Below are 72,089 nucleotides of genomic sequence, written 5' to 3'. Positions count from 1 at the left end.
TCATCACTGGCCATCAGACAAATGCAAATCAAAACCACAATGAGATACCATCCCACACCAGTTAGAATGGCAATCATTAAAAAGTCAGGAAACAACAGGTGCTGGAGAGGATGTGGAGAAAGAGGAACACTTTTACACTGTTGGTGGGACTGTAAACTAGTTCAACCATTGTGGAAGTCAGTCTGGCGATCCCTCAGGGATCCAGAACTAGAAATACCATTTGACCCAGCCATCCCATTACTGGGTATATACCCAAAGGATTATAAATCATGCTGCTATAAAGACACATGCACACGTATGTTTATGGCGGCACTATTCACAATAGCAAAGACTTGGAACCAACCCAAATGTCCAACAACGATAGACTGGATTAAGAAAATGTGGCACATATACACCATGGAATACTATGCAGCCATAAAAAATGATAAGTTCATGTCCTTTGTAGGGACATGGATGAAGCTGGAAACCATCATTCTCAGCAAACTATCGCAGAGACAAAAAACCAAACACCGCATGTTCTCACTCATAGGTGGGAATTGAACAATGAGAACACATGGACACAGGAAGGGGAACATCACACACTGGGGCCTGTGGTGGGGTATGGGGCGGCGGGACAAGAAGCATTAGGAGATATACCTATCGTTAAATGATGAGTTAAAGGGTGCAGCACACCAACATGGCACATGTGTACATATGTAACAAACCTGCACGTTGTGCACACGTACCCTAAAACTTAAAGTATAATAAAAAAAGGAAAAGAAAAAGAAAAATGTATAATGTCTTAAAATTCCACATTTCAGCGTTTTGCCACAAGATAACCATCAAACTTCTATATCTCATTAAAAATAATCAAACCTCTATATCCTCAATATAAAATACTGTAAGGATTCTACTATATATTAAAGATCTTATTTTGATAATATAATCTCATCAATAACATCCTGCATTATTTTGTACACTTCTGGCCTCAATTTCTTTGCTTCAACAGTTAGTTTTTTGATGAATTTTACATTTGGAGTACTCTCGATAACTTTAATCCAGACTACTTCGTGTATCTCAGTTAAGCACCCACTCTCTCAGTGGCTATATTTATATTGTTTTTCATTTAAAAAAACTGTTTTCATTAAGTAAGTCATTGGTTATTAAAACTGTATCTTCTACAGTACGTCTCATAAAAAAGTAATTCTTTGTGTATTTCATTATTGAAACCCAAATCCAGTGCATACCATAAGCTGAGACATGCTAGAAATATCTGTGCCTTCATTTGATTGTAGAGCAGATCTCCTACACTGCATAATTTGTTCTAGTACTTGTTTCTTCACATGTTTAGCAGTACTCACTTTGCATCTTCCAATACATTTGCTGACAAGGGAATGCATTTTAATTTGTCCATGGATTGTGTTCTGTGGATTATTTCATTCATTTTTTTCTGAGGCAGGAAGAACAAGCATGTTGTTGATGATATGTGGCTTTTTATCTTTCACTGTTTAAAAAAAATCTCAAAAGAGGCATCTAAACATTTGCCACAAAGTATCAGAACTTATGTAAAGAACCAGCGGGAGCCATCACATAACCTTAGATATCATCGGAAAACAATATTAGGGGTTTGTCTTTGTGTTCTGGATGCTTCATTTTAAAGGATATTATTATATTAGTTAGGAGGGACTCGGTTTTGCTATGATAACAAATATTCCCACTAACCGTGGCTTAAAACAGTAGAAGCTTGTTGCATGCTACGTGCATAAGTCAGCTGTGGCACATCCTCACTCTGGGACCCAGACTAACTGAGCTTCTTTCCAGAACATTTGCCAGTCCTTGTGGCAAAGGGAAAAGAGAAGACGATAAATAGCACATTGGCTGTTAATGCTTCTGCCTGGAAGTGACACCCGTCACTCCTTCTCATATTTCAAAGACCAACACAAGTCACATGGCCACACTTAACTCCAAACTCCAAGCAGGCCAGGAAGTCAATCAATCAAAAAGAATCAGAGAAAATGTGGTATATATATTCCCTGGAGATATATATATATATTCCATGATATAGATATATATATCATGGAATACTACTCAGCCATAAAAAGGAAGGAAATAATGACATTCATAGCATACAAACTGGATGGAGTTTGAGACCATTATTCTTTTTTTTTTTTTTTTGAGATGGAGTCTCACTCTATCACCCAGGCTGGAGCGCACTGGCTCAATCTTGGCTCACTGCAACCTCCGCCTCCCTGGTTCAAGCAATTCTCCTGCCTCAGCCTCCCAAGTAGCTGGGACTAGAGGTGCCTGCCACCACGCTCAGCTAATTTTTTGTATTTTTAGAAGAGATGGGGTTTCACCATGTTAGCCAGGATGTCGAGACCATTATTCTAAGCGAAGTAACCCAGGAATGGAAAACCAAACATCGTATGTTCTCACTTATTATACACGGGACCTAAGCTATGAGGATGCAAAGGCATAAGAATTATACAATGGACTTTGGGGACTTGGGGGAAAAGTGGAAGGAGGGTAAGAGATAAAAGACTACACATTGGATACAGTGTACACTGCTCAGGTGATGGGTACACCAAAATCTCAGAAATCACCACTAAAGAACTTATTCATGTAACCAAACACCACCTGTTCTCCAAAAACCTATTGAAATTTTTAAAAAATGAAACATCTTTAAAAAAAAATCAGAAATATCTGGTGCATGGAGCCAATGACATCCACATGTGCTAATTGCAGACACTTCACATTCTCATTAGCTAATTTCTCAAGGTTTATCAAGAATGGTCACATGTACATAGCAAAGTCTTCTTAAATTTTTCCTCCTTTTTTTGTTAATTTCTTGTTGGGTATGATTAAATAATCATCATTGGTCCAAAACTTTCTATTTGGAGTAGAAATACCATCCTTTCCATTTTCTAGCAGTTTGATGGGCTTGCATTTATTAGTAATATCTTCAACTCATGATATCTTTGCAGGAAGTTTTTAAGCCATCTGCCCATTTTGTGAGGATTATTTTAGTTAAAATTAAATTGTCTCCCAGAAGGACATGCATAAAAATGTTCTTAGTGGCACTATTTATAATATCCAGGAGCTGATGCACCAAAAGTGCATGGTATTTAATGAGGACCTCTAGTATTGCATTATTGAAGCCCATGTTCCCCATATACTTAAAATGATCGGAGTATCTGTTCACAGGTTTCTGATGCTTGTTGGGTAGCATGGGACCCCTGTTACATGCCGATTGGGGAAGGGTCTACATTGCAGGAGAATGGATGTGTGCATGCAGTGCAATGTTGTGCAACAATGAGAATGAACAAACTACAAAACAATGTGATTGGATGAGCCTCACAAGTGTAATGTTGAATTTTAAAAGTCATTCAAACACATGATTTCATTTATCCAAAGTTCAAAAACATGTGAAACTCATAGGTGGTGCTAGAAATCAGGATAAGGGTTACCGAGGGGTAGGCAGTGATGGGAAGACGTCATAGAAGTGGCTTCAGGGGTGCTGGAAACTTTGTTTCTAATCTGGATTATATGTTTATAAGAGATGTGTTCACTTTGTGAAAATCTATTGACTTGTACCCTTAAAAGTTGTATACCTTTTTGTATATAAATTATCCTGCAATTAAAACTTTGCTTAAGGTCAAACTAAATTTCATAATCCATGAATCCCTCAATCAGCCCCATGTAAACTGAAATTCTATGGCCAGGAGTGGCATATGAAGGTAGATACCACCATTAATCTTATTGCTCTGTGAAATGCCACTCCTCCCTCAGCACACCTTGGCCCTTCCATGTACCATGGCTACCCAACATATAACAGGACACCAATATCAATCCACATATTAAATACTAGTAAAACTGAACTTGGATCTTTTTAAATAGATAAATCACCATTTTAATATTTTCTTTGCACTTCCAAAGGATCATCTTGAGAACCCCACATTGAAGAGAGCTGCTCCTATAGAGCATGAGTCCACATCAGGACCATGGACACAGCCTGCAGTCTCAGGTGAGGAGAAGCACGCAATGTAGACCCTTCCCCAACTGGCATATAACGGGGTCCCATGCTACCCAATAAGCATCAGAAACCTGTGAACAGATACTCTGGAATTTTAAGTATATGGGAAATATGAGCTTCAATAATGCAAAACTAGAGGTCCTCATTAAACACCATGCACTGGGAAACCTCTGGTATCTCAGCAGATCATGAAATATATGTTCTGGTGAAGCACATATTCTGCACACTATAATGTATATGCATGGATTATCTATTAGTTTTAAAGAGCAACATGAAATGCACTTTAATACCACACTAGTCCGGGAAAAAAATATGTTCTGGACGATGCAGAAGATACTTCAGAAACTTGCAGTGCTTTAAAAGACACAATTCATAAGAAATTGAGTTCGCATTTGAATCCATGTCTTTCTGGCTCCAAAGCTCATATTCTTTTCTATATTATGCTGTTTTTTTACATGAGTGTTAAAAATAGAAAATTCAGAGGACTCCAGAGAAAGAAGGAAAGGAAAATATGCCAATAAATCTAGGCTAATATAGTTCTTGTTTCAGTTCATATTTCCTCCAAAACAGATTCTGAAACAACACTTTGGGTACAAATAATTTATCAGAGGTGATCCCAAGGAGGGTGTGAGGAAGTAGAAACAGGAGGAGGGAAGAGAACCAATAAAGATATGTTCATGAGTGGGTTATGCTGTGAGCAACTGGGATTCAATCCTGCCGGGGATCCTCTGTGAGGCTGTAGAACATACCTCAGAATTGTCCCATAAATGGGACCGGGGAGCTGAGATATATATTGTGGCAGGCTGTATAATAGCCCCTCCCAATGGTGTCCACATCTTAAACCCCAGAACCTGTTACTAGGTTACCTTAGATGGCAAAAGGGACTTTGCAGATGGAATTAAGTTGATTTTATTTAGGAAGAATAATCTCGGAATATCTCAGTAGGTTCAATGTAATCATAACTGCTGTTATAAGAGGGAGGCAAGAGGATCAGAGTCAGATATAGAAAGAGATTGAGGGATACTATACTGTTGATTTTGAAGGTGTGAGAAGGAACCACGAGCCAAGGAAAGCAGGTAGCTTCTAGAAAAGGCAAGATAGCAGATTTTTCCCAAGGAGACTCCAGAAGGAATGCAGCTCTGCTAACCCCTTAATTTTAGCCCTTAAGATCAATTTTAGACTTCTGACCTCCAGAATTGTAAAATAATAAATGTGTGCTATTTTAAACCATTAAGTTTGTGGTCGTTCGTTGCAACAATGGTAGCATATATATATGAAATCAATATCGGCATGTTTGGGAACTGTCAGCAAGTGACTGAATGGTAAATTTCAGTGTCAGCTTCCCTGTAACCACGAAAAACAAAATAGAAAGGATTGAGTTTCAGAGGCCTCTCTCTCATAAAATGTTCTTCATAACTTTTACCTATCACTGAATTCTTAAAGAAATTTATCACATAGGATCTCATGTAGAGGACAATGTTTTCAACAAGAGTGTAAAAGAAAGTGTAGAAATTATTTTCAGGTGTCTGTTTCTCAACCAGCCCTACGTAAAAGTAAAAGGCAGAACATTTGCCCCTAGTTTAGGGGAAATCACCTTTGTGGTGGGTGAACTGTGTGGCTCTCTCTCTAAGGTGGAGCTTCAGGGACATTCAGCAATGAATGTCAATGACTTTCTTTGCAAATATCAAGTGTCTCTCTGATTTGGGGCAGAGGCTAGACATCGAAAGCTAATTATTTTGAGCCTGAGCTGTCAGCAAGACCCAAGAGAGAAAATGCTCTGGGATGTATGGGATGGACACCAACAAGCTGGGGTCCCCCATGGAAGCTTTGTCTGGCCTCCTCCCCTAAAGGGGATCCTTAATCAACAGTGCTCGGCTGCAAAGAATAGAACCCCCATCGGGTTTTCTCAAGCAAAAGCGAGGGGCATATTATAAGGAAACAGAGCTTTCACTGAATTCAAGGACAGAAAAGCCGAGATTGTGCCACTGCACTCCAGCCTGGGCGACAGAGCGAGACTCCGTCTCAAAAAAAAAAAAAAAAAAAGAAAAGAAAACAAAGTTTGGGCAAGTTTTCTGGAAACAGAAAAGCACCTGGGGCCAGTCCACTTCTCTCTTTGCCTCCTTTCTGTATTTACGTGGCCTCTCTCTTCCGTATTTCTCTGTGAGAGTCTTCTCTGCTCTCTCATCATGATCTCTCAGTTTCCACCCACCACTGACTCTTCCATCACCTCTGGGCCCAGATTTCAAATTCCCAGTAGAGAAATGTGGTGGCCCACCTCATTGTTTGGAGAAATCCTACAAGGCACAGATCACTAGAAGCCAGTGGATAAGCCCTTTTGGGTCAGACGTTCCAATCACCCAAGGGAAGGAGGGATTTATGAGGGTTTGAGACCAGAAAATGGGCCCCACTGCCCATGTGGAGCCAAGTCTCAGGTGTGCAGGGTCAGAAATCAGCCCAAGATTCAGCTGTGGCTCTGCTGAGGGATCCGAGGAGGGCTTGGCAGAGGCCCCAGCAACTCTCCCTGCAAAGCAGCTGTAGTTGTTCCCCAATCCTCCATTCTTCTCTGTACCAAAACCTTTGCAATTTGACTTTCCAGCTCCCTCCATCAGGAACTGGGGTCTGTTTCCTCACCCCTTGAGTCTCGGCTGACTTCGTAACTTGTTTTGATCAATAGAATGCGGCAGGAGTGACAGTGCCCCAGTTGAAGCTGTGGCCTCAACAGGCTTGCACACGCAGCTCCCTCCCTCCCTCTTTCTCTCTCTTTCTCTCAGAATCCTGATGCTGCCTTGTAAACAAGCCTGCTAGAGAGCTGTGAGAGATACATGGACAGAACACCTATTTGAGCCAGTTCTCCCAGCCAGGGTCATCCTAGACCAGCCAGCTGACTGTAGAGGTATGAGTATGTCCAGACAAAGCCAGCCAAGCCTATCCAAGATCGGAAGAACCATCCACTTGACCCATAAATTCATGGGCAATAATAAATGTGTATTTTTCAAGCTTTGGTATATTTTGTTACACAGCAATAGCTAACTGATATAGCAAGTCTGGGGAAATGTAACTATGAAGAAGGTGGTCTGTCAGTTTGACTTTAGTGAACACCAGCTGCCCCTAAATAATTACTCATCTTCCACTGCAGCCCCAAGCACCAGCCAGCTTGCAACTGCCACCAACATCTCCATACAAAAGGACTGACCAGCCTATGCAAGTTTGGAACTGAATTTTTTGGGCTTTGCAGGATATTGGTGAAAAAGGACTTTTGCTCAAAGATGATCTCCTCAGCAGAAGTCAGCTTAGCCAGCAGGAGCAGCTGGACCTCAAAACCATGATCAAAAAGAGATGCCCTGTTTGCTCCAACAGTACGGAAGACTGGGTCACCTAAAAAATCAAATCAAATCAAAGTCCAGTAAGCGGGAATAGACTATGCTTGGATGTGGACAGAAGTCTGACCTCTTAAGAGATTATTTCTCCTTGCTCTGATTCTCAAGTATTTGAATCTGGGGCATCTGAACACTAAATATCAGACCAGAGCTAGGGCTACACGGATACAGAATTTTGCCACTTATAAATGCATTTGGGAAGGTTTTTTTTTTTTTCTAAGAAGAGCGTCCATAGCTTTCATAAGATTCTCAGAAAAACTATAACCTGAAAAAAGTAAGAACTCCAACTGTAGAGAGAATGCTGGAAGCAACATTGCCTGCTCTTTATCAACGTTCCTACAGATCTGACTCTGTGCATTACTCTATCCACATGTTATTGGATGTACACATTATAATTTCTATAAGAAAATTTAACCATATTATAGGATCTATGTATTTCTATAGTTATCTATATCTTACAGGGAATGTCAGTCTACCTGTGACTTACCCTAACTATTTTTACTCTAAGTTGATGCATCTATATATTACTGTAACATATATATATATATTACTATAGTTGTGTGATACTGTATATTGATACTGTAGCTGTTACTTTGTTATTTATCATCCTTAGTATAGCTAAAAGTTATTATATTCATATGTAACTGTGGCTATACATTATTGCAATTACACTACTACATTTGTATGTTACTGTTTCCATGCAACGATTCTGTTATTGTGTGTAGGACTCTAATGGTATTACCATAAATCTGTGTTACCCTATTTATGTTATTGTATCAGGCGTTACAGCACTTATTACTGAAGTCATGCTTAACTGCAACTAAATGTTACTGTGAATATGCATTTACTCCAATAATAAAACTGCAACAGCTACCATTCCTTAAGCACATTCTAGGTGTTGGACCCTCTTCTGCTGCACAGTTTACATACAATTACCTTACTAATCATACAATATGACATTGTGCAGGTCTGTATTATTATACCCATTTTACAGGTGAGGAAACTCAGGTGCAAGTAGGCTAAGTTACTTGCCCAAGGTCATACCACCAGCATGCAGCAGTGGAGGGCAGGGGAAGAACTTTGAACCCAGGTCTGTCTGACTAGCTATTTGTGACAGCAGCTGTGTAACTCTATAGACTGTTCTGTGTTTGGAGGCCAAGTACAGAAAATGGCTCATTGTTAACGATAGGGAAGGTACTTGCTGGATGTAGAATAAGGTTTTTTAAACTATCAACTTCATCTTCTGACATTTTTGTTGAGTTAGGAGTAATACAGAAACAATTAAGTTGCTAAAAGAACCTTGATTGAGTTAGCAGACAATAAATTTAAAGAAGAATAAAATTCATTCTCCTAAATTTCAATGAATTGACAAAGAGAGAAATGGTTACATGAGCTTAATTGTTGATGAGCTCTGTGCTTATGAACTTTATCGATTCTAAAACTGCCTGCAGGCTGGGAAACCCTCAGGCCTATGAATGCCTTCCAACAAAACCACCACCACCAGGAATGGAGCCCCTTACTCACACCTGGCTACTCACCTCCTTCCAACCTTGAACAATATAAGGACTCAGGTTTCCAAGGAGACTCAGAAAATCGCCTTCCACTTTCGGAGCTTCCAGTGCTTCTGATTCCAGCCAATTCCTCTTGGCCTTTGCCTCCTGCCTGTTTTCTACGTCCAGTTCTACGTGAGTTCTGTTAGAAGTGAGGCCAGTATGGCCGGGGCCTTCAGCTGGAGTCTATAGGAAGTAGTAGTCCCTAGGGAAGAGGCTTCCTGTGTCCCAGCCCCAGCACTGATCCTACCCTGGGCAGAGCCTGCCCCAGGCACACTTGTAAGGTTGCCTCCCTTGGTCTCATCGACTACTCCCCCTCTGGCCTTAAAACTCACAGATGATCCACCCATGCCTGGCTGCTCCACAGCATCTCATGTTTGCCACCCTTACCACCTCCCTGGCTAGGCATCACCCCTCACATGCTTCCTGGTCCCCTTCTAGGTTCCACTCTCTAGAGCCAACATCTCTCACCCCTTCATGGTGACCACCAGCTACATTTACAGGTATTTGGGTCCGAGCTATAGAAGACCCCTCTCCTCCTCCTCAAACCCAGGTAACACTGACGCTCAATGAGCAGGGCTCCCTGGGACTAATGCCAAGATCATGTCTGGATTGTTAATGAGTCTCATTCTGAACATGCACAGCACTGAACAGCTTTAGATCAAGGTGGACCCCTTAAAAATCAAGCATCTAGCTTAGGGATGGCAAATACAAGAAACACTGCCCATCACTCCTCTATCCCATGTCTGTTGCAGATATCACTCATCAATCACAGACACTCTTTCCTACAGAGCCTTGGCACAGCTTCAGAATCCTTCTCCATCCACATCTCCAGCTACCACCAGTTGATCTGAAATGGCATATGAAATAAAATCCATCTCCTTTCTAGGCCAACTCCTTCATTGTGCAGATAGAGAAACTGAGGCCCAGAAGGAAAGCAAATTGCCCAGGTTCACACAAGTCAGATGCAAAAGCAGGATAAAAGCCCAGAGTTCCCAGCCTCTAATCATAGCCACTTACACAGGACATGCAGCTACACAGCAGGGCATGGCTGGGGATATTTGAGTCTCACTTCCTTTTTTTTTTTTTTTTTTTTTTTTTGGTGGAGTTTCGCTCTTGTCCCCCAGGCTGGAGTGCAGTGACATGATCTTGGCTCACTGCAACCTCCGCCTCTTGGGTTCAAGCGATTCTCCTGCCTCAGCCTCCCAGGTAGCTGGCACTACAGGCGCCTGCCACCACGCCCAGCTAAATTTTGTATTTTTAGTAGAGATGGGGTTTCACCATGTTGGCCAAGCTGGTCTTGAACTCCTTGAGTCTCACTTCTAAGGAGCCCCCAAACCACTGGTCAAAGAGCAGCCAATGAGAGCCTGCTCCTCTACCCCATGCTTTCCATAGCAAGCCTCTAGTCTCCTAGTTCAGGGTGAGGAGAGGGAATATAGCTTCTAAAGTGTTTCAGTTCAGATAGAGGACGACTGAAACCAAGCCTTTACATATATTAACATACCTGTCCCCATAATAACCCTGTGAGTAGATACTATCATTATCTCTACTTTACAAATGAGAAAACTGAGATATGGAGGAAACAAATGACTTGCCCAAGCCCACACAGCCGGCAAGTGCCAATGCTGGGATTTTAGCCCAGTCTGTCTCCAGAGTTGATGAACGTAACCACTCATACTACTAAATTGCGCACACGCACACACACACACACACACACACACACCAACTACCACATGAGAACTCCTTTCCCCTGCAGCACTGCTATGACCAAACCTTTTCCAGTTTTTGTCTATGTGGTAGGTGAGCAGAGGCCATCTGTGGAAGATTGGTCCTGGTCTCAGTGTACACTGAGGGCTCACCTGGGCAAAGAACCCCCACCAAGGGTACAATTCCCAAGGCTTAGTGGTTTATCTACACAAGAGAAGGGGACAGAATGTTAGTGGTTTATCTACACGACAGAAGGGGAAAGGGGGACAGAATGTTCCTGCCCAGTGGGGTGGGGGTGGGTTCTGCATCTGCAAAGAAAGGCCAGTTTTCCAGAGACCTGAGCTGGGAACAATAGATCATCTGCTCTCTGGGATTAATGAGGCTTCCCTATGTTTGTGAAGAGGTGATTAAGGAGCTTGTAGCTGCTTCGCCTCCTGTCAATAGAACAAAAGCCTCCATAGCTGCTGTCTTCAGAGGCTTTGCGGGGAGGGGAGCACAGGCAATAGGGTTCAGGGGTGCACTTTGGTTTACTTTGTGCTTTCCCACGTGGGCACCTAATGCCGGGACATTTGTCCCACCTCTTTCCAACCTAGAATTCCTCCCTACTGCTGCCTGGGCACTCCACAGTATTTGTTGAGTCCCTAACATATACCAGTCACCATGCCAGGTATAGGGACACAGAGATAACCAGGAGAGAGACAACCCCTGCCTTCACAGACCCCACAGTCTGGCAGGAAGATAGACATTAAATAAATACATATATGATGAGTTATTTAATTGCAAGTGTGATGAAGTGCTGCCCAGGAGAAGTATAGTGAACTGCAAATACTTAAGGGCCAAGGATCCCGCCTCTCTAGAGGTCAGAGAAGGTTCCTGGGAGATGTAGGAGAGAGAGGTGAGGTCTCAGCCAGGTATCTTAGGAAGGTAGACTTGACGGAACTCGACAACTGATGATATGTCTGAGGCGAAGATGAGATTTCTGACCCCAGAAATATGATGAACTATCCCACTAGCCTGCGCACAGAGCACAAATAGCAGAGCAGGTTAGGAGGAGGCAGGACGATGGGTCTGGGCACCCCACAAAGCACCCAGTGGAAAGTTGTCTAGATGGGCCTGGGGCACAGGACCTAGGTCTGGGCTGAAGACACAGATCTGGAAGGCAAGGTAGAGGTCACACAGGAGTTAATGTTGTATGGTTAGGTGTCATTTCCAAAGAAGAGAGCCAAGACAAATCCCCGAGGGGAGCTGCCAGAAGCAGAGAAACGGACTAACAAGAGAGGTGGGGGAAATCTGGACAAAGTAGACATTTCAAAGCAGGGGAAGAGAGAGGCAGCAGAACAAGGCAGTTGAGAGTGTCAGCTGCTGCCAAGAGATCCAGTAAGATAAAGACCGAGACATGTCATTGGAATTGGTAAGTGGGTCACTGGTATCTTTGACAAGAGTGGTTTAGTGGAGACAGAAGCCGAAATGGAGCTGGTGAGGACAGCAAGCACGGTGAGGAAGCAGGAAAGGAGCGTTGCTGGGAAGTGGGGAAGAAAATGGGGCAATCGCTGAGGAAGTATTTAAAGGGCTTTCCAGTTGGGAAAAGTGTGAGCAGATGTGCAGACTGAGGGCTTAATGCAGAAAGAGAGAAAGAGTAGAGATGTTGAATGAACGAGTAAATGAACAAAGAAGTTAAGACGTAGGAAGCTAATTGATGGAGAAGGGTCTTGGAGCCAGTTGGAGGCATTATGATTTAGGGTACTCTGGAGAGGTGGGAGGATGTGACAAGAGGATCGAGCCCCTCCCTCTCAGGTAGGATTGGGGAGGACACTGAGAGAGATGGACAGAAATCTAGGGAACCTACATCTGATGACCTTGATCTACCCAGTAGAGGGCAAGTTGAGGTTGTCTGCAGAGCATGACTGGTATAAGGAGGATGGAGGTGGGCGGGGGGGGGGTGGAAAGGTTTGGTGAGGGCAACTGGGAGATGTGATAGGCCGACAGAGATGGGTATAATGACAGCCAAGGAGCAGTGAGGGCCCAGGTGGTGCTGGAAATCCTTCTCATTACCCACAACAACTGCAATAGCTCCCATCTGTTGAGTGTCTGCCTATAAGTTATTTCATTCTCTTAAGAGTCCAGTGACAGGGGCCCCATTATCCCTTATGTGCAGACAAAGATACTGAGATTCAAAGAAATTGAGTAACTTGTCCAAGGTCACGCAGCTGCTAAGGAGCTGGTATTTGAACATGAGTCTGTAAGTGCCAAACCCCATGATCTTTTCACTGACCTGTGAACCATACTCTATAATTATCCTCAGCACCACTTGGCAGTCCTAGAGTGCAAGGAGAGGCAGCAGGTGTAGAGTCTGCTTAGGGCCAGGGACTGTGCTGGCCAGTGATGTCATGGGACCAGGAAACCAGAGGAGCCATGAGATCAGAAGAGGATGGCTGCCCAGGGGGTCTGGGCCAGTGGGGCAGCAGGGGATGTGCTGCTGGATCGCGAGGGACTCTGAGAGCAGGGGTGAGAAAAAGGGCCTTTGGCCACATGGACAGTCATGCAAAGGATGGGAAGGAAGGAGAAAGAAGCAATCAGCACCAAAAACCTTGGAGACAGGATCAAAGCATGTCACACTATAAAACTGAGGCAAACAGACTTGACCCAAGGGGAGGAATTCAGACAACCATTTCATGGCTCAGACAGATCTGGGGTCTCATACCAGTCTGTCACCTTCCTGTGTCTGTAATAGTGGTCAACTTGCTTAAGTTCTCTGGGAATGTAAAATGTTTTCTCCCGTCTATACAATGGTATCAATAACCCCTACCATATCCTATACCTAGAAAGTAGAACCCTTCAAAGGCTTCCCATCCAAACTCCCGACCATGCCTTGACAGATGCCTGATATACTGGCCCTGCCCACCTGTCCAGCCTCATCCCAGTCCCCAGTCCTCATGGCTCCCTCAGCTTCCATGTGTCAGTTTAGTCAGGGCCACAATAATGCCCCAAACTCAGTGGCTTACAAGTATGTCTGTGGGTTCGCTGGGGTTTTGCTCATCTAGTCTGGGCTTGGCTGATCTTGGCTTCTGGCCACCAGTTGAGTTCAGGTCTCCTATGCATGTCTCTCATTCTTCAGGGACCAGTGTGCCACTGGGGCATCCTGGGACATGTCCTTCTCTGAGCAATAGCAGAGCACAGGACCACAGACCCAACCACATAGGAACAATCCAAGTTTCTACAATTCAAGGTGTCTCCCAACATCTCATTAATCAAAACAAGTCACATGGTCAAGCCCTAATTAAAACCGTGGAGAAGTGTGCTCCTGCCAACGTGAGGCCATGGCAAGTATGTGGGTGTGGAATGCAACGACAGGGGAGTGATGAGTTGGCATCAACAATTCCACCAAACAAATCCAGCCATCTTGGTCTCTGTCCGTCCCCACACATCCAGCTGTTGCCCCTTTAGAGCTTTGATCCAACTGTTCCCTCTGCCTGGAATGCCCTTTCCCACCTCCTCCCACTCGTCACTTGGCTGGCTTCTTTTCATCTTTTGAGCCCCAACTTAAACATTATCCCTTTTAACAGGCTGGGAAATGTAGTCTTCCAATTTACCCAAGGAGAGAATGAAATAGGATTTGATGAACATATCCCATTGTCTCTGCCACAGCCCGCTGATCATATAGAACAGGGGCCTCCATCTGCTGAATAAAAAACAGCCACCAAAAATGGACAGAGGATGAGGCAGAGCCCCCAAGAAAGAAGTCTGGAAGTTAAAGACCAAGAAACACAGCCATGAGAAACAAAGGTGGGGATAGGGGGGTGCGGGGACAACAGGAGGATGCTCAGAATGTAGAGTGACAGACACAGGCCAAGGGAGGCCCAGAAAGAGACAGCGGCCAAGAAAGGGTCACAGAGCAAGCGGCAGAGGCCACTGCAGACAGAGAAATAAGACTCAAGGGGCTGTCGGAGAGAGGACGAGCGAGCGCTTCCTCGCACAAACGCGGCGTCTGCAGCTTTCTCCTTGCTGTTTCATTCCCCTCAGCCTGTCACCGACACACAGCTACAGAATCCAAAATCTAATTTGGCCTTTGTCAGCTCCATAAATGGTGTTCTTTAGGGGTAATTCCCTGCTAAATGGACAGAAATTCTAAATTGGAAATCCGCATTGGCCGTCCGGGACCCGTTCTCCTGAACTCCGGGCATGAGAATGCAGCGGACAGGTCATCCTGCGAGCTCTAATGCTGGTGACAAATGGGAAGGTGCCTTTACTGCTTAGGCAGCAACTTCAGACAGCCCAACCACTGCTGGCCTGGGAGGTCTAATCAGCTCAGGTCTGGCCCCCAGTGCCCCCCCACCCACCCCCACCACACCTCATTACTGCAGCAGGGAAATAACTAGGCCCCAGGAGGACAAGAACCTGGAACTAATTATTAGAGCAGGGGAAGGGAGGGATGTGGCCTTCAAGGGGCTTGAAGGTTCGGACACGGCACTTCCCACTCTCTCTTCCTGGGGCTGGGGCCACAACCTCAGCACCATTGCTCACTCTCTGACCCAGTCCTCACCAGCTGCTAGAAAAAAAAATCTCCAACATGTAGAGGCCATATCCCTTCCTGCCCAAGTCTTGATAGCAGACACCTCTCAGCCCAGTGTCACTCACCTCCTATCGGCCCACATCTGATGGCTGTGAAGGGCACCTGTCTGCAAGCTCCAACTCATCTCGCACTGAAGAGTTCCACCTCGAAGAGCCATTCTGGGTATCTTTCTACTTCTGCCCCAGAACCTTCTAGGAGCCTGGGAAATCACATAGTTGTAGGGAAAATTCAATTTAGAAATGCAAGAAAGAGCCAGATGCAATGGCTCACACCTGTAATCCCAGCACTTTGAGAGGCCGAGATGGAAGGTTTGCTTGAGCCCAGGAGTCTGAGACCAGCCTGGGCAACAAAGTGAGACCTTGTCTCTACAAAAAATATATAAAAACTTAGCCAGCGTGCTGGCATCCACTTGTGGTCCCAGCTACTCAGGAGGCTGAGCCAGGAAGATCACTTGAGGCATGATGATGCCAGTAAACTCCAGCCACAGAGCCAGACCCTGTCTCAAAAAGAAAAAAAAGAAGAAAGAAATGCAGGAAAGCTAGCACCCCCAGGGGCATCCTTCAACCAATTGGGTTGGGAGTTGGTGGAGAAATGCCTCAGCTCTCGATGTTTCGGGCAGAGATTCTGGGGCATTCCCAGGAGGTTTGGTGGGCTCATGATCGCATAATGCCCAGAAACAACCCTGACAGCTTACTCTTCTGTTGGCTTCTCCTCCTCCCCTCTCACCTGCCTGCTCCCTCACTCCTGCTTCCTGGGGTCAGGTAAATCACCGGGACCCAGGTCCTTGTCTCAGGCTCTACTTCCAGTGTTTTTCAGGCTGTATTCCTTGGAACCCCAGGGCACCTTAGGATGTGTCTACCCCTCTCTCACCTGCATTTGATTTAATGCTCTGTTGTCATCATCTTGAAATGTTTAATAAATTCTGAACAAGGGGCCCCATATTTTCATTTTGCATTGTACCCCACAAATGATGTAGCTGGTCATCCTCTGAATTTCCAGCACTTTGTACCAAGCCTGGCACTTGGACTCAGTTGAATTGAATTGCACTGAGCTTTGAGCCTCTGTCCCTCCCTCTCTCCTCTCTTGCTCCTAGCTCCTTCCCTGCTTCCCTCCTGACCTGGGACTTAAAGGTTGCAAACAGCAACAAGAGCAGGTCCTCTGTTTCTCCCCTGGGGCAGAAAGGAGTGGGAGCCTGTGGCCTGTGTACTTGATAGTCCCAAGGCCCCCTCAATGAGACTCCATCCCTTACCAGATCAGAGATTCCCCACGTCACAGCTCCCTATGAGGAAACCATACGTTTTCCTTTTTAAATGTCATTACACAGTTCTCATTATATTTTAAAAAGCCAAGTCTGAAATAATTTGGCATTGCCCTAACTCTAAACCCTGGTAACAGAGAGCAATGTTCCACAGAGAAGAGGTCACATGAGCCAAAGCATTACAGAGACATGAGGTCAATGGATGACCTCAAGAATTAGAAGCAAACAGATTTTAGACAAGATATAGCTCCGAAGGTGGAAGAATTTGGCCAGAAGAAGGGGTCAGGGTGAGAAAATGCTTTTCTTAATTGGAAAAAAAGACAGCCCTAGGAAAATATGCACACACGTAGCATGATCTCTCTCTCTCTATTGAGTTTCTCTGTGAAAAGGAGAAGATGTAGGGGCTGCAAGCACAGACAAAGGGGACCAGGGGATTTGCAGAAAGCAATCACAGATAAGGTTCTTTCATTGGGGCAGTTAAAGCCACAGAAAGGAAAGGCATCAGGGTTTAACACCTCATCTAGCTGACCAGAGGTCTCAGGGGGCTCAGAGAAGCCTCCAAGAAGCCAACATTAAATTGCTCTGAGAATGAGAGAAGTTAAGAGTCAACGTAAAATTAAGCTTAATTATTAGCAGTTAAGGGCTAACGAGGATGCCCGATTTACCTACGTGTTGGGCTATTTCTACATCTTGCTCTAAATTAGCTATCACTTTTTATATGTAGTCATTAATTAGATTAGCTCATTATGCTTTGTTATTTAATAAATCCTACTACACACACACTCTATGTGTCTATAGGTTATATATGTAATATGTATTACATACATATATTTCAGTTTCTGTCTTCTGTTTTTGCAATGCACGTATTTGAGAAAACATTAAAGGTCCACAATTATCCACAACCATGGAGAGGCTCTTTGTTCAAGGTGACTCCAGCCCAGACACTACAGTCCACCTAATGGCAGCTATCCAGATTGTATGCATGATGACCTGAAAGACCAGAACAGCTTCTAAAGGGGGACGTGGGCATGAAAAGACAGAGGAAGAGGGAAAGGCGCTGATCCCGGGCTGGAGGGGAGAATGAGGTAGTCATCATGGTTGGTTGTGGAGGGTTCTTGGCGGCCAAAGAGTTTCCAGTGACTACGAGGGATCAGAGGCAAAGAAGCAACCCAGAACCAAAAGAGCCTTCCTTCTCCTGGGCCCAGGGGCCAGAGTAGGGGCCCTGGCTGAGCAGCAGAGAAAAGGGAAATGGTGAGATCCCAGCGCCCAGGCCCAGCAGAGGGGAAGTGCATCTCCAGGAGGACTTTGAGGAGCCAGAGGGAGGGGAGGTACAGGGAGGACTCCTGGGAGGGGCAGGAAAATGGCCTAAGCCAGGCCAGGCGGAGGCAGGAGTTGGAGGAAACTAAGTTCCTACTGACTTCGATCAGTCAAAATGTGTCCCCAGGCTTGGTGCGGATAGACAGGGAGGCCCCTTAGCCATCAGGTGAAAGAGATGTTCCCAGGCTTGGTGCGGATAGACAGGGAGGTCCCTTAGCCGTCAGGTGAAAGAGATGTTCCCAGGCTTGGTGCGGATAGACAGGGAGGCCCCTTAGCCGACAGGTGAAAGAGAGTGGATAACACACCTGACCCAGTGAGGCCCTTGCTCAAGGGACCCAGCCTCCCATGCTGTCCATATCCAACAGTAGATCTAATCCCAGCCACAACCAAAGCCACCAAAGTGCAAAGTTTTGGGGGCACCTGGCTTCCTGGGTGGACGCTACTAACCAACCTGAACCTGACTCGCTCACGTAGTGGCTCATTTTTGAATTTCAGTGAAGATTACTCTCTTGACTTGATCCCTGAACTGGGTGGGAAGCACCATGGTTGGCAGCTTTGAGTGGTTCACAGGCAGCAGAGGAACTCAGGGGAGGAGGAGGAGACTCTAGGTACCAACTGTGGAAGTATCTGGGAGCAGGGGCCTTGTCCCACCTGGCATCCCAGCACGAAACCTCCCAGGGAGGTGTCCCTGGTTACAGGAGGCCCCAAGAACTAGACCAAAATTGTCAATGTGTGTTTGGGTCAAATGGAGCGAGCCAAGGGAAAGCAGCCTCTTCCCAGCCTCTAAGCATAGCTGTTCTGCATGCACCTCAGAGTCCCGGCCTGAGGGAATCACAGCCCTTGCACCCGTCACAGAGAGCCAGACCATGAGGGTCCACACCTGGATGGCTGAAGCACTTCTGCCAGGTTCCCAGATCCCTCCCAGAGGCCTATCCCTCGGCCACCACCACTGCTGCCATCTCCAGTCACTGCACCTTTGACCCTTTCCCCACACTCAGTGCAAGGTGCATGTCTTGCCTGTGGTTCCACTAAGCGTTTCGGTTCCTTTCTTGGCAGCCTTTCCAAATGCTGAAGCCCCACCCACAGCAGTGTTCCTCTCCCCAGAATGACCAGAGTGCAGGGGAGGGACTTGAAGGCTCCTAGTGAGGCACCTAGGCCAGCCCTGACCTGCCTGTGTTCCTCCAAAGGATGAGGGGGCTACACCAGGAGACCTCCAAGCAGCCTGTGCTCTGGCCAGACCTGCAGCAGGCTGGAGGCAGGAGGCTGCTTCATTGGCTGCACTATGCTCTGGGATCCCAAGGGCCAGGTACCCAGGCAGATGCGTGGGCAGGTAGGACAGTCCACAGCCAGCACGGACGAACCCTGAGCTGGCCTAACCTACCCCATCCAACCCCTCGCCAGCTCCCAAGGCAGCCTGGGGGCAGATTCTGGAAAGTGTCTTCTCCATCAATCCAAGGGTCATTTCAAGACCCAAGAACACAGGCTGGAGTCAGACCCAAGTTTAAGTTCTGTCTCCGCCACTTCGTAGTTGTATTATCTTGAGCAGGTTATTGCACCTGGCCGCTATCATTTCCCACATCTGTGCACTTAGCACGGTAGTTAGTAGAGAAGAAATCACCTATCATAGTGGCTCAAAGGTGAGGGGGAGAAACAGGAAGTGGGGAGAGATTCAAAGATACCCAGAAACGAGCATCCTGAGGACAGAGGCCTCAGACAGCAATTTAAGCCCCCAAGACTGAGGCAGAGGTGGGTTTGCCAAGGAGGAGGCAGCAGGAAGGTTTCGGGAGGAGACAGCAGACTGGGGAACGAGTCAGTTCTCACGGCCGCTGAATAATTCACAGGGCAGCCGGGATGGCATATGCTTCCTCTAAGCCCTTAGCAGTAGGAATGCCAGCCTCCCTCCCTCTCCCGCACTCCCCCCTCCTGTCGTCGCCCAGGAAACCAGCTGCCTCCTCACGAAGGAAAGGCCACCTGGGGTCAGAGAACAGGGCAATGGAGGGGGAAATGGAAGCGGAGTCATGTCCCCCAACCCGCCAGGCAGGTCCCAGTGGTGAGAAAGTCAGTTCTGCTGACGCAGCCAGGCGACAAGGCAGGATAGCCTAGGTAAGGAAGTGGCAGAGAGGCTGGGGACCCTCCCTCCTCAAAGCCACCAGAGATGCCACAAAATGAAATAAAAGAGGTACAGACGCAGGGACTGAGGACAGTGAGAGCTCAGAAATGAGGCCAGTTTAGATGGGTCCAGGGACAAAGGTGCTCAGGGATGTTGGTCTGTTTGTCCTTGGCTCCCTTCCACCCCCTTGTGTCTGGCTTCCCCCTGGAGCTGGCTCTCTCCTTCACCCAGAGCTTGGCTCTAGCTCCGTGGAGAGCCAAGTCATCTCTTAAGCTTAGAGCAGGTTTTCGAGAATAGATCCTGCCTAGCTCACCCCTGGCACACATCCTGCGTCATCCTTGGCCTTTTATAGACCAACACAGGCATCCCCTGGCCCTGGGATTCAGTACCTCCTCTATGTCCCTCCCTTCCAGCCGCCCTCCCCATGGGCCCAGGGCCCTACCTACTACCTGAGGCCTGGTTTCCCTTGCCTTGCATCCTCACACTGCTTCCCGGGGCCCAAGACCCCTGCCTTGTCCCCACCCTAGTTCCTGTAGGGTCCCAAGGCACCCTCATGTTCTCAGCTTACTTCTTAATGCTGAAGGAAATCACAGTTGCCTCACACAGTAAACAACACTAAACCCAAGGAACAGAAACTTCTGTGGCCTGGACAGTGCTGATGACAGGAGTCGATCTTTATTACTAAGTGAACTGAGGTTCAACTCTTCATGCATCTGAGAACAGCCAGTTACTAGTTGTAGAACGTTGTGCAAGTGGCTTAACCACCGTGATCCTCAGTTTCCTCACTGTGAAATGAGGATATTTTAAGGATTAAGTGAAAAGGGAATATAGCAGGCACCTAATAAGTCATGGATGTGTTGTTTAGTAGTATTGCTAATATTAAATATGTCACTTTACTGTCTACAACATACACGCATGTGTGTGCTTATGTGTTCATCATTCTTCCTGGTTCACTGATTTTTTTTTTTTTTTTTTTTGAGATGAGTCTCGCTCTGTCACCAGGCTGGAGTGCAGTGGCACCATCTAGGCTCACTGCAACCTCCACCTCCGGGATTCAAGCGATTCTCCTGCCTCAGCCTCCTGAGTAGCTGGGACTACAGGCACGTGCCACCATGTCCAGCTAATTTTTGTATTTTTAGTAGAGACGGGGTGTCACCATGTTGGCCAGGATGGTCTCGATCTCTTGACCTCACGATCTGCCCGCCAGGGCCTCCCAAAGTGCTGGGATTACAGGCGTGAGCCACCGCGCCCGGCCACTGATATTGTTTTCTGCTCATCTCAGTAGAGCTCATGCTAAAGTGCAGCTGCACAGAGTTCCATTTATTACAAAGCCTAAAACATTGAAAACTTCATTCAATTAGCAAATTTATCATTATTGTCTGAGCAAGCTATAATTTTTTATTGAATTTGCCAAACATGATAATTTTATTGAGCAAACCAAATTACATAAGGTTGCCTTTGCACTCCTAAATTAAGAGAGTGACTTTAGATATGAAAAGGGTGCTACAAAAATAAGTATTGCATATGTTTCAAAATTTCCCAAAATTTCTATTTTTCCCCATAAAGAAAAATAAAAGGTTTGGGTTATTTTTTTTTAACCCAAGCTTTTTGAGTTCCCAAAAATGTTGTACTTCTCAGCCCCATAAGGTGAGGAAAAGATGCCAGGAACACAGGATTGCATTTCTAGGACACTCTCAAGCTTGGCAGCCCCATCTCTGAGTCATCCTACCCATTGCTGAACTGTGTGGGGTTGAGCTAGAAGCCCTAGTCCCCTCACCCCCAGGACAGGACCTCACAAAAGAAGCCAAATTTTGCCTGGCTCCTGCCTCAGGCAGGCCCTGGTCTTCCCTCCCAGTCTTCAGTTCTAAGCCTTTTCCTGTCCTTGTCCCTTCTCACATCAACTGTAGTTGGGTGAATGGATGTTCCCCAAAAAGAGATGCTGAGGTCCCAACCCCCAGCACCTGTGAATGTGGCTGTATTTGGAAATAGGGTTTTTACAGATGTAATCAAGTTAAGATGAAGTCATACTGGACTAGGGTGGACCTTAAATCCAAAGACTGTATCCTTATAAGGAAAGGAAGATTGAGAGAGAGACAGAGGCACTCACACACAGGGAAGAAAGCTAGGAGAAGATGGAGGCAGAGACTCGAGTGATGCAGCTACAAGGCAAGGAATGACAAAGGCTGCTGGGAGTGACCAGAAGCCAGGAGGAAGCAAGGACAGATCCTTCCCTAGATCCCTCCAAGGGAGCATGACCTTGATGACACTGATTGCAGACTTCCAGCCTCCAGGACTGTGAGAGAATAAATGTGTGTGTGTGTGTGTGTGTGTGTGTGTGTGTGTGTGTGTGTGTGTTTAAGCCACCTGGTTTATGGTCATTTGTTACGGCAGCCCTAGGAAACTAACACACCAGCCAACCTCCAAGGAAGGCAGGCAAGCATGACTTCCCCTCCATTACCGATGGACAAACAGAGGCTGGGAGGCTGGGCACATCCTCCAGAGAAGACTTCAACCCAGGTCCACTAATCACCTTGGGGGAGATGACAGGAGCAATAGACTTGAATCAAAAGAACAGAGTTTAAGTTCTGCTCTTTCTGCTTATTTGCTATGATCGAGAGAAAGCCATATCCCCTCTTGGAGCCTTGAAATTTAGACTAAATAACCTCCCTCTTATCTAGCCTAGGATTCCACTGGACAAAGAATGGAAGCCCCATGATCCACTGCCCTTAGCCTGGGGTTTTGCCCTTCCACCTAACATATACAGAGAAAGATCCAGGTGGACTGGTGGGTGGAGAAGAGGTCTGTGGAATGGGTATACCCATCAGAATTTCCCCAGGAACCAGTCTAGAGAAACAGAGGCATGCAGGGAGTTCTGTGCACTGGCCTGAAAAGTTCTGTGCTGAGGGTGGTGGCTCACGCCTGTAATCCCTGCACTTTGGGAGGCCGAGGAGGGCAGATGACTTGAGGTCAGGAGTTCATGAGCAGCGTGGGCAACCTGGTGAAACCCCATCTCTACAAAAACTACAAAAATTAGCCAGGTGTGGTGGCTCGCACCTCTAGTTCCAGCTACTCGGGAGGCTGAGGTGGGAGGGGTGCTTGAGCCTGGGCGATTGAGGCTGCAGTGAGCCATGATCTTGCTCCTGTACTCCAGCCTGGGTAACAGGAGAAGGCCCCAAAAGCCCACTTATCCATGCAAGAAGCAGGAGGTTGGGTGATAAAGCCCAGAGGAGTCAAGGAACTTGTCCAAGGACACAAAATGGGAATGTAGCTAGGTCCTCCTGCCAGACCTCCAGCTGAACACTCAGATCTTGCAGAGAATCTTCCACACACTCACCTGCACACTAAGTGGTTGGAGACTCACTCCCCAAGGTGCCAATTTTCTTATCATGGTAACAAAACCAACAAAGAATTAATCTGCATGTTATTATTATCTTGCACAGAGACCAATCTAAAAATGTCAGTGATAAAATATATCTACCTCCGGAGTAGACCACTCCCCTGCTGCCCTCCTTCACCGAGCCACTGCTGCAGGTATGCTGATCTTTTCTCTGCTCCTAGTTCACCTCTGCCTCGGGGCCTTTGGACCTGTATGTCTGGCTTCTTGTCTGATTCAACCACTGCCTCCCCAGTAATGCACTCTCTGACCACTCAGCTTAAATTAGCCACCACTCTGCTCCTATCCAGTTTCCAATGCATCGCCCTGTGATGTTTTCTTCATGGCACTTTCATCTCTTTAAAATCATCTTGTTTGTTGTGTCTCTCCCTCCACACACCACTAGAATGTAAGCTCATGCGGGCAGGGATTTTTGTCTGCTTTTGTTTACTGCGGTACCCCAGTACCTTATCCTCAAACAACAGTATGCATATAGGAAGCCCAAATAAATATTTGTTATATGAATGAATTACTCTCTCTGCCAGGCTTTGTCAGGGCTACAGGGACACATTAGACATGGTCTTGAGCTCCCAGACAGTGGGTGAAGCTGACAAAGACACCGATCATTATGGCACCCCATCATGCATGCTCTGGCAGCGAAAAGAATGAGGTGGTACAGGGCTCAGAGGAGGGAGCAGGCTCTGCTGGGATGGGGTCAGGACAGCTTCACCAAGAAGAAGACCAATGAACGGACCTTAAAGGATAAATAGAAGCTCCCTGGACCCAGTCTAGTTTCCCACAGTGTATGCCATGCAAAAAATGGTTGGCCTTGCACCGGAAGGAGATGGGGAGCCACCAAGAGTTTCAAGCAGAGGGGTCATAGCAGGATTAGATTTGCACTTCAGAGCCATCTTTCTGGTTGCTGTGAGTGCAGGATGGTTTGGAGGGAACTGCCAAAGGTCTGCAGTAACAACCCAAGTAAGAGATGATGAGGCCGGGACTGGGGTGTGTTGTCTGGAATGGAAAGGAAGGGACAGATTCAGCTGAACGTGTGGCCTGTTAGACAGTGGAGAGAGTGAATGGGAAGGGGAAGAAGTCTAGATAACGGCAGAGCTGATGGCATCATGTCCAGGAGCCTAGTGGGATGAAGGTGGGCCCCAGGCTCAGATGTATCCCAATGGGCCCTTGATTTGACTCATGCAGGTGTGTCAGAACATCACATCTCATCACCTTCCCAGCTTCCAAGCTGGGCAATTTGGGAACATAATCTTCATGCCGACATGGGAAAGGAGAGAGGGGTTTTGCTTTTGGCAACCCTCAGCCCAGGGGACTGGGTCTGAGAAGTTACCATGGAGGTCACTGGTGAGACGCCAGGAGCAGCTCACCATGGAGGGTGGGGACAGAAGGGCAGAAGATGCCATGAAAATGAGCGCAGTTTGCCTGTGAAGGAGAAGAGGATGGAGAGGATGAAGGGGAAACTTTGATGCATTTTTGGACTAAGGGAAAGAAACAATAGAGAGGAAAGCACTTGTGGCACCTCAGGGAAGTCTGTGGAGAAACGGATGGGAAGGGATACAAGGCAAAGGTGGGGATATTTGTCTCGGACAGAAGGAAACAAAAAATATGAGAACAAAGAGATGAACTGTGTCTGGGGGAGAAAGAGCACAGCATTAAGGCACATTCCCAACTAACAGCCTCTTTTTCTAGGGAAGCTGGAGCGGGGTGTGTCTTCTGAGAGTCAGGGGAAAAGCAGAGACCAGGGGCTCCAGGAAGGTCCAGGTGGTTGGTGCAGCCAGTGAGAAGAATGGGCTGCCGGGAGGAGGCAGAAGGGCTCTGATGGTAGAGGTCCGGAGTAAGCAAATTCTCCACCAGTGCCCAGGGACCCAGGGGACAGGGTAGAGGAGGTATTGCTGGATTGATCTGGGCTTGGTCCTCTGTCCTACAACCATGCTTGAACTTGTCGGGATGTGTGTCCTGATTTTTGAATGGGAAAATCTGTTGCCTGCTGTATCAGTTAGGCTCTCAGCAGGAAACAGATGGCACACTCAAATTGGGTAATTGAAGGAGAGTTTATGAAAGGTCTATTTACAAAGGTGTGGGCAGCGTGTAGGGGAGTCATGGGTTACTGCAGCTCCCTCAGGCTTGTATGGGGAGACGGGATCATGACTCTGCTGCCACCCTGGGGCTGAAGGAGCAAGGGGACAGATGGCCATGGAACCCAGAGAGAGCCTCGTGGAGAAGGCTGGCCATGGAGACCATGACCTTTGGTCAGCCAGCAGGGAGGAGCCGGGAAATAACTACCCCAACCCCCCTCTCCTCCCTCCCTCCAATCTCCTGCTAGGCTCCCTATTGGCTGAACCGCACACAAAACAAAAGGGCAAAGGAGCTCATTGTCGGGGCCAGACAGGTCAGCAGGGTGGAGGGACCAGAACAGAGTTGGCGGGGGCCGAGAATGGGTCCAGAGGGGCAAACAGAAGGCACCAATCAAACCCAGCTCTAGGGATCCCTGCCTTCAGAGCCACTGTCCTTCCTGTGCAAGAGGGAACAGACCAGTCCTTGGGGCCCCAGAGGGCTCAAAGGAGGAAGGTATGTTTTTGTGTGTGTCAGGAGGGGGAGGGTGGAGTGACAGGGAGAGAGGCTTCTCATCTTCTCTTCAGTATCATAACCTGTCCCCTCTCCCCGCCCTCCCCAGCACCTGATTTCTAAAGTGGAGGCACTCCTGTTTAGAAAGAGGTGGTGATCAGATTCTGTGATTAGGAGGTTAGGGTGGGAGCCAGAGAGAGAGAAAAATAAAATGCTATAGGGGGTCAGAACCTCTGGGGCTCAGCAGACAGCCAGATGGACAGGCAGATGGACCAGGGCCACCCCCCACTGACCCCTGCCTTGCTTCTTGTTCCATTGAGTACAATTGAGTCAAAGGTGCTAATAGATCCCTGAGAAAGATAGATGGAGTAATCAGGGTAAATGAAATTAACATGCACAGGGTAATCAACACTCATTAAGCCAATTTAGTCAAGTGATGACCCCAGTCAGCTTTTATTTAATCATATACTTAAATGTCAAATCAATATGCAAATTTCACCCAGGTCTTTTCCAATTATAACCCATTAAAAACTTTCCAGTAAATCAATGCCATCAGGCAAGGCAGCGAGAGCAAGCTGCCCAGATGACTGGACAGTGGGCCTTTTGTCTATAGCAGTCCCCCTCCCCCTAGGCCCTTTTCCTAGCCCCCACCTTCTACCATCAAAACTCATCCATCCAGGCTGGGCGTAGTGGTTCATGCCTGTAATCCCAGCACTTTGGGAGGCCGAGGTAGGTGGATCACCTGAGGTCAGGAGTCCCAGATCAGCCTGGCCAACATGATGAAACCCTGTCTCTACTAAAAATACAAAAATTAGCCAGGAATGGTGGCAGGTGCCTGTAATCTCAGCTACGCAGGAGGCTGAGGTAGGAGAATTGCTTGAATCTGGGAGGCAGAGGTTACAGTGAGCTGAGATTGCACCACTGTACTCCAGCCTGTGCGACAAGAGCGAAACTCCATCTTAAAAAAAAAAAAAAAACCTCACCACACTATGTCCCCTCGCCGCCACCACTGTGACTCTAAGGAAAAGCAGGCTACAGACCAAAAACTTCCCCAAACAATCACACAGTCACCTCGTTCACACTCCTGGGCACTCAGCACCTTGTTTTTTGCAGTAAGCATTAGTGCTCGCTATCTTCTTGAAGCCCACCAAAACTCCTAGCAGGTAGACATCAATATCCCCCAAAATTACAAATTACAAATGACCAAAGGGAAGCTCAGAAAAGTTTGGAAGCTTCTCCCAGAATACCAGCTCATCAGTAGAAAATGGGGACTGGAGGCAGCACCCCGAGGCCATGCCCTGCCTGGAGGCCAGTCTGCCACCCACATTTAGGCAAAAGGAAGAGGTGAGGGTGTGAAAAGAGGCATCTCTTCCCTTCCATGACTGAGTCAGCCAAAGCCCTCAGGCCCCACCTCCAATGCTCTAATTAAGCTGGGATGTGATTGATCCACATTTAAAAGGCTGTGTTGGAGCTGGGGAGAATCCATTGAGCCCAGGAGTTCAAATCTAGCCTGGGCAGCATGGCAAGACTTCATCTCTAAGATAGATGATAGATAGATAGATAGATAGATAGATAGATAGATAGATAGATAGATAGATAGATAGATAGATAAAAGGCCATGTCAAATTAGGTTAACTTGTTCCAGGCCTTGGGAAAAAAAACTCAAATTATGACTGTCTTTGCTTATTATTATCCCATCTACACTTGATGCTGGCAGCTATGGTAATACCAGTGAGATAAGAAACAGACAAACAACCAAAGTCCCACAGAAAATGAAATAGGGAAAGAAAGGACCAGCGCTTACCAGATTCTTGCCTGTCACCACATTCGCACTGTGCTGGGTGCTCTTCCTTTGGTGATCTTGTTTGCAAGGTATGACCGTTTCATAAATAAGGGAGCAAGATCAGAGAGGGTGGCGAATGTCCCTGAGGTTACACAGTGAGTATGTGGCAGACTTGGGAATAAAAACCAAGTCTTTCTGCATCAAAGGACTCAAAACCCACAGGTCATTCACGCCCAGGGGAGCCCAGGTACCTGTTCACATAGACTCTTTCCCCAGGAGCTGTACCACCAGCAGGTACAGGCCAGACCAGTGGGCTAGGGGCCTGGCTTCCTGATATGAATGGTCCAGGGGAGCAGCCTGAGCCCCCTGCCTGGCCCAAGAGGCCCAGCCTCAGGCTGGCGCAGCAGAAATGACAGCTGCCTCTCAGAGACCTGCTTTCCAGGGCCAGCCAGGAGCTGGCAGGGAGAACACTGGAAGAATCTTGATTCTACCACAGCAGACCCAGACTGAAGATGAGTTCCTGGGGATATGCATGGGAACTGACTTGCACATGGCACCATGGTGTCGGTGACTGCTGGAAAATGATTGGGAGTGTCAGTAACCAATGGTGTGAAGGAGTCAACACTGGTGCCTTTGACAGTTTCAGAGCCACTTGCCTGCAGCTCTGAACCACTCCCAAAGAAGTGAAGACGGGAGGCCTCTGACTGAGTAGGGGGTAGGATAGGAACACTAAGCTTGCTGGCAGAGCCGAGAACTGCTGTCCCTTCCAAGGCTAGATCCGTCAGATTTGGAAGGCACCACTTACGTGCCCCATGCAAGATGAGGTCAGAAATAGTACACATGGAGCCTGCCCCTGGCCTCTAAAATGATGACAGAGAGGGCCAATAAGTAAGGTGACAATGCCTCCTGGTTTGCCTGGGACTTTTCTGAGGAAAATCCCATGATTCAGGAAGCCCCTCAGTTCTAGACAAACCCAGATGGCTGGTTCCCCTGTAGAAGAGCCAGCCAGAGCTGCCATGGGAGAGAAGGGCATCACCCTCCATCCTCCACCCAGCAGCTTGGGCAAGACGTAGTTGACTCCTGTCAGTTTTGTAACTCACAGGAAGAGGAAGAGAGGAAAGGAAATGCCAGGAATGAAACGGAGGTAGGGGAGGGTGAACAGTGATGGGCTTTATTCGGTGCCAGCTCAAGGTCAGGAACGGTACTAGGAGCATTCAAATATATCATCTCAATCCTCGCAACAACCCTAGCAGGCAGGTGCTGTCATTTCCATTGTATATGGAAGCGAAGAAGATTCAAATATATCATCTCACTTAATCCTCACAACAACCCTAGCAGGCAGGTGCTATCATTTCCATTGTATGTGGAAGGGAAGAACATTCAAATGTATCATCTCATTTAATCCTCGCAACAACCCTAGCAGGCAGGTGCTATCATTTCCATTGTATGTGGAAGCGAAGAAGATTCAAATAGATCATCTCATTTAATCCTCGCACAACCCTAGCAGGCAGGTGCTATCATTTCCATTGTATATGGAAGCAAAGAAGATTCAAATATATCATCTCATTTAATCCTCACAACAACCCTAGCAGGCAGGTGCTATCATTTCCATTGTATAATGAAATGAAGAAGCCCAGGTTCAGATCAGTTAAAGAATTGACAAGAAAAACTGTTTTTCTGGAGAGACTTTGGCCAATAACTCACCCCTGGAGAAACAAAAGTGAGTGGAACAAAGGGACTTAGCCGTGCTGGCCCCTGTGGGGCCACAGAGGAGAAAAGCAGAACTTAGTCTGACAGATGCACCTCCTCTACAAAAGGGCAGATTTTAAAGAATCTTCCCGATAGAGAGATGCAAGCCCCTGTCTGGATCTTCAAAGGGGAAGACAGCTCCAGAGCGGGGAACAGAAATGTCACAGACAACCAGGATCTGGAGTAGTCCCAATAGCGAAGGACAGGCAGATCTGAAGGGGTCTCAGGAAGCAGCTCCCTAAGCCCAGATGTAAAGGGTGTCTGCACAGACGGCAGGGGAGCGCTGGCCAAGCAGAGAGCTACACAGACCACAGGAACCCCCAAAGCTGCCAGAAGCTCCAAGGGGACTGAAATGTAACAGGCAGGTGCTTAAGACACATCTCCAAACCCCAGAAAGATTCCTGTCTGAGAGGATGAGAAAGCCAAGAAATCCTAGAGGACAGAAGACGGCAAGAAAACTCCAAACAAGCAAAATGTCTTCATTTGGGGAAACGCAGAAAAGGAGCATTTTCCTAACTTGGTCTTCATCCCAGCAAGAGCCTAGGACGTCAGTTTGTGTGCACAGGGAAGGCAAGTCTTGGAAGCAGGCCTGCCAGACCCACCTCGTTTCCTGTTCTATCAAGTGACCGCCAACCTAGTGAAACTCCAGGGGTTTGGAGAATTCTCCCAAACTCCTGTGGACCAGACAAGTAAGAGGGAGTTGGATGGCAGAGCTCAGGGCATTCGTAATGACTCAGTGGGCAGGGTCAGCAGGATTTATCCTTGTGGGTCTGGGATGCAGGGGGGTCACAGGGAATTCCAGACAGAGGAAATGGCAGGAGCCAAGGTGTGGCAAGTGGGAAACAGAAATGATTCCTTATCATTCCCTCCTGAGTTGTAACAAGGCAGCTTCCCGCTCACAGGCTGATATACTCAGATCTCTCAGCAGCTTGAACTTCCCATATCCTATGACACTCATTTCTCTCATTCCTCAAATGAGCATGTATGGAGCAGTTACTATGCCAGGCATTGTTCTAGGCACTGGCAAGCAGCCATGCACGAGGGGGCAGACAACGGCCTTGCTTTCACAACACTTAGAGGCTAGCAAAGAACATGACACTGAGCAAAAGAAACTCCATTCTCTCAGGAAATTCTCACCCAGCCACGCAGATTTAAATGCTCGAGTACATTGATGACTCCGAATGTGTATCTCCAGCCCAAAACGTCTCCTCTGAACACCAGATGTGCACTTTCAACAGCTTCCTTAATATCTACATTTGCATTTCTAAAAGCATTTTAAACTCATAGTCTCTAAAAGAAAAATGAGTCCACAAACTTCCCCCTCAACAAAACCTGTTTCTGCTCTTCCCTCAGCCTTTCTTCCCAGTTACTCAGGTGAAAACCTGGAAGCCATCCTACATTCCTCTCATCGTGCATGTGCATGCATGTGCACATAACTCACACACACATGTACACACACACATGCATGTGCACACAATCCAGTCCATAGCCAAGTTCTTCTGGTCCTAATGTGGAAAACAAAACAAAACAAAATCCCAAATTGGCCACTTCTTCCAGCTGTGTACTTCCACAACTAGCACCCTGGTCAGAGCCACCATCATCTGTCTTCTGCACCGTTAAGTTAGTCTCCTCACTGGTCTCCATTTCCCACAACTTACCACCCTAGGATATAGTAGTCACACAACATCCCGAATGATCTTTCAAAAAATCTAAATCAGGCGGGGCACGGTGGCTCATGCCTGTAATCTCAACACTTTGGGAGGCCGAAGCGGGTGGATCACGAGGTCAAGAGATCAAGACCAGCCTGGCCAACATGGTGAAACCCCGTCTCTACTAAAAATACAAAAATTAGCTGGGTGTGGTGGTGCACACCTGTAGTCCCAGCTACTCGGGAGGCTGAGGCAGGAGAGTGGCTTGAACCCGGGAGTCAGAGGTTGCAGTGAGCCAAGATGGCACCACTGCACTCCAGCCTGGCAACAGAGCGAGACTCCATCAAAAAAAAAAAAAAAAACAAAAACAAAAACAAAAACAAAAACTCTAAAGCAGACCATTTCTTTCCCTTGCTCAGAACCCTTGACAACAAGCCATGCTCGGTCCCGCCATCATGAGAAAAAGCACTGTCCCAAGCCCACGCTTCACCTGCCCCCCTCACATCAGGGTGTTCCTTAACTGTCACTCTCCACCTCCCTGCCCCTCCAATCTCCCACCAGCCAGCCTCCAGCCTCCAAAACCTCTCTCAGCAAGGTGACCCATGACCACATCCTGGGCTCACCCCTCAGCCTCCTGGGTCTTCATCCTCCCTGGCACCGTGCCCACAACCCTGCTGACCATTCATTTCCTCCCTAGGGTTTCTGCAATCTAGCTCCTCCCTGGTTCTCCTGTCTCCTCTCTGACTGTTTCTCTATTACCTGCCTGGACTCTTCTTTCTCTAATTGCTCCATAAATGGTGGGGGTTCCCAGGACCCAAAACTCGCCCTCTTTTCTGCTTATTATAAACACTTCATCTACTTTTACTAACTCATCACTAGTTCACTATCACTAATTCTCTGATGGTTCCCTAGTCTGTGTCTTCAAGCCTCAGACTTGTAATTATAACTCTGTCCTGGCAATAGCACTGCAAACCAACACAAAAAGTTTGTCATTACCTTATCACTTTATCTGCATGGGCACCTTATTCTGATGCAATTTCCAATTCCAGAAATCTTGGCATCATCCAAATCTCCTCTCTCCTTTGACCACTCTAATGTGTAATTTAGGTTTGTTGTATGGTCTGCCTCCTTAACACTGCTTGTATCTGTCTCCTCCTTCCCCTGCTCCTGCCTTAGGGAAGGCCCTCACCACCTCTCACCTGGATCTCTGCCTGCAGACTCACCTCCTGTAATCCATCCTCCAGCACCTCAACGCCAAAGAGTTTTTCCTAAAGTGCAGATCTGGCCAGGTCACACTCTTCACTCTTCTATGAACCCTCATTGGTGTGTCAATCAGCTGCTGTTGCTGCATAACAAACCACCCCAAAACTCAGTGGCTTCGAAGAGCTGTCATTTGTTTTTATATAATAGCTCATGCATTTGTGGGTCAGCTGCATCAGTTGACCTTGGCTGGAGTCATTAGTGGTCTGCGGGTGAGCTGGGGGCTTGTCTCTAGTCTGGGCTTCACTGGGGGCACAATCCCTCCTGGAACCAGCAGAAACATGCAAGGTCCCTTGAGACCTAGGCTCAGAATTGTCACTTGGTGAATCCACATCACTCTATTGTCCAAAGCAAGACACATGCTGAACTATTATTGCAAGACACATGCTGAACTAGTATCACAAGGCAGAAAAATATACATCTCACCTTGATGGGAGAATGTACAAAGACACCTAGCAATAGCCTGGGTACAGGGAGGGCTGAAGAATTGGAGCCATTCATGTGAGTCACGACAATAGCCTCCCATTGCCCTCAGGGTCAAGTCTCAACTTCCTGACCTGAAGACCCTCCATGAGCTACCGTGGCCACTTTTCCAGCCTCATCTCTTATTTCTCTGAACTTTGGTCCACTCCCTAACTTCCCACAGCTCTCCAAATATGCCTTCTTATTCCACACTCCAGGTTTGCCTTTGCACCTGCTGTTCTTTGTTCCTAAAGCCCTCTCCTCCTTCCCTTTCCACCACTGCCCATCTGGGGAATCCTTACACATTCTTTGCAATATAGCTCAGCAAGCAGCTCCTCCTCAAGGAAGCCTTGAGAGCACCTCCCCAACCCTGCAGAGTGGATCACATCCTCTGTTATGCCCCTCCCCTTCCCACTGTACCTATTACAACACCAATCCCTGCGCAAAGGTGTCCACTTTCTCCCCTAGTTGTTGAGTACCTTAGGACAGTTACATTAGTTTGCTATGGCTGCTGTGACAAGTTGCCACAAACTTAATGGTTTAAAACACCACCAATGTATTCTCTTACAGTTCTGGGGGGTCAGAAGTCTGAAATCAATCTCACCGGGCTAAAGTCAAGGTGTTGGCAGAGTTGGGTCCTTCTGGAGGCTCTAGGGGTGAATCTGTTTCCTCGCCTGTCTCAGCTTCTAGTGGCTTCCTATTTTCCTTGGTTTGTGGCTTCTCCCTCCATCTTCACAGAGCAAGGACATCACTTCAATCTCTGCGCCCATCACCATCTCCTCTTCTGTGCCCAATCTCCTTCTGCCTCTGCCTTTTAAGGAGCCTTGTGATACCACTGGGCCCATGTGGATAATACAGAATGATTTCCCCATCTCAAGATCCTTAATCACACCTGCAAATTCCATTTTACCATATAGAGTAATGTTCACAGGTTCCAGGGATTCGAACATGGATATCTTTGGGGGCCACTATTCAGTCTATTTGGCAGTTTTCATGTTTGTTCTTCTGGCCTCTCCTACACCCGGCTTGGGATCTGGCACGTGATGGGTGCTCAATATGTTTGATGAGTGGGAGAATGAATGCAGTACCAGGGTGGCCACTAGAGGTGCTAGAGGTCCCCAACAGGCTGGCTGCAAAGTCAGCAGGAAAAACTGAGGCCGCTGGAACTCCATCCCCCTACACTCACCATAACAGAGAATATTCTCTGTAATAAATAAGAGATCAAACCAGGAAACTCTGTGCAATGCAGGTGCCGGGCTGCCTGAGCTAAAAAGGAAAAAGATTCCTCCCTGGAAGTGCAGAGACGGAGCTGTGCTCACTCCATGGGGGCATTAACCCCTGCTCCTCCTCATAACTACACAGATGGGTCGGAGCTGGTTCCATGTGAACATCCAACCCTGTCCCTCTGTTAATCCTCAACAGACAACTGTGGATACTACTCTGCACTCATCAAAGGAAACGTGGTCCTGGCCCTCGAGGGGGTGCCAGTCCAAATTCCTCATGAACATCTTCTGAATGGCTTAGTTTCAACCCAGAACCAACTTCCAAACACGTTGGAACTCATGGGAGCCTGGTTCCTTGACTTTCAGAGCTCTTCCTGGGAGGGCCCATCTACTCATGAGCAAACACTGAGCACCAACAATGTCCCAAGCCCCGTATCAACTTCTTCATTCATGTGAGGCTGACCCATGAGCTTCCCACTGGCCACAGATTGACATTCCCCGCAGGACTCCTGTGGGTCTTCAACCTTGTCCTGATCATTCCCTACCATATCAAATATTGCAGAGAAGCTGGGAGGGTGCCTGGGAAGGGAGCGGCCACTGAGAAGTCATTGGTGATTCAAACCAGTGTCAAATATTGCAGAGAAACTGGGAGGATACCTGGGAAGGGAGATGCGGAGTGGCCACTGGAAAGTCATTGGTGATTCAAACCAGAGAGGGTTTTTGGTCAGGTGATGGGTGTGGCAGGAGAAAGCCAAGCTGTAGCTGAGTGAGGATAACATGGAAGGTAAGGATATAACAATAATAGTAGCAACTAATGATTCAGTTAGCTCTAATTAATTAGCCCTTACTGTGTACCAGACTGCACTCTGTGCTTAGCATGGATGATCTAGTTTAATCTTCCTAACATGCTGGTAAGGTGAAGGACAGCAAGCCCACTTTACAGATGAGGGAACCGAGGCACAGAGAAATGAAGGAGCTTGCCCAAGACACACAGCTGCAAGTTAAGCCAGAATGTGATTAACTACCTCTAGACTATTTCTTCTAGAAATTTGACCCTGAGGGAAAGCTAACCTATGTATGAGGGGGAGGTACTATGTTCAAGAAACTTTGTGTTTGAGGGTAGTTGTTTTATAGGTAAAGAACATAAACATGGCCGGGCATGGTGGCTCACACCTATAACCCCAGCACTTTGGGAGGCCGAGGCGGGCGGATCACCTGAGGTCACGAATTCAAGACCAGCCTGGTGAAACCCCATTTCTACTAAAAATACAAAAATTAGCCTGGCATGGTGGTATATGCCTGTACTCCCAGCTACCCAAGAGACTGAGGCAAGAGAATTGCTTGAACCCAGGGGGCGGAGTTTGCAGTGAGCTGAGATCGCACCACTGCACTTCAGCCTGGGCAACAGAGCAAGACTACATCTCAAAAAAGAAATAAATAAAATAAATTTTAAAAAATAACAGACTGGAGATGCACTGATGGGTGGGGGCTCAACTGATGGAGGGAGCAGGATCCAGGACATGCATGGGGGCTGGGCCAAGCCCAGGAGAGGAGGAGAAGGTGGTTAATGACCCGAGGCCAGTAAGGTGGTCAGAGGGCCTGGGAGCAAACGTAAGATCAGGGGCAAGGGGCTTTACTAGTCAGCATTGATAAATGGCCCTCATACACTCTCTTTCTTTTTATTTCCATAGGTTTTTGGCAAATCGGTGGCATTTGGTTACATGAGTAAGTTCTTTAGCAGTGATTTGTGAGATTCTGGTGCACCCGTCTTCAAGCAGTATACACCGAACCCAGTTTGTAGACTTGTATCGCTCACCCCCTTCCCACTCTTTCCCCGAGTCCCCAATGTCCATTGTATCATTCTTATGACTTTGCATCCTCACAGCTTAGCTCCCACTTATGCTCATACACTCTCTTGATAGATCTTCACAACAAACTAAGAATACATTTAAACAAAAAAAACAGAGGTTCAGAAAGGTGATATGATTTGTCCAAGGTTGCAAAGTTGGTAGCAGAGCTGAAACTCAAACCCACAAACACTACTCTGACCTGTGTCAGACCCTGTGCAGAATGAGGTTGGGTACAGGATAGCTCAGACATAGCCTGTCCCCTGGGAGCCCCTGATCCAGCGACATGAAACCACTTCCCCTCTGAGAAGGAGTTCCTCATAGATGAGTGATGGATCCCTGAGGAGTTCAGTGGTCCAGGCCCTCATCCAGCTCAAAGTGGAGCATGTGACTGTGTGGGATGCACAGCAGCCCCTGCATGCACTTTGAAGTCTGTAAAGTATCTTCTACCCATCATCTCATCTAATGCATGGGAGGCATGATCAGCCACACCTACAAATGCCCAGAAACATTAGGCAAGCTGCCCAAGGCCATGCGGCCCTGAATCCCTGAACCTGACTCTAAGTTCAGTGCTCATTCACCAGTTCCAGGTCTTCCTCAGGTTGGCCCAGGGACAGAAAGGTAACAGACAAGGGGTCCTAGGGTGTGGGAGAGAACACCATTGATGTGGCCAATCTTGAGACAAACACCTGGTCTGATGAACCCTGATTAGGGGCAGGGGGCACATTCAATGACTGTAGGTCCCCAAGAGACATCTCTAGGGAGTGTGAGGGTAAGAAACAAGCTCTGCTCAGAAAGGAGGGTTATAGAACCCCAAACCTTGAAAATGGAGCAGCTCAGGGTGAAGGTAGAGTTCACTGGGCATGAACTCTGCAGTCACACAGGTGTGGGTTTGAATTGCAGATCTCTTGCCCTCTCTGTGTGGCCTGGACCATGTGACTCCATCCTTCTGAGCCTACTGGGGTCTCACAGCAACCTTGTGGGGTGGATACTGCTATTCCTGTCTCTATTCTGCAGATGAGGAAACTGAAACTCAGATTGGCAATGGAACTGGCCCAAGGTCACACAGCTAATACACAGATAGCTGAGTTTAAAATCCAGGATTCCAGGGTTGCAGGGGGTAGATTTGGGGCAGTGAGAAAAGGCTAAAAGAGACACTAAAGTCCGTATAAGAAGGAGACTACCTGGGGGTCTTTCCGTGGCTGCAGACAGACTCATTCCTTACTTCAGGGAAAAGGGATTTGTTGAAATTACACAGGTGATGGATATGATACCAAAACAAATACTTGGGTCTTTGTCAGTTCCTGGCACACAGCTCCCAAAAGCCTTGGAATCTCCAGAGTGAAAGGAGTGTCTTTTGTATGCTAATTAGATAACTGGTGGCTGGAGACCTCTAGCTAGCTTCAGAAAGGGGCTGGTCCCCAGAAAGACCAAGGCATAATTAGAAAGTTGGATAAAAAATGATGAGTTCGTGTCCTTTGTAGGGACATGGATGAAACTGGAAAACATCATTCTCAGTAAACTATCGCAAGGACAAAAAACCAAACACAGCATGTTCTCACTCATAGGTGGGAATTGAACAATGAGAACTCATGGACACAGGAAGGGGAACGTCACATTCTGGGTACTGTTGTGCACATTAGAATATACCTAATCTAAAGACGACTAAGGGTCAGGAAACAAATGGCACATGGATACATAGTAAAAACTGCACATTGTTAATAAAAAAAAAAAAAAAAAAAAAAGAAAGTTGGAAATTTCAGCCCCACCCCGAACTCTGGGGAGGGGAGTTTAATCACCAACTGCCACTGATTTAATCAATCATGCTGACCTAATTATGCCTCCATAGAAACCCCTAGATTACCAGGTTTGGAGAACTCCAGGTTGCTGGGAGATGCCAGGACAGTGGCACACTGGAGAGGACATGGAAGCTCCACGCTCCTTTTCTCCGTACCTTGCCCCATGCATCTTTTCCATGTGGATGCTGTATCCTGAGTTTTATCCTCTATCATAAGCTGGTAAACATAAGTAAAATGCCTTTCTGAGTTTTGTGAGCCATGCTGGCAAGGGATCAAATCTGAGGTGGAGGTCAAGGGAAGCCCCAGTTCATAGCAAGTCAGTAAGAAGTACAGGAGGACCAGAACTTGCAACTGGCATCTGAAGTGGGGCAGTCTTGTAGGAAGGAGTCCTTTAACCTGTGGGGTCTGACATTAACTCCTGGTAGATAATGTCAGCATTGAATTAAATTGTTAGACACCCAATTGGTGCCCAGAGAATCGGAGAAACAGTTGCTGGTGTTGGAAAACACCACGCATTTGGTGTCAGAAGCATTGTGACCAAAAGCAATTCAACGGGTCATGACCAAACTATGGAAAGGCCTCTCTTACATAAAGTGCCCATTTATGGCTGGTTGTGAGGCGGGGCAGCTCCTGTGGCCCTCTGCATGCCCAGCAGGCGATGGGGGTGAGTGCTTCCCCAGAAGGTGGTGTGAGCAGCCTGAGGCCTGTCTAGTGTACTGGGGCCTCATGGGAGCACTTAGGGGGAGGGAGTGGGGACATGGCCTGAGGGGGTGGGAGCAGGATGGGGCAAGGTCCGTGCAGAGGACTACAGTGAGGACAAGCAGAACGGATTATGGGGTGGTGGGCAGGCGGCTGGAACATGTTAGTGACACAGGGAGAAAGAGAGAAATGAACAATATGCTCATTAGTCAGTGAAATTGAAGGGTTGACCAACCCTGACGTTCCAACAAGAAGGTCAGCATGTGGAGGGGTCAGTATATTCAAGACCCAAGAGCATCCAGGGGGCAAGATGCAGCGTGGCAGGATGCAGCTGCGGCCAAAGTCTGTTCCTCCATGTCAGTTCCGTGGAATTTTGCTGTGGCAAAATGTTAGCGAGGCAGACGGCTGGCACATCAGAAAGACAGGGTGGCAGAACGCCTGTGTGTCAGAAGGGCAGCGTGGTGGAAGAGCTGCATATTGGAGTGTCAGTTGGGGGAATGCTACTTTGACGGGCTGTCGGTGGATGGGATGTCAGCAAGCCTTGACCTCTACTCCCTGGGACCAGGGCCAGTAACACAGAGCTAGGGGCTTGCTGTGATCCTAGCATCGGGGAGGTAGCCCAGGAGGCATTGCCCTCCCATCCAGAGCAGGGGTTTGAGAAAGGGAGAAGGCAGTGTCTTAGTTTGCTAGGGCTACCATAACACAGTATCACAGACTTAAACAACAGAACAGACATTTATTTTCTCACAGTTCCGGAGGATGAAAGTCCAAGATCAAAGTGTGGGTAAGGCTGGCTTCTTCTGAGGCCTGTCTCCCTGGCTTGTAGAGAGCCATCTTCTCCCTGTGTCTTCACAAGGCCTTCCCTTTGTAGGTGTCTGCATTCTAATCTTCCCTTCTTATAGGGTCTCCAGTCATATTGGATTAGGGCCCACCCTAATGAGCTCATTTTACCATAATAATCACTTTAAAGACCTTATCCCCAAATACAGTCACATTCTGCGGTTAGGACTTCAACATGTGAATTTGGTTGGGAAGAGGCCACAATTCAGCCCATTATAGGAGGCAAGTAGCAAAATAGGGCCAGGGAGCTATGTGATGTCAAGACTGGGCAGAAAGACAGGCAGCCACCAGGTATCAAAGGCTCAATCAGGAAAGACTTCTTGCGGGAGGCAAGGTGGTAGACAGACTTTGGTGTGGACCCGCAGAGACTCCAAGCAGCCCAAGGGTGCATGGACAATGGGTAAAAAAGAACCCCTAAATGTGGAGAGAAAGGGAAAATTCAGGAAGAAGCAAGCACCCAGAAAGTTCTACTCTAGGGGTTACCTTCCAGAGGAAACCATGGGAGACTGAATTCAAATCTCCCCAAAGTGGGGCTAGGTGTAAGAAATGGTAGCTCTTTTATTCTCATTTTCAAGAGACCATGATGTATTAAGAGCACAGGATTAGGGGTCTGACCCATCTGGATTCCAATCAAGGCTCTGTCTGTGTCACCTGGAACAGACATGTGACCTCCTCGAGCCTCAGTTCCCTGTTCTATTTAATTGGAATAATCCTACTCCGGACCTCCCAGGGTTATCATAAAATTCTTGAGACAGCATTGCGGAGATGTTTGGAAAAGATCATGGCGGGTAGCATCGCTCAGTACATGGTGGTGAGACGATGAATATGTCAGTCTTTGATTTTATCACTCACTCCCCAGCTCTAAACCCCCGACAGAGGAGTCTCACCTCACCATGTGCCCTCAAGCCAGGGGAATCAGCCAGCACCCGGCTAGCCCTCTCCTCCCCAAGGAACCTGCACAACTCCCTCTCACTTCCCCTTTGAGTCCTGGCTCACATCTCTTCCCTGGGCCTTGCTAATTAAAGTTGCAACACAACACTCCCTACCCTGCATCCCAGCTTCATTTTTCTTCATGAAACTTGTCACATCTCACATATTCCCTATTTTACTTATTAATTTTTGTAGTCCATCTCCCCCGCCTCCCAGAATGATGGCTCTAGGGGTACAAGGGTTTTTATATGCTATGTTCCCCAGCACCCAGAAAAAGACCTAAATCAAAAGAAGTGCTTAATAAATACCCATTGTCTGAGTGAGTAGAAGTGACATGCTGATGCCCTGAGGTGGGGGCTGCCCAGGCCGTGGGAGGCCACAGCGTCCTCAGGTCTGTGGAAGCTGGGGGATGGGATGGTATACCTGTCCTCTCTTTTCCCAGGGCTTAAGGATGAGCAGGGGGCTGTGTGCCCAAGCCTGCCCAGGCCTCCCTGGGTCAGGCCAGCCAGCATTTTGAGTAGGGTGGGGAGAAGTGGCTGCTCAGGTGCATAGCCTGTGGCCAGAACAGCTGTATCTGAAAAGCAAATCACCCTCCCTGTGGTTTGCCCATTTCTGGCTCAGGGAACTGAAACACCTCATTTCACGGCTTCTGGTTACCAGGGGACAGCTCAAGATGGGAGGCCACAGTGGTCTTAGCCCAGGACACACTTCATCCCCGCCCACAATCCTGAGCTGGGTAAAGAGAACTGCCCTCTGTACCCAGAGCTGGTACATCTCGGCGACCATGGAGCCTGCCCTCCACGGTGCCCAGCATCTTCCCTCTCTGCTCCCTCCCACCTCTTCTCTGGGTACACTCCAGTCTCCCCAGAGACTGTGTGTGTCCCTCCTATGGCTGGGACTCAGGAGTAGACAGGAGCCCAGGTGTGCGCTGAGCGGTACAGGTGCAGAAGCACATGCAGACATGACACAGACATGCACACATTCAGGTCTTCGCATCCACACCCACACACCACCCAGGCACCGGTGCTGCCCTGGTCGTCAGGGCAATATCACAAGGCAGGCTGCTGCCGATGAGAGGTGACCTTCACACCAGGAGGATGCCCGGACCAGCTCCAGCCCCTCTGCCCGCAGAGAAGGCTGGGAATCTGAAAGCACCCTGGTAGAGCTAGCTGGAAGTGGTCTCAGGGTGCACAGACAGACCCTTGCAGGGATGACACAGGAGTCAGCAGTCTCCTATTTGCAGACTTGGCTGCTGTGTGGTGGGACTGAGGAGGCAGAGCGAGTCCTCATATGAACCCAGAGAAAGTGATCCCAGGGTTCTTAGGCTACGTGGCCAGAGATCCTGGAGCCATCAGACCCCCAGAGGCTAGAGATGGACTGGGCCTGGGGCAGAGGATGGAACTGGGTTGAGCTGACTTTGGAGCTGGGACTGAGATTGACACCAGGGCTGGGGCTGGTGCATGGCCAAGGCCCTGAGCATATCCTAGGAAGCAGACAGAGGGCCCTGAGGCTGCTAGCTCCAGCAGAGCTGCAAAGCCAAACAGCAATGACTTAGTTGCAATTGGCCCAGCTACACAGTAAGTGGAAGCTGATCAATGACTTGGCTTTTTTGGCTAATGAGGTGAAATAAGACTGAAGCAATGACAACAGCCTGAGCCTGGGGTCTGCCCTGAAACATCAACAGCAAAGAAGCCAACCCCTAGCCAGCCCACCCCCTTGCCTACCCGGAAGCGCATGGGTGGGGGCAGTTAGGCTCCTGGAGTGCCTACTCAGGAGTGTCTGTGGCTGAGAGCAGCCCAGTGTCCCTAGACCCTCCCCACTGAAGTCTGTGAGAATAGCCTCCAACTTTCCCTATCCCAAGCACCACCAGCCCAAGACTCATTTCTCTCTCCAGGAAGAGCCCTGGAGACTAGGAATCCACAGTCCTGGGGCAGGAGAGGGAGCTGGACAGAACAAGAGTCAGAAAGAGCTGGAACTAAACCCCACTTCCACCAAGCTGTGAAAATCCCATTCAAATATAAATAAATACAAACAAACCAGCCATGTGACCTCTGGCAAATCACTTCGCCCTGCTGAGCCTCAGTTTTCTCATCTACGTAATGGGAACAATAGTCCTCACCTCTAAGACCCTCAATGCTCCTGGGACAGAGGGCCACATTCAGATCGGGAACCCCAGATCCCACAACCCCAGCTGGTCCTCAGACGGTGAGCTTGAGTCTCAGGAACAGACAGCCATGGCTAGGACAGGGGTCATAGTGAAAGAGACAGAGAGTCTTAACTGCTTTTCATCTCCTTTCTCTTTTTTAATTGAATTGAATTTGATTTAATTTAATTTTGAGACAGGATCTTGCTCTGTTGCTCAGGCTGGAGTGCAGTGGCACAATCACAGTTCACTGCAGCCTCAACCTCCCCGGCTCAAGCAATCCTCCCACCTCAGCCTCCTGAGGGACTATAGGCATGCACTACCACTCCCGGCTAATTTTTCATATTTTTTGTAGAGATCAGGTCTCGCTATGTTGCCCAGGCTGGTCTCGAACTTCTGGGCTCAAGGGATCTGCCCGCCTCAGCCTCCCAAAGTGCTGAGATTACAGGTGTGAGCCACTGCACCCAGCCTCATCTCCTTTCTCTAAAATATCCGAGATCTGTGAAGGAAGAAGGCAGGGCCAAGTTCAACAGAAACTGCCCCAGAGTCTTGCTTAGAGATAAGAATTTGTGTCAAATCCATACAAGCAGTATTTGCTGAGCATGCCCTGAGCCTGTCCTGTGATGTACATGGGGAACTCAGACATAAACAAGACAGGTCTGCCCTGTAAGAGCCTCAGGAGAGAAAGGACAGGCACAGACTCAAATGACCACCACACAAGAAAGGCCAAGCAATGTGGGCCATAAGGTTGACAGCTAAAACACAGGACATTCAGTTAAATTTGAATTTCAGATAAACACCAAATAACTTTCTGGGATAAGTATGCCCCATGCAGTATTGGGGATATAATTATGCTAAAAAGTTATTCATTATGTATCTAAACTTCACATTAAACTGAGCATCCTGTATTTTTATTTGCTAAATCTGGCACTCTAGTCATGAGTGAGATAGCTGTGATGTGATGAAATCATGCACCTGGGCCAGACATTCTCAAGGTCAAATCCCAGTTCTCCCTCTAATTGGCTGTGTAACCAGGGGCAATCACTTAACCTGTCTGGGGCCCATGTTTCCTCATCAATCAAATAAGTTCTTTTTTTTTTTTCTTTGAGAGTCTTGCTCTATCGCCCAGGCTGGAGTGCAGTGGTGCAGTCTCAGCTCACTGCATCCTCCACCTCCTGTGTTCAAGCAATTCTCCTGCCTCAGCCTCCCAAGTAGCTGGGACTACAGGCACGTGCCACCACGACTGGCTAATTTTTTATCTTCTGTAGAGACGGGGTTTCGCCATGTTGGCCAGGCTGTTCTTGAACCCCTGACCTCAAGTGATCCTCCCATTTAGGCCTCCCAAAGTGCTGGGATTACAGGTGTGAACCACCATACCAGGCCAAGGTCTATTTCTTGACCTGGGTGGTGTTTACATGGAGAGTTTCATTATCATTACTTGTTATATTGTACATTTACATATTAGGTATTTTTGTGTATGTGTTGAATTTCTCAGTCACAAAAATATTACATGAAAAACATATATTAAATGAGATAAAGTACGTAGAAGTCCCCTGGATGAGGCTTTATACAGGATAAGTGCTCAATTTTTTAAAAAGGAACATACATAGTCTACTAGACATTCCAAAGGTTGTGACAGCACAGAGTAGACAGAGTCCTTCCAGCTGGAAAATCCTTGCAGACTTCATGGAGGTGGTGACATTGGAACTGGACTCTGAAGGGGGAGCTAGATTCACAAGAGGAAGCCAGGAGGAGGGTACTGCCAACAAAGCAGGCTGCATGGGCAGGCTGGGTTGACAGGCACCAAGTTTTCTAAGCATTGGAACATAAACGTTGGTAGGTGGGACATGAGCTCTCAGTAGTTTGCTGTAGTCACCACCACTCCCTGCTGCCATACACCCAGCCTGCTTCACCCCTGCAGACCCTGAGTCTGTTACCCTGCTAGAATCAAGGAAAGGAAGGAATGCATGAGGCTCCTGCATGGGCAGATAGAGGCCTGGAACAGAACATTCTGGCACCCGAATCTGGAGAGGTCAGCAGGGACAGGCCATGCTGGACCTTGTACATCTGACTGAGGAGCTTGGGCTCTCCACTCAAGACACTGGGGAGCCAGTGAAAGCTGTTAAGCAGGGGAGAGACGTGATTGAATTTGCATTGCCAGTTCAGTGCAATCAGCATTTACTGAGCACCTACTAAGTGACTGGGGCAGGATCCTCAGATCTCACCCTCCTGAGCTCAGTCTACAGAGGACATCAACTGGTGAGCAGGTCATGTCAACATGACAACACTTGTGCAGTGCGAGAAGTGCTGCAACAGGGGAGTTCTGAAAGCTTGTGCTGGCAGCATGAGGGGAAGAGACGGCCTGGAGCGAGTGGAGACAGGAGCTGGACAACTTGCTGGGGAGCTGGATGGGAGAGATCAGGGACGGCAACACTGGGCTTTGCAGGGAGCAGGCCAGAGAGAGGGGAGGAGAGCTGCAGGAGTGGAACTGATGCGATGGGGGGGCAGAGAGGCCGGGGGATGCCTGCATCAGGGCACGAGTGCCCAGAGAACAAACGCCAGAGGCAGAAGGGACCTATCCTGCAATAGAGCAGATGTGGCCAGGGCCCTGTCCATGTTCCCCCAGCTCACTGCAACCCCAGTGACCAGCTGGCTGGTGGATGCTCCAACCATACACAGGGCTGGGTGGAAGTGCTCAAAGTGAGTGACGGCCAATGACTGATGTGAGCTGGTGAACAAACACCCCAGTTTCTTCGCCCTTTGATTGGGACAATTTCAAGACACGTTCTACATTGTGTCCAGCAGAATTAAGCTCCAAGTGCCTACGGCAGCAATGTACCTGCATCGTACTCTGTATTGGCCACAAGAATCCAGGCATGCCCCAGGAAGTGGGTGCTGGGAAAGTCACAGTCTTGCTATCTTTAGAAGTTAGAGCCAGCAGGATTTGGTGACAGGTCAGATACAGGGACCCAGGGGCTGAGAGAAAGAGGAGAAAAGGATGACACCAAGGTTTGGAGCTGAACAACCAGAAGGGAGCAGCACCATTAACCATGATGGGAAGGCTGCAGGAGCAGCTTGTTCCAGGAGGAAGCCAGGATTTCCCAAGAAACGAAGGAAGGCAAGAGCATTTTAGGCTGAGGGAATAGCAAAGAAAAGGCCCGAACACATATGATATGGCCTGGGGGCCCCATGTGACCATGAGGGTTTGCTAAAGCCTGGAGAGCATGGTGGGGCGAGGGTGGGAAGTGGCTGGAGACAATGCTGGAAAGGTCAGCTGAGGGCAATTTGGAAACAAATCTGAATGCCACACAATGCATTCTGGATAGAGCCCACGGGAGAGTGGGGAGCCCGCCAAGGTTCTAAGCAAGATGGTAAACATGGTCATATTTGCTTTTTAGAACAATCCCTCTGGCCACTGTATAGAGGCCTCACTGGGGAGGCTGGGGACAGCAGCTGAGTAGCAGGGCATGGCATGGCTGGGTGGGCAGGAGATGGTAAGGCCTCAACTAGGGCAGCAGTAGCAGAGGGAGAAGAGGAGCCAGAAGCAAGCTGGGTGTCAGAGGCCTCTCTGTCGGAGACTCTGGAGGGCCTGGTGGTCTGAGACCATTTAAAGGAAAAGGAGGAGATGAGCGAGCCATTGGGGATCACAGGTCACGTGTGTAGGATGGCTAGGAAACTGCATGGCATTTCCCAAGGCAGGCATCCCACAGGGCTGAGCAATGCCAGCTTAGGGCTCTGACACAGGCAGACCCAACCCTCCCATGCTGCACCCCTCCTGGAGGAGAGGATGCTGAAGGGGCCTTGGTCAAATGGACCCTCAGCCCCAGAAAGTCCAGGCCTGCAGGGGATACTGGACTGGGCCACCCAAACAGTGTAGAGGTCCCATTTCCAAGGTCAATTCCTGGCCCTGGCTGGACCCCCTCCCGTTTCCATTTCAGGGACTGTAAAACTAAACGGTACTGGGCCTGTGTGCTCTTCACATCAGCACAACAAGATGCTTAGTCAATAAAATAGTTGAGCCAAGTGAACCCAGCATGCGACTCCAGGAGGAGTTTTTTTCCAGGGGAAATGTTATCATTTTCCATTCCTGTTTAATGAATCATGGGAATTATAGCAACATTACAAATGGCTTTCTGTGCAGGCTATTACTTTGTTTCTGCAGGGTTCTAATGGCAAGCCCGCTTCAGTGAGGGTTCAGCCTGTCCCCGGCTAAGGAGAATAATGGTATTGTTATCAACAGTCCCCTTACAAGGCTCCAGCCCAGGAGGGGTGGTGGCCCTGGACCTTACAGACTGGGTCTGAAGTGGGAAGCCCCCAGTGATTGATTCGGGAACTTCCCGAGGGTCCACACAGCCATCCCAGGCACTTTCTGCTGAAACCAGGCACAGCTAAGCCAAGGCTCCCAAGGCTCAGGCAGGAAAACCCAGGCTTTGGAAGAGGAGGGGGAGTGAGGGACCTGTGAGCCTCCTTTCTGAGCTGCAGAATCAGGGGAGGGCCAGTGAACTAAACAGATTGGGTCCCTAGGGGTATAAGATGGTCAGAGATGGAGTCTGGGGAACAGATGCATCACAACCCTCACCACGACTGCCCCTGGGCTGGCTCTTGCCGTGGGGGACAGCAGAAAGAGCAAGCCTGGTCCCTGTCTGTGGAACCTTCTTCCAGTCAGGGCAGGTACAGAAGACACCAGAAGGGGGGGAAGTCCAACCCTCTCCCCCAGGCCCTGGAGAGGCAGGTCTGGTGCAGGGAGAAAACTGATGGTGTGGGAGGACCTTCCCCAGCCCCACTCCTCCTGCTTAGAAGTAGAGGATCCAGAGAGCCTGGAATACACGGGATGAACAAGCTGCTCCTGGGGAACAACCAGGCTGCCCAGAGCCAGTGCTTGCTGTCTCGGTGACTGAATGGACTCAGCCATGCCTTGTTTCTTGGAAGCCCACTGCCTGCTTTCTGCAGTGTCAATCAAGAGCCGATGTGTGTCTTAAAAAGCTATTTGATCACTGTAGTGGAACCCACTCCCAGCTCATGAACCCCACCTGGCCACAGCCAACTGGCTTAGAGGTGGACACCTAACCCAAACCGAGCCAGATTCTGCCCCCACTACAACGTAGGATGCAAAAGAAGTATTTTTGTCTCCTTGGATCACTGCTTATCCTTAGTGCCCAGAATTCTGCCTACTACACAGTAGGGGCTCAATGAATATTTAATGAACAAATGAATGAACAAACAGGTCTCTATGAGAAATTTGGAACTTTTCACTTGAAAACACAGAGACTTAGGGTTGTGGGAACTGATTCTCACTACTGATTCTGTGACCTCTGCAGTTGGTCAAATGGACCCTCAGCCCCAGAAGGTTCAATGAATATTTAATAAACAAATGAATGAATAAATGGGTCTGTATGAGGAATTTGGAACTTTTCACTTGGAAACGTAGAGACTGGGTGTTATGGGAACTGATTCCCACTAGCTGCATAAGCTGAAGACCCACCCTTTTCTATTTCTGGGTTCCTTGGGGCTACCTCAGTCCTGACTCTTCCCAAGCTGGTTGATCTCCTCTTAACTTTGAGACAAACAGCCCAATATCCTGACCATAAACCCTCTTTCAAGCTTATGTCCATTTCTGTTGCAATCAAAAAACCCTCACCAACATGAGAAATTTTGTGGCCTGATAAGTCATATTTCCTCACCCTGTGAGCTTCTCTGGGAGTCACACAGACTCTTGGCGGTGCCTTGGGCTGTACCCATGTCTACCTCACTGCCACCATCACCAGTTCTGGTAGGCTCTGGTTCTGAGGGACCCAGAGGCAGGGAGGGGAGGCATGGTGGAATACTGGGTCCTTTAGGGCAGGGGGAGGTGGGAAGTATTGTGCCCTCTCCTTTCAGGGCCCCTCATCCCACCCTAGCCTCAGGTGTAGGCTCCTGGGTCCCTCATTCAGGCCAGAGAGTCCTGATTCCTCATCCATTCCCACCCGACACACACGGAGGGGAGGCGGGTGCTGGTGGAATCAGAGCCCTGAGAAAATCTGAGTTACAAGCTGGAGCTGGAGGAAGGGGTGCCCAGCCCCCAGCCCTACAGAGGCTGCTCTCCGCCTGGCTGGATCAACTTTTCCTTTCCTTCCTTCCGCCCTCGCCCCAGGTGCCCAGATACTAATTATAATGACCTGGTGAGTTACAAGACAGTGAAATTGCTTCCACCTGAGGTTGTCACGGGGTAGGAAGAAATACCAGGGTTGGAAATTAAACTGTGCCAGCAGGCCTGAAGGGGTGGGAGCAGGAGGGAGGGCGGGGAGGAGGTGGGGAGAAGTACCTGCAGCTTATAATGTAGTGTTTAAGGAGTGTCGGCAAGAAGCGTCCTTGGCCAAGACACAGAAATGATAGGAGACTGCCCACGTGTGGCTGGTCACTGGTCACAAAGTGCCACAGCAGATGGTAAAATGACCGTGAAAAGGCAGAGGCCTCACAACCATCTGGAGACCCAAAGACAGAGAGAACAGCGGGCTACCATTGTAGATGGTGGGTTGGGCAGACCCAACTACCCAGAGAGGGAAAGTAGGCAAAGGGTGCTCGGAGCCCAGCCCAACCTCAGCAGCCTATCATACACCTAAGCCCAGCCTGAGGAAATGGCTCTCCTCCAAATCCAGCCCTATTTGCCCTGGTTTGGGTCTGCCCACCCAGCTTCACTGTGCCCTTTTCATTTGAAATGTTTGTAGGCCCACCCAGCATGGAGATCCAGGATGGTGGGAGAGAGGACCTGGGAGTCTGCACCTCTGAAATTGGTCAGCACCCCTGAAATCGTCCTGCTGGACCAACTGCAGAGGTCACAGAATTATCTGAGTCATAGAGACCCTCTTCCCAGGTACCAGCAGCAGGTTGAGGTCAGCACCCTGGAATTCAACCAAATCTTTAAGAGATGGATCTCTCTAGTGCTATTTAAACTGTTACAGGGCATAGAAAGAGAAGGAAAGTTTCTAGATTTTTTTTATTAAGCTAGTGTAACATTAATACTAATACCAATACCCAACTGAAAGAACACACACACACACACGTATACACGTACACACATACACACACACGATACACACATACACACACACACATACACACATACGCACACACATACACACATACGCACACACACACGCACACACACATACGCACACACACTACACGCACAGACACATACACACATACACACACACACACCTACACACACACACACAAGAATCTCACTTACAAATTTCACTGCAAAAACTAAGTAAAACAGTAGCATACAGAATCTGGCAGCATAGAAAAAAATATCTGTCAAGTGGAGTTTAAGAAATGCTAGGAGGTTAGTGTCAGAAAATCTATTAATTTACCATATTAGAAGATTTAAGCATAGATTATCTGCATAAATCAGCAATCATTCTTAATTTCTTTAAACTCTTATGAAATAAGAACAAACAGCTACTTCTTAACATGATAAAATATATCCATCTTAACTCCTAATGAGGAAATACTAAAAGCATTCCCATTAAAGTCGGGAACAAGACTGGGACATCCAATGTCTTCATTATTACCTTGCTTTGTTCTGTAGGTACCAGCTGCTGCAATAAAGTAAGAAAAAATAATTTAACTATATAAAAAATTGAGAAGGGAAGGTAAAATTATTATTTGCAGAAGATATGACTGTAGACCTTGTACACCAAAGAGAATCAACTAAAAAACTATTACCAAAAATAAGGTAATTCAATGATGTGACCAGCTATAAAATTAGTATGCAAAAATCAGTGGCCTTCATATTTTACAATGGCAACCAGTTGGGGCATATGTTGGAAGAACAGATGATGAGAAAGATAAAATGCCTAGGAGTATACAAAATATTTTTTAAAAATCCTAAAATGCTGCTGAGGGACCCAAAAGATGACTTGAGCAAATGGAAAGGCATATCGCACTCTTAGATAGGACTAATCAATATCATGAAGTTGTATCAGCATTCTCTTACTCTATGACACTTACATTTTCCAATAAAAATACCAAAAGGAATTTTTTTTTTGAGACAAGTTCTTGCTCTGTCACCCTGGCTGGAGTGCAGTGATGATCATGGCTCACTTCAGCCTCAAAATTCTGGGTTCAAGCAATCCTTCCACTTCAGGCTCCTGGGTAGCTGGGACCACAGTCTTGCACCACTATGCCTGGCTAATTTTTTTTTTTAAGAGATGGGATCTCACTACGTTGCCCAGGCTGGTCTTGAACTCCTAGGCTCAAGCGATCCTCCCACCTCAGCCTCACAAAGTGCTGAGATTATAGATGTGAACCACTGCCCTCATCCCCAATAAGAATGTTATGTGTAATCAGGTAAGTTTGAAGTTCATATTTAAAAACAAGAACATGAAAAAATAGCCAGGAAAATTCTGAAAAGTAATGAGAGGGGAGACTAGCCCTATCAGATATTTAAACTTATTACAGATCTGCAATAATTTGAATAGTATGGTAGTAAGTTGTGAGTAGACAAATATGTCAATGGAACAAAACAAAAAGCACAGAAAAAATTTAAAACGTGAGCATTCAAAATCATTAAGGATCAAAAGAAGATATACAAATGGTCAATGGGTATATGAAAAAATTCTCAACATCACTAATCATCAGGGAAATACAAATTAAAACCATAATAAGATATCACTTTACATCTGTTAGGATGACTTATCAAAAAGACAAAAGTAACAAGTGTTGGCAAGGATGTGGAGAAAAGGTAACCCTTGTACACTATTGGTGAGAATGCAAATTGGCATAGCCATTCATTATGGAAAACAGCATAGAGGTTCCTCAAAAAATTAAAAATAGAATTACATAGGATCCAGCAATTTCAAAGAAATTTGGACCTATCCAAAGGAATTGAAATCAGGATCTTGAAGCGACATCTGCACCCCCATGTTCATTGCAGCATTATTGCAATAGCCAAGATATAGAATCCATATAAGTGTTCATCGACAGATGAATGAATAAAGAAAATGTAGTATCTGGGCTGGGCACAGTGGCTCACACCTGTAATCCCAGCACTTTGAGAGGCCAAGGTGGCCGGATCACTTGAGGTCAGGAGTTCGAGACCAGCTTGGCCAACATGGTGAAACCTCATCTCTACTAAAAATACAAAAAGTTAGCTGGGTGTGGTGGTGCACACCTGTAATCCCAGCTACTCAGGAGGCTGAGACAAGAGTATCACTTGAACCCAGGTGGCAGAGGTTGCAGTGAGCCAAGATTGTGCCATTGCACTCCAGCCTGGCAACAGCCCAAGACTTCGTCTCAAAAACATAAATAAATAAGAAAATGTGGTATCTCTATGCAATAGAATACTAGTCAGCCATTAAAAAAGAAGGCAATCCTGACATTTTTGGCAATGTGTTTGTACCTGAAGGACATTATGCTAAGTGAAATAGGTCAAGCACAAAAAGACAAATACTGCATGATCTCATTTATATGTGAAATCTAAAAAAGTTTAAGTCATAGAAGCAGATTGTGGAATGGTGGTTGCCAAGGTTTGGATAGGGAGAGGGAGGAATTGGGAGATGTTGATTAAAGAGTACCAAGTTTCAATGGAATAGGATGAATAAGTTCTGGAGATAGATTGTGTAGAGTGGTAGCTATATATTTAATAATGTATTGTGTACTACTGAATACTTGAAAATTGCTAAGAGATTAGCGCTTAAGAGTGCTCACCACAAAAAAAAAGGGAGGTGATGGATATGTTTATTAGTTTGATTCAGTCATTTTGAAACATATCAAAACATGTTATACACCATAAATCAAACAATTTTTATTTGTCAATTTTACCTCAATACAGCTGTGGGGGGGGGGGGTCATTGAAGAGAAGATGAACTATTCAATCATGTTATTAGGACAACGGGGCAGCCATTGAGAAAAAGTTAAAATTAGGTCCATTTCTCACCCCTTATACCAAGATAAATGCCAGATGAATTTGTTTAAATTCAAGGATTTATATATTTTTAAATGAAGTAATAAGCAGCCTAGAAGAAACCATGGGGAAGTTTTTAAAAATAATCTTCATGTGAGAAGGCCTTTGACAAGACACCCAGAAGCCAAAAAAATAAAAGTGCTGCTGAATGTGTATATATAAAAATAGAAAATTTCCTCATGGCAGAAATAACCATTAGCAAAGTCAAAGGACAACAAACCAAGAGAAATATCTGGTGCTTATCACAGATAAAGGGTTCATTTCCCACTTGTGTAAAAAAGTCTATTGAGAAAAAGACCAGCAACACAATAGAAAAATGAACAAAGGATATGAAAATAGTTCCCAGCAAATAGATAGGTCTCGAACATTTGAAAAGATGCTCAACCTCACCTCTAAGAAAAATGTGAAATAAAATCACCTGATACACCTTTTACCAATCAGACTGGCAAAGATCAAAAAGCTTGCTAACATACTGTGTTGGTGAAGATGAGAGGAAGCTGGCATCTCATATTGCTGCCTGTGCAATCTCTATGGAAAGATAGGCAATTTGGTAACATCTATCAATATACCCTTTGCCATAGCAATTACACTTCTAGGAATTACACAAAAAGATATGCATGCACGTGTGTGAATTGGTGAGTGTGCAAAATTACTCCTAGTATCATTATCGGAAAGAATTTTTTGAATGAGAAAAACCTCAATGTCCATCCATAGGCGATTGCTTAAATAGTTGGGTGTGCATCCAATGAGATATAGGTAGCCATGAAAAAGAATGAGAAGTGAACCCTCCCTCTGTCTCAAATGCCTCAAAAAGATGAGCAGAGAAGGCAAAGGGGTGTAGGGCACAGAGAGACCTGGGTTCGAATTCCAGTCTACCATTTTCAGACAGCGCGAAATTGAGCCAGGCAATTCACCTCTCTGAGCCTCCGTTTCCTGCCCGTCAGCTAGGGATGTGAAGAGAGGCCATCTCACAGGGCTTCCAGGAAGACAAATGGGGTCATGCATATACAGGCAACCAGTGGTCACCGCATTTATCATTACCCCCATTTTATAGATGAGAAAACTGATCTTGAGAAGAGAGAAGGGAAAGGCCGAGGATCTGCCACCTACGTCTCCTAACCCCTAGTAGTGAGGCTCTCCCTCTGCCCCGAAGTTGGGCCAACCTGCATAGGCAGGAAAGCAGCCTTTGGAAATCCAGGCAACACACCTGTTTCCATGATCTCTGTACTGATGAGCACTTTGGGAATACCCACGGGAGCACTTTTTTTCCTTGCTGCAAAAAAGCTTTATTGTTTCCATTTGGTCCATGGCTTGGGGGAGGGGCTCCAGGATGGCTAAAAAGCTGCCTAATGGCTGGAGGAAGCAGCTCAGGCAGAAGCCCTGCTACCAGAGGGGTACAGAGAGGCCCCTCAAAGGCCTCTGGGCTCCAGAAGGTCCCTGTCCTGCTTGACGGTGAGCCTTTTGCCTGCGGAGGTGGGTTAGGTGGTTGCTCATCTTCCTGATAAGAAAGTGGCTCTCCAGGAAGTCAGAGAGGTGGGGCCTGTGTGGACAGAACCCAGGGAACGCAGATGCAAAAGGGCCTGGTTCAGGTTCTTCTACAGAGCCAGGGCATCTACCATGCAGTCCAGGGTTTCACCCCTCTCATCATGGGATAGCTTCTGCATGTCCTAGAAGAGGGTACAGCCAGGGTCCTGGTTTGGCACCACAGGGCTGGTTTTGCATTTCCAAGAAAATTTCAAATTTTCAAGTTTTCAGAGCCCTCAGGCTTCTCCTCCACCAACTCGAAGTTGTCCCACGCCCTCCAAGCCACATCATCAAGATTGAAATGAAAGCCCAGAAAGAGGTAGGTCCAGGAGGCCTGCAGATGCGGGTGGACCAGGCAGTTGCTGGCAGCCTCCACATAGGTGAAATAATTCTGATGAATCTGGGAGTTCACCACAGAAACAATTTTGGCTGGGCCAGGAAGCAGAGGGTGGCCAAGAAGATGGTCCTGGAGGTTGTGACTGAAGATGAGATTGGGAGCAATCAAGGCTAGAAGAAGGGGAGTCCCGGGTCTGCTCCATGAAAATACTATTGTCTGAAGCAAGAGACAGATCTGTGGGACTGCCAGGCATGCTTAGGTGCAACCATTTGGAACAAGGATGATATGTTAGTCAGGATCCCAGCAGGGAAGGGATGTCACATTCAAATTGAATAAAAATTAGTAAAGAGACTATTTACAGGCCAAGCACAGTGGCTCACACCTGTAATCCCAGCAGTTTGGGAGGCGTAGGCAGGTGGATCACCTGAGGTCAAGAGTTCAAGACCAGCCTGGCCAACATGGCAAAACCCTATCTCTACTAAAAATGAAAAAATTAGCTGGGCGTGGTGGCAGACACCTGTAATCCCAGCTACTTGGGAGGCTGAGCAGGAGAATCACTTGAACCTGGGAGGTAGAGGTTGCAGCGAGCCAAAATGGGGCCACTACACTCCATCCTGGGTAACAGAGTGAGACTCTATCTCAAAAAAAAACAAAAAGAGAAAGAGAGAGAGACTATTTACAGAGGCACAGGCAGGAAGCAAAGTCAATACGGGGTGATGTAGGACCTCAGGGTCTGCGAGAGTGGAGAGTTGTCACAGCCCAGGCCTAAAAGGGAAGGGAACCTAAAGACTGTAGCTATAGAGGGAGGGCTGCATGACAGCAGCTGTGGCCTCGGTAGAGGCTTGCAATCCACCCCCAACCACATGGCAGGGAAGGAGGGAGGGGATGAAAGCTACAGCCACTCTTCTCCTCCCTGCCCATGTCTCCCACTGGCCAAGCCAACCAGCAGAGGGACAAAGGAGCTCCCTGAGATGTGGGCACGGACCAGCCTTCTGCAGCACAAGATGGGGAGAGGGTGGATATGGAGAGGCACATGGAGGATGTCCAGGCCTGGCCACCTGACACCAGTGTAATTTCTGGCCCTTGGTCTGTAAGCTTCAAGCACTCAGGCTTCTTTTGAGAACAGGAGCAAAGGCAAGCCCAGGCACTTGGAGACACTGAGGCTGATTCCAAAACACACCAGCCTGGCAACCCATCCTTCCCCAGCAGACCAGCCAAGGTGACCCAGGGCCCAGCTGCCTCCTCCCCTGGCACTAGGACCCGGTCTCCTGACTCACAGCCCTCTCTGATCCCCCTGTCAATCCCATATCTGGGCCCAGGACTCATTTTCAAACCAACCAAGCATCAGAAAGTCACACATCAGGCTTATCTCTCCTGCCACTCATCTCTGGAAAGCCCTTCTCCCCGTCCCCGTCATTCTCAAATAGAATCCCTCCCCCCACCCCCAATCCTAATAAACATTTGAGCTCAAGGAGCAGCACCAGCTGTGTAGAGCCCCCGAGCTACCCCAGCTGTGATAAGTCTAGATAGCAAATCAGAGCAGGCCCAGATGAGGTAAGAAGCCCAGCTGAATGCAAAGAAAGTCATCACTCCTCTCCCAGCCCCCTACCTCCACCCCAGCTACTCAAAACTAGTCTCTGTCTCTATCCACTGACCACAAGAGGGGCTGGGGTGGGAATGTTACTATCTCAGATTTAATACTGTTCATTCCATGGCTGCCATCGAGCTGAGACAGATTCACTGGGACCCCAGGCCTGAGGCTTCCTCTACATGGGATGACCCCTCCTCTGGACACTGCTTTAGCCTTGACAGAGACAGTCAGTGTTGCTGCAGGGACCACAAGCAGGTTGTGGGGGTTTTTTGTTTGTTTTTGTTTTTTTGAGAAAGAGTCTTGCTGTGTCACCCAGGCTGGAGTGCAGTGGCGCAATCTCGGCACACCGCAACCTCCGCCTCCCAGGTTCTAGCGATTCTCCTCCCTTGGCTTCCTGAGTAGCTGGGGCTATACGTAAGTACCACCACGCCCGGCTAATTTTCGTATTTTTAGTAGAGATGGGGTTTCACCACGTTGGCCAGGCTGGTCCGAACTCCTGACCTCAGGTGATCCACCTGCCTCAGTCTAGGTCATGTTTTTTGAACCAAACAACCCAGTTGGACTCTTTGCCCTGTCCATATTAGCTACGTAGCATTCATTCAACAAATGTTCGTTGTTTGAGACACACAAGGGAACAGGACAGACAAGGTCTCTGTCTTCATGCAGCTTACACTTTAGTAGGGGAGGGAGATGATAAACAAGGAGAAAATAAAAGAAAATGAGATGGGGAAGGCCGGGGTGGACTGGAATAGGGGATAGAGAAATAGGCATTCGGGGAAGGAGTCTCTGAGAAGATGACATTTGAAAGAAGAGCTTGAGGGGTTACCTACCTACCCTAAAAGTTAGGGGAATTTTAATCATGTCTGTCTTTCCAGGTCGATAAAGAATTAAATGAATTAATATACATCCAGTGCTGGCCCAGGGCCTGACACATAATAAATGCTCAATAGATTACAGCTCCGTGTCTAGTTAAGAAGAGAGGGACTTGCGGAGGCCCTGCAGACCCAGTTATCACCCCTAGCCCAAAGGGAGGCCTCGGTGGCCTGGCTGCATCCAGGCAAGCTTCCTGAAGAAGGCCGTTGGCAATGGCCAGCTGCAGTCCTGAGGCCAACCCAGAACTCTAAATTAATAATGTTCTTGTTAAGGCAGGACTGCCACAGCCTGGACCCTGAGATCCATGAGCCCAGGAGGCCTGATTCACAGCCTCTGCTTACCTTTTCCTAGATCCGAGCTGCTGCCTCAGTTTCCCATTGGGCCTGGAGTCTGTCACGAGCCCCCATGTTCCTGCTGTGAATGACACAGAGCCACAGAGTTGAAGGAATCTAGAATATTAATGACCTGTTTCAGGAGCACCTGCTTATACAAAACTCAGTGCCCTTTTGAACGATGGACCCCACTGCCTTGCCACCCCTGCCCCTGGCTCAACCCCTCCATTTAGCCTAGCCCCACCTCACCTCGTCCCCTCATTTCTCCTCATCCTCCTGGCGGCAAAGCCCCAGCCAGAGGGAAGAGCAGACAGACTTGAAGGATGGAGAGCAGCCCAGAACAAGCAGGCACAGAGGAAAAGCACGGTGGGTCCCTCCTTCCCCTCTTAGGCCTCGGCGCTGCCGTACAAATGCCACCCCTTCTGACTGATAGCAGGAAATTGGTCCCCGCTAAGCCTATCGCAGGAGGACTGATAAATCCTCATGGAGAGGGGAGCAAGATGGAGCGAGGGGAGGGCTTAACGGGGGAGGGGCACAACACCCTCTTACTGGGGCCAGGGGCTTATGGGGCTGATGGGGAGGAGAGAGGCCCTGCTCTACTAAGATAGGCATTCCCATCACCCCAGTCCTCAGAGCCTCCCCCTCTTCCTCTACCAGGACTGTGGTGGGGAGAGTGACAAGCAGACAGCCAGCTCCTATGCCTCTCTTCATAATTATGAGCATTCCCTTACCCTCTCCACACACTAAAGTCCTTTGCATCCTTCATGGCCTAGCTGGCATCCCCACCTCCTCCCAGAGCCTTTCCCACATCCTGCAGTGGGATGCCAGCTCCACTACTGAGCACTTGCTGTGCACCAAGCCTGATGCCAACCATTTTATATAACAGTATCTCATCAACCCTCCCAACTCCCTAAGAAGCAGGAATTGTTACACCCATTCCACAGATGAGGAAGTGAAGCTCCGAGAGCTTAAGTGGCTCGTGCAAGGACACACAGCTGGTACACAGGTGGAGCGACCAGGCTTTGAGCCAGGCCTGAGTGCATCACCCTGACCTTCTCCTGCCCTTGGTCTCTTATCAGTACCTTTAGCCTCTGTTGTAAACCCTGGACCCTGGACATAGACTTCATTATGTTTACAAGTTGTCACGTCTCTGTCTGCCTCCCCCATTAGACTGTGAGTTTTTCAAGGATGGGGCCATGTTTCACATCACCCACACCCCAAAGCCCCAGAGGCCAGTTTGAATCTTCGCATCACAGGTGTCATTCCTTCTTTGTTGGAGTGGATCTCACCTAGGACAACAGGGGTCAGCACAGGGCAGAGATTGCAGGTGCACACGGCCTCCGCCTAGCCTCCGCCCTCCCCAATAGAGCAGGAACTTCCCCCGCCCTCAGCACTCCCCCCACCTCCCTCTCGGTGCCTGCTAAACGTTCCTCCTGGCTTCACTGAGACTCTCCTTACAGTGTTCCAAAATCTCCACAAGCCTTTGCATTTTAAGCAGACGCAGTTGTATCAGATTTCCCCCGTCTTTCCAGCGGCTCAGCTCTTCCCAAATTTGATGAACTGATCTCAGCTAGATAAATCGCATCAGCTGTCAGCTTTGCTGAGACTCAGGGAATGACATTTCCCTGGTTTGCTCAGGTTTAATGCAAAGGCGCCATTCCTGCTGCAAACCTTCAAGGCCAGGTGAGATGAATAAAGAGTTTTATACAAATGGTCCCACTCCACCAATCTAGGCCGTCCCAACTAGCTCCTTAGTCCCTGTGGTTTCTGGAAGGCTGGGAGCCTGCAGACAGCCGACTGGGGAGGGCATGCCAGGGGATGCAGCCTCCTCCCTTGGCTTGATGGTAATTGGCATCATTTCCATGCGGGATTATGCCATAAATTTACTGGGCTCCAAATAGGGTTGTTCCCAGCAGAGACTGCAGTAGGGGAGTGGAGACGGGGTGATAGGGGAGTCCCCCTAGACTCTATGCCTAAGCATCTTTAGACACCCGCAACCGCTTCACCACAAAACTGTACTTCTCCCCAATTCCATAGGCAGCCTTGTTGCTGGCTGATTCTCCAAAGGGTGGGGGTAGGGGTAAGGATGGGGGTAGGGGTGGCAGCCTGAGGATCTGCAGCCCAATCAGAGGAGCAGAGGGGCCCCAGGTGGAACAAGGAGGGGTGGAGGCTCCAGGCACGAGGTGATGGCACACAGATAAGGCAACACCTGACAGTCTCTTCAAATCCTCAGACTGGACCCAAAGCATGGCCCAGTAGTGGGGGCACTGCTATTCCCTGGCTGCTCAGCTGGCCAGGGCATTGTCCTTGCCACAAGACCCAGAGCTGGGGGCACTAGGCAAGCTGGTGCTGAGCAATGGGCACCAGACAAGCAAAACACCAGGGCAGAGGAAGGTTGAAAGCCTGATGTTTCCCTGCAATTTCGCTCCATTAGAAATAATGACTTGTGAGAAATGGAGGAGTAACCGGCCTCGTGGGGACCCCTGGAGACGAAGAGGCTGTGTGAGCACAGACACAACATGGCACTCACACATAGGCACCTTCACAGTCGCTGAAACCCACACACACAAGCACACTCCCTCACACTCCCACAACACACCCTCCCTCAGCACACACTCGTGTGCTCACACGTGCACCCACGAGCACAAATACAAACTTGGCAAGGACCTGTGTTTCGTCTCTGATGAGTTTAGGTTTTTTAAATGCAGATTTTTTGCAAAACTAATTAGGAGGAAGCCAAGAGTAGAGCTAATGAGCTATGCAAATATCCTGGCATCAACCCCACTGGTGAGGTTCAGGATGTCTTCAGTCAGTCAGAGGAAAGAGGCCCCCATCATGCCCAGGGTTCTCTGTAGCAGGGAGATTCAGTATAGGCCTTGCAGCCCCCTCCCTCAGAGGAGCCCCCAGCTGGGAAGGAGGGGGAACCATGTGGAAGGCGTAGCATTTGTCACATTTCAGCATCATATCACCTGGAGGGGAGGGCTGGCCCCAATGCCTGAGCTTGATTCACGAGGTCTGGGATGGGGCCTGAGAATCTGCATTTCTGAAAAGCTCCCAGTGGATGCTGCTGGTCCAGGTCCTACTCTCTGAGAACATCTGCCTTCAAGGCTTGTAATTGCAGCCTCTTTCTAAAAACATGCCTACCTGGGACTTGTGTTCACAGGGTTTGTGTGAACAAGGGGCTGGCACCAAAGACTCTGCAGACCCTACCCTTGATAAGAAAGGGCCCATCCCATTAAAAAGGATTCAGACCCTTCCAGGACTCCAGTGAGCATAGAGACCCTCCACTCTTGCCTTCATGGCCCATCCCCACAGCAGCTGAAGCTCATCCACAGCCATTAGCTCATCTGAACTTACACAGCCCTGGCAGCCTGGGATCCCCCTTCAACCGATGAGGAAACTAAGGCTCAGAGAGGTAAAATAATGTGCCTAAGGTCATCCAAGGAGAGCTGGGATCTTCAGTGAGGTCTCTAGCTCTCCTTTCTAATGAGCTCCCTGCTTTGTCTTACAGGAAGACAACACGTACAATGAATTTCTCTGGAGGGTTCAGAGAGTATAATGATGAAATACACCCCAATCCCCTAAAAACGTGGCATGAGTAGCATGAAGCCCAAGGAACACAGCTCCCAGCTCTTCCCACTTTGTCCCTCTAAGACCCAGGATGAACTGTAGAGGAAAAGCCCAACTCCAACTCCCCACCACCTGCAGCCAGGCCGTGGAGTCACCATTGCGCACATACGCCAGGGAGGGAAGTTGATACGGAGTCAGAACACAACCTGCCCGGCAAACCCAGGCAATTTCCCCTCCAACCACCTAACTCGCCCTCCGATGACCCATTCTGCCCACCATGTGTGTGAGGCATTGATCTCTTCCATCCTAACACCTGCCTGCAGAATGCAGCTGTCACCAGGGCCAGCAGAGCAGGCCGGCAGGGCAGCGATGGGGCTGACAGGAGGGCACTCAGACAAGACTCATCTCTGCGGTTCTGAGATTCCCTCAGATGGATGTCAGTTGCCCATAGAACTGACTTGGGGACAGCAGACAAGGGAGAGAAAACCACCCCCTCCTCACCTGTTCCCTCAGCCATGCCTCCAGCCTGAGCCTGGCGGGAACCCAAGTTCCTCCATGTGTAAGTTAATCATTACTGGGTGGTCGAGTCAATGACTGCAGTGAATTTGGCTGGGCTGAGGCAGGAGACAGGAAAGAACTTGAGCTCCATGAACATGACTGAGCCTACAGAATTGCCATCCATGCTCCCCACACATCAGACCTTTTCAGGGCCAGACTTCTGAACATGGGTGCCCGCAAACAACAATTTGGGCTTACCATGCATTGAATACCCACAGCCTGCCAAGCACCTCATATGCACAATCGCCAGTCTTTACAATAACCCTGTGGCATCAGTGGTTTTACAATCTCTAATTTACAGGTAAGGAAACAGGCCCAAAAAGAGAAAGTGACTTGCAAAAGCTCACACAGCGAGTAACTGAGCCAGATTTTGAACCTATGTCATTTTTTATTTCAAAGCTTGTATTTTCCTACTTTGCCCCACTTGCCTCATAAATCGTCTTCCTCAAGAACTTCTATTCCTCTTTCAAGACCTAATGTGACAGCGTTATTTCCTACGCAAAGCCCTCCCTGGTTTTCTCTCCCTCCCCGTCACCCAGGCAGAGTTAGTCATTCGCACTAGTATTCTAAATGAAGTTTTGATTTAGTGGGTGGCATTTGACTGGAGGGCCTAGGAATGCGTGCATTTTGTTCTGTTAATTATCCCTCCTTAAACTACACACCCAAGGAAAAACAGCAAAATGGCCACTCATTCTTAGCTGGGTCAGTGTCCAGTGTCCTAACCCTAAATCTAAACCCTACCACATTAGTGGCTGTAGTGGTTTTTTAAAATGTCCAGCCAGGCGCAGTGGCTCACACCTCTAATCCCAGCACTTTGGGAGGCCGAGGCAGGAGGATCACAAGGTCAAGAGATCGAGACCATCCTGGCCAACATGGTGAAACCCCATCTCTACTAAAAATACAAAAATTAGCTGGGCATGGTGGCACATGCCTGTAATCCCAGCTACTCGGGAGGCTGATGCAGGAGAATCACTTGAACCCAACAGGCGGAGGTTGCAGTGACCCAAGATGGTGCCACTGTGCTCTAGCCTGGACATCAGAGACTCCATCTCAAAAAAAAAAAAAAAAAAAGCCCAAGAAATCCTTGTTATTCCTGCCTTCAAGAGATGGAGCCAGCCAGGCACAGTGGCTCACACCTGCAACCCCAGCACTTTGGGAGGCTGAGGTGGGTGGATCACTTGAGCCCAGGAGTTCAAGACCAGCCTGGGCAACACGGCAACACTCTGTCTCTACAGAAAAACCTGGGTGTGGTGGCACACATCTATAGTCTCAGCTACTTCAGAGGCTGAGGTGGGAGGATCGCTTGAGCAGTCAGCCATGATCAGGCCACTGGCTCCAGCCTGGGTAACAGAACAAGACCTTGTCTCAAAAAAAATAAAATAAATAGAGAGATGGAGCCAGATTTCCTTCCCCTTGAGAGTAGGCTGAACTTGGTGACTTGCTTCTAATGAATACAATGAAGTGACATTGACAGTGAGCAACTTCAGAGACTAGGTCACAAAAGGCACTGTGGCTTCCTCCTCACTCATTCCTTCTGGATCGCTTGCTCTGGGAGAAGTTAACTGACATGTCATAAGGACATTTAAGTATCAAGAGGCTTGTGTAACAAGGAACTAAGGCCTCCTCCCAATAGCCAGTGAGGGCTGTGGCCTCCTGCCCACAGCCGTGTGAGTGAGCTGTCTTGGAAGCAGATCCTCCAGCCCCAGCTGATGTCCTGACTGCAATCACATGACAGGCCTGGGCCCAGGGCCACACCAGCTAAGCCAGGGCTTCCCAACCCCCTGGCCTGTTAGGAACCAGGCCACACAGCAGGAGGTGAGCAGCAGGCAAGTGAGCCAAGCCTCATCTGTATTCACGGCCACCTTCCATCATTCACATGACTGCCTGAGCTCCGCCTTCTGTCAGACCAGCAGCGGCATTAGATTCTCATAGGAGCACAAACCCTATTGTGAACTGAGCTTGCAAGGGATCTAGGTTGCACACTCCTTATGAAAATCTAATGCCTGATGATCTGTCACTGATGGTCTTGATCTCTTGACCTCATGGGAGATCTCTTGATCTCTCATCACCCCCAGATGGGACCATCTAGTTGCAGGAAAACAAGCTCAGGGCTCCCACTGATTCTACATTATGGTGAGTTGTAGAATTATTTCATTATATATTACAATGTAATAACAGAAATAATAAAGTGCACAATAAATGTAATGCAGTTGAATCATCCCAAAACCATCTCCCCGACCTACCTGTGGGAAAATTGTCTTCCACGAAACCAGTCCCTGGTGCCAAAAAGTTTGGGGACCACTGAACTAAGCCATTCCCAAATTAATGAACCCCAGAAGACTGTAAGATAAAAAAAAGTTTACTCTTTCAAGGCCACCAATTTTGGGGTCATTTGTGATGCAGAATAGACAACTAAAACAGTGGCCAAGCCCCAAATAATGGAGACTCTGTAGCAGAATTGTTTGAAAAGAAAGTGAGGCTTGGCTGGGCATGGTGGCTTACACCCATAATCCCAGCACTTTGGGAGGCCGAGGTAGGCGGATCATGAGGTCAAGAGATCAAGACCATCCTGGCCAACATGGTGAAACCCGATCTCTACTAAAAATACAAAAAGTCGCTGGGTGTGGTGGCCTGTAGAGCCAGCTACTTGGGAGGCTGAGGCAGGAGAATCGCTTGAACCCAGGAGGCGGAGGTTGCAGTGAGCCGAGAGCACACCACTGCACTCCAGCCTGGCAACAGAGCAAGACTCCATCTCAAAAAAAAAAAAAAAAAAAAAAAAAAAAAAAAGTGAGGCTTCATGCCTGGCGCCAGCCTCGGTTCCAGGATTTCGACATGGGTTAGGGTTGACATCTCAATCAGAACAGGCAGCTGGAGGACTTATTCCGAAGGCACGTTTGAATAACAAGCACACTGTTTTGATTTCAAATTTTATTCCATGCTACTTCAGAGGGCAAATGCTGATGGAGACGGGGGGTGCTGAAGTTCCCCCAAAGCCACCCCATAATGCTGACACTGCTCGGCTCAGCTTTTAATCCCACCATAAGGACCAGAAGAGAGAGTTTGTACCATGCACCTGGCCTCCCATTTACAGGAACCCTGCCCACTAGTAAGCAGGACACATGTGAGTCTAGCCGAGTCAGCACTTCTTTCAGGGAAGTCATGGTGGGGATAGGACACGTTCTCCCCCCACGGTTCTCTCCCCACGGTTCTCCGCTCCACTGTTCCTTATTCAATCCACTATCATTGTGTCCTTTCTCCTCATCCAGGTCCATGTCTTACCCACCTGCATGTCCTCAGTGTCCAGCCCAGAGCCTGGCCCGATGGAGAAGAGACAGTGAGGGCAGATTTCAGGGGATGGGGATCAAGAGATCTGGGTAAGAGGTGGAGGATCCTTCTAAGAAGTCAGAACCAGCATCTTCAAAGGCCATGTGGGGAGAAGGAACAGAGAACAGACTGGGGATCAACATGGTTGGAGGGGATAGGTCGGAAGCAAGCAGAGCCTTTAGGCAATGAAAAGCACATGCTGTCTATCCCTGTAGCTGGGAGTGGCACCATCAGATTCATGTTGCGGAGATCGCAGTGGCTCTTTGTAGGAAATAGATCAGAAAATGGCGGGGGGTGCAGGGAGACCCAAACACTTCTGCATGTCCCAGTCAAGGCCAGGAGAGAATCAAGGGCCAGGAGTCGCACAACAATGTATTTAATGCCACTCTATCAAATACTTAAAAATGTTACATTTTATGTTATGTATGTTTTACCACAATTAAAAAATAAGCTCCTAGACTCTGGAGCCCGCCAGACTACTGTATTACTAGCCAGCTAATTATTAGCCAGCTAATTTTTTGTAGAGACAGAATGTTGTCATGTTGCCCAAGCTGGTCTCAACCTCCTGGACTCAAGCGATCCACCCACCTTGGCCTCCCAAAGCACTGGGATTACAGACTACAGTAACAGAGGCTCACCCAGACTCTAATCTGGAAGGAGGCTCTCCAGACAGCAGCACAGGGTGGCTGGACCTAGCTGTCCAGTCCTTCCATGAGGTTCCCCTTCTCCTCCTAACCTCGCTCTTAGGTTCCCTCTGCTTCACCACACAAGCCCCAAAGAGCTCCACCTGCAGAGCTTGGTCCTCCTGCAGTTCCCCAATATTCACTGTTCAGTGATCATAAACAACAGGGGCAAGGCACAAGCAGCAGAGGCAAGTGCGACCCATCCTCCTTTCCCAAGGATGCACGGCCCCTCCGATGGCTCCAAAGCACTGGCCCTGCTTCACAGGACCCCAGGTTCTGGCCTGCTGCTAATAAGGATGACAGCCAACTCACAAAGCATGTGATACATTCTTAACACTGCACATATATTAACTCATTTTATCCCCTCAGCAGCCCTTAAGATAGGTATTATTAAGGTGTCCATTTGACAGATGGGATAACCAAATCACAGAGAGGTCCAGCAACTTGCCCACCATCACACAGCTTGTTTGTGAGACAGCTGGGATTCAAATACAGTAGTCTGGTTGCTCCAGAGTCTAGAATCTTATTTTTTAAATGTGGTAAAATATACATAACATAAAATGTATCATTTTAGGTGTTCGATACAGTGGCATAAAATAGATTCACATTGTTGTACAGCTGTCACCACCATTTATCTCCAGAACTTTCCCATCATCCCAAAGTGAAACACGTATTCACATACTCACTAAACAATGGCACGCCACTCCTCCCTCCCCCAGCCCCTGGTAACCTCTATTCCACTTTCCGTCTCTGTGAATTTGACTACTCTAGGCACTTCATTGAAGTGGAATCATACAGTACTTGTCCTTTTGTGTCTGGCTTATTTCACTCAGCGTAATATCCTCAAGGTTCATCTATGTTGCCACATGTGTCAGAATTTCCTCCCTTTTCGAAGCTAAACAACACTTTATTGTATGTCTGCACCACATTTTGTTTTTTCCATTCATCTGTTAATGGACATTTGCTTCTATCTTTTAGCTGTTGCGAATAATGCTACTATGAACATGGGTATACAAATATCTACTCTAGTTCCTGCTTTCAAATCAAAAGGCATATACCCAGAAGCAGAGTTCAGAGTCTGAATGACCATGTCCAGCTGTCCCTAAACAGTGGACATTGCAATCAAGGCAAAGAAAGGCACCCCTCTGTCCCCAATCTACTCACCAGAGCTGGTTTCCCTCCCAGTTCTGGTTTCCACTCTACATAAACCCCTGTCTTCAGCTTAAACCTTCCTTCCTAACTCCAGACTTTTGTCTACAACTGCCTCCTGGACATTTTCACCCCTGTGTCTCGAATGCATCTCAAACTCGACGTGCCCAAATTAGAATTTTTCACTCCTCCCTCCGTCTGAGCATGTGCTCCTCCTCTTGCTTCGCCATCTCAGCCACTGGCACTTCCAACAAGCCCGAATCCAGAACCAAAACCCTGCAGTCATCCTGGACACCTCCCTCTCCTGCCCTCATATGTGCCACCCACCACCAATGCCTCTCAATTCTAACCTCAAAATAACCCTTGAATTCTCTTTACTTCTCTCCATCTTCACCACTTCCCACCACTGGGCCAAGCCAACGCCACCCTTGCCTGGACCACTGCATCGGCCTCCTCTCTGATTTTTTTTGCATCCACTATTTGCAGCCTGACAGCCAGCTCTCAGCACGGCAGCCATGATCACATGGGAACTCTCCCTGCCTTCTGTTGCCTGTAGGAGTCCCAAGCCTTTGTCATGACCCAGAAGGTCCCAAAAATCTGGTGCCTGCCACTTTTCCAGCCTCCTCCCTGGCCTTCTTGCAGTTTCTCCAAGAAACTTGCTCTGTTACACGTCAGAGTCTTTTCACATACTGTTGCCTCTTCCTTAACACTCTTCCTCCCCACACCCATCTGCTATACCCCTTTGCCTAGCCGATTCCTACTCATTCTTTAGGCCTCAGCCTAAATGTTACTTCCTCAAAGAAGCCCTTCTTAACCTTTGCCCCTCACAAGCTAAATGAGGACCCTTAAGGTCTCATACAACCCTGACTTCTTTGCCTTGATAGAAACTATCGAATTATGATAATGTAATTATTAGACTATCCTATAATTATTATTTCCTCCCTGTCTTTTCCACATGACTACCAGCTCCAGGAATGCAGATTCTTTGCCTGTTTTGTTCCTCACTGTATCTCCAACATCAATGCTCAAAAAAATACGTTTTGAATGACTGTTATTGCACACCCAAGTGCCCGACATCAGAAATGACCTCCAACTATGAGTAAATTCCACCACCACCACTCTGCCTTAACAGGGGTATGGCTTCTCACCAAAATACACAGCATCAGGCCCACACAGGTACCTGGTGACATGCACACATACGCACACACACTTTGGTGGCAGGCACACATACACATGCACACACACTCACATAGGCACAAGAGACAGGCTGTCACACACAGCCATACACAGGCATATGGAGCCACTTGGCCATACACAGCACATAGAGCCATGTGGTCCTCCCCAGTCCCACACACTCACATTCATAGGCATGCATGTGCATGAACATATGTAATCACCCACAGAGAGCCATGCAGGACAGTCATGCATTGTTACATGGATGGTCATGCACCCACAGCCATGGTCACACACTCACATGCAGACAGTGGTACACATGTGCCCCTACCTGTAACACACAGTGCCACTCACACCATCTCACACCTATAGACACAGCCTGCGCATACAGGATGGCATACCTCACCCACTCACTCTCCTAGATCCCCGAGTGCACTTGTACACACACAGCCAGGCCAGCTGGTTTCTGGTGATGTCTGGGAGGTAGTTTCCAGGAACCTGAGGACTGAGACAACCCTTCTCAGCTCTTTTTGTGTTTGGTTGTTTTCTTTCGCGGCACTTTCAGAAGCCTTCTGTCTCCTTCCAGCACATTCTGCCCCTTCCCTTGCCTATCTGCCCAGCAGCCTAGTTCATCCAGCTCCTGGTTGTAGGTTCGAGGCTGGAGCGGATGGACGTGAAAGGCATAGCCAAGCATGGATAGGACCCACTCAGCAGAACTGTTTACTACTCCACACCCACTGGTAATTATTGTTTTTTTATACATTTCCATATAAAATTACTCATTCTGATTCCTTGGGAAGAACTCAAATCAGAAAAGCCCACAAACAATTAAACTGGATGGATAATGAGGAGCCACTGTCATTTATCTGGATGTGAGCACTTCTCACCCCAGAAAACATGGATGTGATTACACCCAGGAGCCTGATGTGGAGGGTCAGGGTGCTGAAAGAACTGAAATCAGACAGGGACCCAAGTGCCTGTGAGAGAGAGAGAGACGTTCTTGCTCTGAGTGTGTATCTAAGCATGTGTTTGTGGTGTGTGTGTATCTGAGCATGTGTGTTTATGGTGTGTGTGTGCTGATGTGAGTGTGTGTCTACTCTGGTTGTCTGTTGCTGCATAACTACTCCAAAATTAAGTGGCTAAAGCATCAATCATTTAATCATAGCTCATGGTTTTGTGGATCAGAGATCCAAGATGGGCTTGGCTGGAAAATTCTCCTGTGTTCTATGGAGTGTCAACAGAAGTGGCAATATTCAGTTGGAGAATTGTATAGTCTGGAGGGTCCAAGCTGGCTTCGCTCACACTTCCAGTGCCTTGGCAGAGATGAGGAAAGCTGGACTCAGCCCGAACTTTCAACTAGAACACCTAAGCATGCCCTCTCCAGCAGGACAGTCTGATGACTTTTTGCATGGTGGCTCAGAGAGACAATTTCCTAATGGAGTGGAAGCTACAAGGCTTCTTATGGCCTAGGCTTGGGAGTCTCTAAGCCCAGCCCAGATTCATGGAGAGGGGAATTAGACTCCACCTTTCAACAGGAAAAGTGGTGGAAATTTTGCAGCCATCTTTAATCTACCACCAGGTGTATCACACTGACAGTATAGTGAAAAAACCCTGGATTTGAGAGGGTGTTAGAGATGGGTTTGAATCCCAGTACCTCCATTCACAAGCTGTGTGGCTTTGGGAAACCTAAATAACTTCTCTGAGCCTCAGTTTCCTGATCTGTCAAATGCTGTTGTTGTGAGCATTGTATACATAAAGTTCAGTATACATAAAGTCTATACTAAACTTTATGTATACGGCTTGTATACATAAAGTTCAGTCATCGACAGCATTTAGTGAGCATCTACTGTATGCTAGGTGCCCCATGCATGTGCATCTCCTCCTGCTTTCCCCTGCCCTCCTGCCCTGGGGCCACACCTTAGGAGACCCTCAGGATGAGGATGGGTAAGAAAGACAGACACTCCCCTGAGGCGCTGACAGCCTTCTGCAGTCACAGCAGGACCCAACCCACAGCAACCTGCCTCTGCCAGCCTCCTGGTGATCCTATCCACACCAGCGCCAAGGCCCAAGGTGAGCCCAGGAGCCTCCACCATCTGCTGCAGCTGGGCTGGCTAGAGGCAGCTTCCTCAGCTCAGGAGAATTCCTGGCTAACAATGGCGTTAATTTTTCATGTGTTTGATTTTCTGCAGCAAATGAGGAATGTTGGAACAACATCTGGAGCTGTCCCAGGCTGAGATATGCAGAGCACAGTGGCAGTGATGACAGCTCAGAATACAGCCCTCTTATGGTGTGCACATCCACACCCATAAACATACGCAGACTTTGTACACACATCTATGTCGGCATGCACATGCATACACATATGCATACACAGATGCTCCTGCAATATACAAACACATCAAAGCTATAAACGTGTGTCTGCATGCATATAAACATGTGTGTTTGTGCACATGCCTTCACACACATAAACCTGTACACCTGTGGGCATACCTACATACGTATACACACACACGGACCCACAAACACACATGCATAGATACACAAACTTGCGCACACACACTAACACAGTCACATCACCAGGACCAGGTGAAGGACTCCTGGTTCTGGGTAGGAGTTTGGGAAGGCCACAGCTCCAAGGAGGCTTCTGCAAGTCCAGATTCTCTGTGCCAGACTCAGGCCAGTGACAGCCAGGCTTGATTGACAGCCTGCAGCAGAAGCCCAACTTCCTCAGGTTCTACTGCTCCCAACCTGCCAGGAGCCTTGCCATGGCCCCTCCCTGTCCTGGAGCCCACTCACCACACACCATGGTGGAGACCAGTCACCTCCCTCCTCCCACATAATTCTTTCCCCAATTGTAAAATGAGAGGATCACCAGACAATAACACCTGGGGGCCCACCAGCAGGACCCCCTCTACCAGGACCCCCTCTGCCATCAAGCTCAGCTCACGTCAGGGCCCATGGCCATGTCTGCATGGAGCTGTGTGTCTGCACATGTTTGTGTGCCTGGGTGCACCTGCACCTGTGTGTTTATATTCATGTATCTGTGCTGCCCATGTCTGCCTTGGCATTCAGTGAAGGTCTGCACATCTATCTGCATGAATCTGTGAATGTCTGGGTATCTGTGACTCTCTATGCATATCTGTTACCTGCATTTGTGTGTCTGTGCATTTCTGTGTCTGTGTTTGTGTATTTCTGGATCATCATGTCTGTGGGTGTTCTTATACATTTGTGTGAATTTACAAAGCCGTGTATATTGGAATATGTCTGCATATGTATGTCTCTATGCTTTTGTACATATGCGTGTCTGCACCTGTGTATCTGTGTCTATGTGTGTGTGAGCAGAGCTGCATGTATGTCACTGTGTGTGTGTATGTGTGAGCATGGCTGTGTATGTCAGTGTGTATGTGTGTGTGTGTGCACACAACTGTGTGTATGTCAGTGTGTGTCTGTGTATGTCAGTGTGTGTCTGTGTGTGATGACTATGTTAGTGCCTGTGTATGTCAATGTATCTGTGTGTGTGTCAGTGTGTGTGTATGGCTGTGTGTATGTCAGTCTGTCTGTGTGTGTCAGTGTACCTGTGTGTATGTTGCTGTGTGTTTCAGTATGTCCGTGTGTGTGTGTCGGGGTGCATCTGTGTCTGTGTGAGTGTGTCTGTGTGTATGTCAGTGTGTCTGTGTGTGTGTGTCAGTGTACCTGTGTGTATGTCACTGTGTGTATCGGTATGTCCAGGTGTGTGTGTTGGTGTGTGCCTGTGTCTGTGTGGTGAGTCTGTGCATATGCCAGTGTGTTCACCTGTGCAGATGTCACTGTATCAGTGTGTCCGTGTGTGTGTATGTTGGTGTGTGTCTGTGTCTGCATGAGTGTGTCTGTGCATATGTCATTGTGTCCGTTTGTGCGGATGTCTAGGGTCAGGACAGATCAGTGTCTGGGCTCGAGCACTGGTTTCTTTTCTGCTCCAGCTCCATCCAGCTGAGGCCATCCAGCCAGGTGGATGGGAAGGAGGCAGCCAGAGAGAAGAAAACCTCCCCAGACTGGAAGTGGACCTCTGCCCAGCTGGGACCTGTGGCCACAGAGGCAGAAAGGCACAGGGGCAGGGTCTGTCTGAGTCCCCTTCTATAGCCTGGCCATCTACAGACTCTTCAATCCCCACAGGGAGCAGGTGGGCAGCCTCTGGGGCTGGTGGGCAATGGGGAAAACCTCGTACTTTTGTTCTCTGTGTGCCCCAGCAGTGTCCTCCGTGGGTCTCCTCACTGCTCCCTCTGCTGGGGGCATGTCTCAACTTTCCCTTGTTCTCTCTCCCTCTGCACGTAGGTGTGTGTCATTGATCAACTTTACATCTCTCTCTCACTCACTATTTCTCTGTCAGTGTGTGTGTCCATGTCTCACACACAAACACGACCCACAGACTATTGATCTCTTTGTCCTACCCACACTCCTTGTAAAACGCCCTGTCACATACATTTGATTGGGCCTCCGTTACTGTCTCTTTCTGTCCCTGGCCCCTTCATTCTCCTTCCCCTCCCAGTGCTGGCGAGGGCAGGAGCCTCTCCCAACAGCGGCATGAAAGGGTTTTGGATGGGTAGAAACAGAACCTGCAGGACACGCACAGGATTTTTTAAAAGCAGAGTGTTATCAGATATAGGAGTGTTTGATGAAACCCCAGGACAGGACCAGAACCCAGCCTCGAAAGGACTGCAGAGCTGATGGGAGCCCTGACCTTCTCCCTCTGTCTTCTTTCTATCTCCCCTTCCTTCTCTTTCAGCTTCTCCATGCACAGGTCTAACCAAA

The sequence above is a fragment of the Hylobates moloch genome, unplaced genomic scaffold (genome assembly GCF_009828535.3).
Source record: "Hylobates moloch isolate HMO894 unplaced genomic scaffold, HMol_V3 SCAFFOLD_8, whole genome shotgun sequence".
In the NCBI taxonomy this organism is placed as follows: domain Eukaryota; kingdom Metazoa; phylum Chordata; class Mammalia; order Primates; family Hylobatidae; genus Hylobates; species Hylobates moloch.
The sequence above is the reverse complement of the archived record's forward strand: the minus strand, read 5'-3'. Positions refer to the sequence as shown.